General features: G+C 44.6%; 1 pseudogene; it reads right to left on the minus strand.

Moving 5' to 3' along the window:
- Positions 1-38,850: 38,850 nt before the first annotated feature.
- On the minus strand, positions 38,851-39,027 carry LOC126472219 (U2 spliceosomal RNA; annotated as a pseudogene).
- Between the last annotated feature and the right edge of the window lie 33,062 nt (positions 39,028-72,089).

Genomic DNA, 72,089 nt, shown 5'->3' on the forward strand with positions numbered 1-72,089 from the left:
GCCTGGGAGCCACAGCTGTACAGTACAAAGACATCGCACGCTGGTTCTAGAGGGTGGAGGGAAGCCCCAGCCTCCTCCTCACCGCCTCTGCTGCCAGTCGAACAGAAGGAGACGCAACGGCCCGGAACTTACAGTGAGCGTGTAGCCTTTACGATCCTCCCGATGTTTTTATTAAATGTGTTTAGCTGATTTACGCGAAGTATTTCGAGTTGTGGATTGTGGGAGTGCATTTAGCGATCATTTTATTAAGCGTCTATGGTGATTCATGCGATCTTTTTTTGACAATATTTGCCATAGTGAAGGAAAGAGGGTTCTAGAGTCTTTTTAAGCGATGGATTTAGAGGTGTTTCCTTAGATGTACTTAGAGTTGTAGATGAAGTGAACGTCCTACAGAGTAATTTATTTATTTATTTCGACTTGTAGGTGAAGGGGGCGTCCTACAGAGACGTTTATTTCGGCTTGTAGGCGAAGGGAACCTCCTATCTCGAGTTGTAGATGATGAGTGTGTCCTATTTCGACATATAGGTGAAGCGAGCGTTCTATTTCGAGTCTGACAGGTACTAGTTGCGATTTTTGCAGTTGGATAACACCATTTTTTGAGCGTCTTTGTATGTTTCTCGACTTGTAACTCAAGGAGGAGGCCTATTTCGACTTTCAGGTGAGGGGAGCGTCCTATTTCGAGTCTACCAGCTACTATTTGTGATTTTTACAGCAGGATAACACCTTCGTCAATTTGTGATTTTAGGCACTGGTTGTGTAATTAGGAGCAATCATTATGATAAAGCGAGCTTTGCCTCACTTTTCATCTATTTTCCATCAGGATAACCTTATCCAAAATACATAAGTGAAATACCCTGCCTTACATCCTTACAGAATTGCCGTTTCCTGCTGTTTCCACGAGTTAATTTTACATAATTGACCATTTCTTGCCATTTACAGCGGTGACGTCGTAGAAGGGGTAGGGGACAGTATTCGCATGTACAAGGTCAACTGGATGCCAGAGTCAGCGCCTGTGGAGGCTACACCACGTATTAATACGGGTGTTTCAGCATGGTACCTCAGAACAGCTTGTGCTGTTGATCTGTAAATGTAATCATTTCATGTACTCCATATACACTGTTGGAACAATAAATCTTGAGTGAATTGGAAGCCGCTGAAAGAGTGCACTAATTTTTTTTTCCGGCAGTGTATTACATTATTATTTAAAAGTAAGGAAATTAATGATTATCCATTGCAGCTGAGATCCCATTTATTCTACTCATCTTATTCTTTGACTGTCACTGCAATATGCCAAATTATACTCATTAAATAAAAGACATCAGCTTTGGCGAAACTACACTTCAATGTTACAATAGATAATAATTAGAATTCAGCTCCTAATAAAGCTTTTCTTTCGCTGTGAGAGTATATCTGGGCACTACAGCATAACACACTATTTATCTAATGTAAAACCACTTAAAAAGTATTCGTGATAACAAATTACATTCAGCAATTATGTATTACCAACAAAATAATCGAATGCTAATTACTTGCGCACAGGGATTGATGCAAATGTCCTTAACTGAAAGAAAGGGAAATATTAAATTTCAAAGCCTTGAAAGGCCTAGTCAGCTCTAAAACGAAAGAAACTCGTAAGACTGTGTTAGCAGACGTGGGCTGAGAACAGATTAAGAATTTCTGTCGGCATTGCACTGTGGTACACAAAATGACAGGCATTAAACAATGATCATCATCAGCAGAACCTGAGTCCATCTGAATCGAAAACCCCGTTAGCCCAAGTCATAACCCAATTTTATACTATGTGTGTAGAATGTCCATTGGAATAACTGGTGACTGTAAGAGAAGTCATATGCAAGAATCATCCAGGTCATAGATGAGAAAAGAAGCTAGAGTAGTGAAAGTTAAACAAGTGATACACTGAGGTAACAAAAGTCTTGGGGTACCTCCTAATACTGTGTCGGACATCCTGGTATAGTGCAGCATCATGACGTGGCATGGACTCAAAATGTCGTTGGAAGTCCCCTGCACAAATATTGAGCCATGCTGCCTCTGTGACCATCCATAATTTGTGAAAGTGTTGGTGGTGCAAGATTTTGTGCATTAACTCACCTTTCGATAATGTCCCACGAATCTCCTATGGTATTTATGTTGGCGATCTGGGTGGCCAAATCATTCACTGTAATTGTCCAGAATGTTCTTCAAACCACTAGAGAACAACTGTGGTCCGATGACGTAACATCGTTCTTTGGGAACATGAAGTCCATGAATGGCAGCAAATGTTCCCCAAGTAGCAGAAAATAACAAATTTCTGTTCAGGTGGACTCAGTCCACTCCATATAAATGCAGCCCGCACCATTACGGAGGCACCACCAGCTTGCACAGTTCCTTGTTGGCAACTGGTGTTCGTGCCTTCGTGGGGTTAACGTAGCACAAGAATCCTGCCATCAGCTCTTACCAGCTGAAATCTGGACTCATCTGACCAGGCCACGGTTTTCCAGTCGTCTAGCGTCCAGCCGATATGGTCACTAACTCAGGAGAGGCGCTGCAGGCGACATCGCGCTGTTAGCAAAGGCACTCGCGTCTGTTGTCTGCTGACATAGCCCATTAGCGTTAAATTTCGCTGCACTGTCCTAATGGAAACGTTCGTCGTACGTCCCACATTGATTCCTACCGTTACTTCACACAGTGTTGTTTCTGTGTTAGCATGAACACTTTACGCAAAAGGCGCTGCTCTTGGCCATTACGTGATGGCCGTCGTCTACTACGCTGTCCCTAGTGAGAGGTAATGCCTGAAATCTGATATTCTCGGCAGACTCTTGACACTGTGGATCTCGGAATATTGCATTCCCTAATGATTTCCGAAGTGGAGTATCCCATGCCTCTAGCTCCAACTACCACTCCACTTTCAAAGTCTGTTAATTCCCGTCGTACGACCACAATCCTGTCGGAAACCTTTTCATATGAATCAACTGAGTACAAATGATAGCTCCGCCAATGTACTGCTCTTTTATACCTTGTATACGCTATTCTTCCGCCACCTTTTTTTTTTTCCTCGGTGTATTTCAGTAGAGCCATATGTAGCTTATTCATGATGCTGCTCCATTGGACAAATGCATGTGACTTAGTGGTAATATGAGACTGACAGTCAGGACACACACATTGCTGCAGAGCCCCCTGCTGTGAGGCCATTTCTATCCGCTCTGGTGCCTCCCAGTGCACCTATCTCTGCCAAACAAAAATTTCTTCTCCCCGACTTGCGCACAACGAAGCTGTCTCCCTTGTTATAGGTGAGGAGTGGCTGAGTATCTGACAGAGTGGTAGTCACGGCATCATCCGTGGTGGTGGCTGAGTCCTTATTGCTGGCTGCATAATCCAGGAGAGGCATATCGCCGCGAGGGGTAGCCGTTCGGTCTGAGGCTTCTTGTCACTGTTCGCGCGGTCAACAGGAAGCAACTCGTGCACATGGGTAATGCTGAATGGATAGCAAAGAAGGATGTTTCGTAGAACTTTACGCACCATGCACACAGGTATGTGCAGTGTTCGGGCAATTCTCCGTGAACTACACGTTTGCACACCACCACTCGTCTCCTCCTGCATTGCTATGGCCATTGCTTCCATTTACGCAGTCCGGAACCGCGGGACTGCTACGGACGCAGGTTCGAATCCTGCCTCGGGCATGGATGTGTGTGATGTCCTCAGGTTAGTTAGGTTTAAGTAGTCCTAAGTTCTAGGGGACTGATGACCTAAGATGTTACGTCCCATAGTGCTCACAGCCATTTGAACCATTTGAACCACAATAACTGTAACCTTACCCAAACAAGAATACAATCACCATTTTTCAAATCCTTTAAAAAATGAAATTGTTGGCTGTTAGTTAAAACGATACAAATGTTGTAGACATTTTAGACAAAAATTATAAGAAAAATATAGGTATTAATTAGTATCGGTAAAAATCGAAAAACTGGGTATTAATTAGACCAAAAAATAGAGCATGGTATTAACTATACACAAAAGAATAGACATCCGGTTGGTGTTCATTAAACCCAGGAAAAAAATAGAAAACCAGGATAGCAATGAAATCCATAAAAATAGAAAAAAACTGGTCATTGTTTAGTACAATAAGAATAGATAAAATGTGGGAATTAATCAAATTTAAAACACCTGTACAAGCTTATAAAGCACCACAACTTATTCCCTTTCAGCTGGAGTTGTCTTCCGTAAGATGTGATCACTGTATAACAACAATTAATTTTCTCTCTGTCACAGCAGTATCTGCACAAGACTTATTGTGCCCCATCACAGTGGGATTCGCAAAATAATCTGTATGATCTAGCGCTTTTTGTTTAAAAGTCTCATACTCAGGGAATGAGCTTGAGGGAGCAGATGTAGAACTCCTGCATCGCCGTTCTAGGCGAGGTCCTAGTGGAGCTGGTTTTCCTTTGTGTATCTGTATCGACTGGATGACTGATGAGTGCTTGCATAGTGTAGTTTTGCTGTGTGCTGTTATTGTCGAAACCCAGTGCCAGCACAGAACAAAGGGGGTCGCCGAGCTTCACGTCTCCACCCGACGGACGGATCGCCATAAACAGTTTCACATGGCCACACTCAATGAGATACTGCAGAAAGGTTTGGAATTTGATCCCGGCCATAGGCATAAATACTGCTGATCGGGAACTTCACACCACGACTCTTTCTACCACTGCCATTCGAATCTGGTAGCGAAAATTTTCTACAACCATGATTCGAACCAGCGTACCGTCGACTCGAGTGCCACATCACCAGCTGGCGTTAGCGACCTCGGCTACGGAGATTGGTACTCTTGTTTATTTACACTCGTCAAATTCTACAACGATTAAAATCGCTTTGAGAAGATATTTTTGAACGGATATACGAGGGGCGTTCAGAAAGTAAGCTCCGATCGGTCGCGAAATGGAAACGACTATGAAAATCCGATAAAGCTTTGCACAGATGTGTTGGGTAGTGTCTCTAGTATAACCCCAGTTAGCATCACGTCGCTCTTCTCATTTCTGAGCTCGCAGTGAGTGCGTAAAGATGTCTAGAAAATAGTGTCTGCCGCCAAGTACGAGGGCCTGGTGAGAAATTTCGCCTGAAGCTATGCAGCTAACATTACATAACTGTCGTGCTGTTTCGTCTTCACGACAATTCTCAGCCCCATTCTGCAGGGGCAATGAAGATGCTCCTGCATCGTTTTCAAATGGAAATGTTAGATTACCCACAATACAGTCCGCAATTGTCTCCCCCTGAGTTTCATCTCTGGTCACATGAACCGCTGTCTTTGAAGACAACATTTTGACACAGACAACGTGGTGTAGGCCAGCGTGGAGAATTGGCGGAAAGCACTGGCGGCTGCCTTCTATGATGAGGCTATTGAAAAGTTGGTACAACGCTATGACAAAAGTCTAAGTCAGAACGGCGACTACGTAGAGAAGTGGCTGAAAGGTGTAGCTAATTGTTACAAGTAAAACATTTCTGATGTTCACTGTGGTTTCAATTTGGCAATCAATTGGAGCTTACTTTCTAAACAGGCCTCGTACTTTAGGTATACTTTATGCGGTATACAAACAGGAGAGACCATACCCTGGAATAAGACAGGCTACACATCTGACAGATTGACTGTTCGTAGTAAACGACACAGACACGGAATCGGATGTTCTATCACACGCAGGAAGTGAAGACGAGATAAACATACAAACATAGCAAAAGTAAGCGAAGGTTCTACAATACTAAATCGAATAAATCTGAAAATGTAACTCTTTATGTAGTTGTTTGTTATACCATTCCGTAGCATGCAATATTATCTGAGGCTGTGACATTTCTTCTTTTTTCGCTGGATCAGCTGTGACTGGCTCGAAGTTTTACCGAGCCCTCGCACCTGATGCAGCCAACTCCCGATCTCCACTGGTACCTTAAGTTCGGAACACATTATAACCTAAATAATAAATAAATAAAATTAAATATTACCAATGTCAAGACAACATATGTAACAGACAACCATACACGAACAAGGTATAAAGGAAAGAACTGTTGCATCATATCTATGTCAACTTGCCATCTCTTGTTTCTTCCATTAAATACACATTTAATAAATTTAAAATATAACCACAGCCTATTATGTAACTTACTTATTATCATTATCTAAGTTAGCAACAAGTTTAAACTAAATTCTGTATATGCATTTGTACTTAAGTATATATATGTTTTTCTGTTATTTTTTTAAATTTATACTTTTGTAATATTTTCAGTAATAAAAATACTACTAATAAAACTGAACTTGTATGATATAACATGTAAAATCACACAATGTACGACCTGCTATATAATAACAGGCAGCAGATCTTTACTTGAGAAATAAATAAATAAATATGCTGTAGGTTTGATACAGCATAACGCTGAAGAACGTAAAGAAAGAATACAAATTCAGGTTTTGTTTGGAAATTTAACGGGTATGAACGGTCATAGACAGCCAGTAGTACAAGCCGCAGAACGGCTGATGAATCGTTCACCAATATTCAGTACTGTGAAATCCAAATCGTTAACTATTGATTACATACAGAAAACTTCGGAATCTTTAATACCACTTCCATTACGAATATTTTGTTCAACCTATCTAGCCTACATGACATAACCCCGTCACTTTAACTGTATAACTTCGACACTGCCAAGTTGTTGACATGGTATCACTTTCGTCTCTCATAGTCATCGTATGAAACACTAGTTATAGCTAATACTCATGGTAAAAGTAACTTTAGTTGTTATTCCAACATGACGTTAATATTCCGGTCTTTTTTCAGTCAACACGGCGTATGCTTGCTGCAAATTAAACACCCCATGCCCTCATACGGCACTTTGGTTTAGCCATTGTTAACTAGTCTTCCCTGCAGAGTGTTTACTTTAAGTGAGGGGCTTTTGTTTTGCTTTTTGGACTCCTACTCCAGATATTCGTTTGTTCTGTCATTTTTCGATTCGTACATTTAATATGACTAATTTCTCGGATTAGTACGTCCTGCCATTAGTAAGACTCTTCTGTTATGTTTATTGTTGTATAATGCAATCGAAGTTTGTTAATCGCTATCTCCTCAGTGAGTGTTATCCATAGTTCTTGCTGCAGTGGTTCCCATGTCTGTTACTTTTATTGTACCTACATTCTGAAATGTATTTTTTGTGACTTCTTCCTTTCCCTTGTGGAACTTCCATTATTCCTTTACCCCTTATTTCACCTCTGCAGATCAGTTCCTTCTTCAGATTATCTTCTGGTATGCTCTTCGATTCTATCATCGTTATTTCGTAGTTCCCTATTCCTCTTTTACACTTTATTATACCACTTTTTACTTCTTCTTAGTTCTTCAAACTTCCTCTCCTCACTTTCGTCCTTTTTTCTTCTCTGTAACCTGCATTTTCACCTTAATTACGACATCCTTATTACTGAAGTTGCCTAGACTTTATCCAGAGACTACTTTTCATCTTAAGACTAACGTTAATCTGTATTTCTCACCGTTATTTCCCAATAACACTTCTTTCTAATAAGGTTCCCATCCATACTTTCATAACAGACTGCAATGCTATTTCGTTTTCCTATCGATGAATACTTCCTCTTTTTTACTTGAAACCATGTTACCAGTATGTAAACTTTCTCTTATCCTTTCTGCCACTCAGTATTCAATAATATTAATGCGTGGCATCTGCTCTTTCGGATGTCTGAAAGGACAGACACCACGCATTCATATAACAGATTCGCCTCGGTGGACAATCAATTCACAACCTTCAGTACGGATGAACATATACGTTCAGTCTCCAGCGGGAATCTAAAAGTGTCGAGCATGGAGGACATGCGGATAGGTGGGAATTTGAGTCGGCCAGGAAGCGTGCCGGGATAGACTGCGCACTGTTTCCAACTGCCTCGGGTTCGAGTCCTGGTCCAGCACAAGTTTTCACTTGTCGCCACTGATTCCACATAAAGTCCCGATACAGCTGATACCATTAGTTTCTTCCCTTTTCTTTCGTTTCTCCCCGTTTCACCTTCAATTAACTCATTATTCAGCCTATGCTCCAGATGCTGCAGACAATTTTTTCTACCCAAACAATCTCTCTTGTACTTTCCTCCCTTTTTTATGTCCAGTCGATTTCCGTTATTACTATCACATCCTACTGAGTATTCTCAGGACAGTTATTGAGATATGTTCTAAAGTAAAAGATTAATAACAGATTTACAGAATAGTAGTAGAGTTAAAAGACTGCAGTTCGAGAAACATGACTGAAAGAAAACTGCAAACAACTTGGGAAGTTATGTTCACAAAATCACATGCATATTCACTGAAGTCGTGAACTCCCTGAGCCCTGTTTCCCATGTTCATTAGGGAAGTAATTATCACCCAGTGCCACTGTCAATCCTTTGCCTTTTAGCTTTTCCCATCTTTCTTTCGTAACATTTAACTCAGTATCTTTCTAATCTTAATACACACATAAAAAGAAATATTTGCAACACCTCGCTTCCGAGAGTTCCGGACGTGTAGAGAAAATTGGAATAGAGATCAACATAAACATCATTTCCGGCATTTTTGTTGTTCATGAAAACCACACACTGCATGTTCTACCAGCAGTGAGTAGGAATGCAGAAGAGAGGGATAAAAATTCTCAATATGCATTATGCAGTCGCATAAGCGGCGGATACTGCAAGTTTGCTATGAAATGATATTACTATAGCACGCTGAAAGAACTTAAAGATTTAATTGACAATGAAAGAGCAAAAACTTACAACTTTCGACAGGTGGGATTCATTGTTCTGTACATCAAGAAGCATTTTGTGCTAAATTTGCAGGAGTGCTGCAAGTAAAGAAATTGGTGGTACCAATAGTGAAAGAAGTGGCACGTATTGTTCTGCTGTCAGTTGCAACAGCTTTCAATGGAACTGAACAAGAAGTATGGAGACTATACTTATTACTGAGAAGTACGTTGATTAAGTAAAGTGGCATGTCTGGAATGATTTTTCCTTTAAAACTCGGTATTTTAGAATTTATGAACGAAAACCGAGTGGAGGAACGAAAATTAGAACCTATGGAATGGATTGTAGACATAACATTTTATGTGGATCTGACTGTACACTGCCCACAAGACAAGGAAAAAAGGTGAGACACAATTTCTTTCTAATTTGATAGGGGTGCATTAGAGAGAAATAGCTTTACAGAAGAGACACAGTCTGACAAACACAGTCCAGTTCTGTAAGCTCACTATCGTTAAAGAAAACTTATGGTTTGAAGAAATCATTGTAGTCTTGAAAGAATTACAAGCATAGTTTCCTAAGCGTTTTGAAGTCACTGCCAATCTTACGTTTGTTTTCGGGCTGATTTCGAGATCGTTTGCCGTTTCAGTTGAAAGCACACCTGTGCATGTGCAGATGTAACTGATTCACCTGCAAGGCAATTCCCATTTCAGTGGCAAGTCCTTTTATGCGAAAACTGTCCAGGACGTCTACGTTACTTTCCTCAGGTAGTTTCCATGTCTCCACAATGAGGTTGCATAAGTGCTACAACATTCCGATCGGCATATTTATATGAAAGACCTTTTTTTCGATTTTGACACTAAATAAATAACGGTTACATGCCAAACTGAGTCCGAAAATCTGTGAAATTCTCTGCATATGTCCGTATGGCGACAATCCCTACAAGATAAAAATGGTATTATGTCTTCAGCGCCCCAAGAATAATTAAATACTAATGAAAATTTGTGCGACTGTACTGCCATTTACATACGGTGCGTTCACAGTTTTCCTCTCTTCCGCCTACTTGCGCTCAGACAGCGCGCCTTGGCCATGGGGGAAATGTATTGCGAGGCTGAGAGCTATGGCACTCGTACCAGGACATGGCGCATGAGACAAATATTCTTGGTCGTCCCTGGCGTAGATGAGTGACTGCCTTCTATCCATGACGTTTGATGTGTAGCTGAAATGTTCACGTTGCTGGCAGCCACGGCTAACTAAATAATTGTTTAGTTGTCAAAAACTAAGTACCGATCGTAATTTGTAAAACGTCACTGGCACAATGCATTCCAAAATACTTGATTTCGCTGGATAAGTTGTAATGCCAACAGTAGCAACACCTACAGATATTCTCCAGACCTGAAAAACTCTGGAGCCACATGCAAGTTCATAAACAGAGAAAAATCTAAGTACTAAACTGAAAGAAAGGGAAAAAGCAACCCAGTGGTTAGGGTATTTGGAACAGTGGCAGTTAAAGCAAGTCTTTTAGTTTCTCAGACCTTCACGGCTATTAAATTAGTTTTTTTTCAGATTGAACTGTTTTACAGAAACTGGTATTCGTCAGCTTTTAAGTCGAACATGAAGTATTAACTAAATAAGTGCGGCACTAAACGTTGATTCTCTTGGTACCAGTCTGTTTCCGATGGATGTCGCTCACTGCTAGGCGATCTCGATGACACAGCACAGTTGGTATCGGCGACTACTACATACTACCCTCCATTCTCCACTCACCCCCCCCCCCCCCATGTACTCCTTAGTCCTTACTTTTCAACGTCTATTTAACATGCGCACTGGAAATGTCCTTTAAAAAGAGCCTGGAGGTGTATAACCAAGTTGTGAGTAGATGATAATACTCTCAGTAATCAATACAAAAATGCAGTCAACATCAAATCACCAGTTGTGTTAACTCGTTTCGGCAGTTCCCCGTGGATAAATAAAACACTACCTATTTAACTAGGTGTTGAAGTTAACCCCTCACGACTTTTACTGAGTTCCTTAGCGTTTCATAGACTTTACATTACTGCCACAAGATAGTTCACGGTGTTGCTTATATAATGCGTATGAAAAATCATTCTTTCTGTCGAACGTTTTGTAAGATGTGTGAACGCGAAATCTGTTTTTGAAAATGTGCACAACCACGTCTCTGAGAGCGCTCGAACCACTACACCTACGCCATCTTTAACTGCTAATAAACGTTTGTACTACGACGCCAAAGCACTCGCGCCCGCATCCTATCATGTCTGTCCTCCACCACAGCTACCCCATGTCCGCCATTCTGCCTGCCTCACTATGACGAGGAGGAGGAAATTAGTGTTTAACGTCCCGTCGACAACGAGGTCATTAGAGACGTTCACTACGACGAAAGCTGTCTGTTGACTGTTCCACTTACCTTCCCGAACTGGCTTGCCCACCTTTTTTTTTCAGTCGGTATTATTCTCGTAACTTGTATCCTTTCTCAGCTACAGGATCACAATTATTGAACTATACGAAAAAAAGAGTAAATCAGTTACTAACTACGCCGTGCACACATTTTATTCAATATGTAAACGTCACTACAGAGATTTGTATTAAGGTTATGAGGTGTTCGATTTGCTTGCCATAGCTGGCGATGATGTGGCGCAGACGAATACCGAAATTTTGCATGACCCGCTGAAGTGTTGGAACATCGATGCTGTCGATGACCTCCTGAATGGCTGTTTTCAGCTCAGCAGTGGTTTGGAGTTATTGCTGTACACCTTATCTTTAATATAGCCCCACAAAAAGGAGTCGCATGTGTTCAGATCCGAAGAATATGGCGGCCAATCGAGGCCCATGTTAGCAGCCTCTGGGTACCCCCGAGCCAGTATGCAGTCTTCAATGTGCTCCTCCAGGACATCAAACACTCTCTTGCTTCGATGGTGTCGAGCTCCGTCTTGTCTCAACCACATCTTGTCGAAATCAGCGTCATTTTGGATAGTGATTATGGACAGGGATTCTGCATAGATATCAACCACTTTCAGTATGCACTGCCCGATGAAAAAAGTGATACACCCATAAGGGAAGGAGGAAACGAAATGATATGTCATGGGTTGAGATGGTTTGTGGTGTTATTTCAGTGATTATAAAATAGACTCAAACTTACAGAGAACTTGGCTGTGTGAGTCCACTAATCAGTATGATCTTGCATCCCCTCCGGCCTCATTCGGTTGGGAAGGGTGTCATAAAGACTTCGTATTCTCTCCTGAGGCAAGATGGCCCACAACTGTTTTGACTGACCCTTGATATTCTGGATACTGGCAATGGGATGGTATTGACGACCAAGCTGGTCCCACACCTTTCCTATCTGCGACAGATTAAGAGATCCCGCTAGCCACAGGAGTGCTGCAACGTCACATAGACAGTTCATAGAGACGTTCCATGTTTGGACAAGCATTATTCTGCTGAAAAATGATACGTTATTGTATCTTGAGGGGTAACACATGAGGACACAGAAGATACGTGACTCGCAGTTGTGCCGTCAGAGTTCTCTGACTCACTATCAACTGTGTTCTGAGGTCACACCCAATGGCTCACAACATCACGACAGCAGCAGCAGACTTAAACCAGCTGTTCCTCTCCAAAACATTGTAAGAGTGGAACCTTTGCCCAAGGCAGTCATTACACTCACCGACAGTGGTCATTCGGGGATGTGCAGAAATGCGATTCATCACTGAATACAATACGACGACATTCATCAGCAATTCTTTCCGTCAAATCACTGCACCTCTCCAAATGCAGTCGTTTGTGTGGTGGTGTTAACGCTGGCCTACGCGTGAGGCAAGTCTCTGATGAATGGTGTAGGATGACCCAGAATGTTGCACGTAGTCCATTGCCTGTTCTCGGACGGCAGGGGCAGATGCGAAGCGGTTAGGATGTGCGTGGTGCACAGTACTGCGATCTTATCTTGTGGTTGTTAGACGTGATCGACCAGAACCTTTACGACGAGTTTGCTTGCCCTCAAGTTCCCATGTCGTCAAACATCGGGCCACAGTCACGTCCGAATTCCCAACAAATCTAAATATTGCACGATTCGACCATCCGGCCAAATGAAGATCCACAGTGAGACCCCATTCTAACTTTATCAGGAGCTGATAACGCAGTGTCACACAAGTATCTGGAATCTTCGCGATCACTCACCATCTGGCGCTATGCACTCCCCTTAAACACTCTACCAAGTCTAGTAAGAATACTAATCACGAACAACTACAATGCATACGATATTGCAGTGCCTGTGTTATTCTGATTACGATGCAAAGTTCCTTTGGACATTCATGCATGTCCAAAGGAACAGGCACTGCAGCGACCACAGCCGTTACGAAACACATCAAATGAATTCTTAATTGCGAATAAGGACTACCATCAGCTGCAGAATAGAATGTCGACAGTGAAAATTTGTGCTGGATGGGTCCACGAACCCGGATTTCCCGTCTACCGCCGGCCGAAGTGGCCGTGCGGTTAAAGGCGCTGCAGTCTGGAACCGCAAGACCGCTACGGTCGCAGGTTCGAATCCTGCCTCGGGCATGGATGTTTGTGATGTCCTTAGGCTAGTTAGGTTTAACTAGTTCTAAGTTCTAGGGGACTAATGACCTCAGCAGTTGAGTCCCATAGTGCTCAGAGCCAGCCCGTCTACCGCGAGCGGTCATCTTACCATTTGGCTATCCGTGCGTGGTCGACGCATGGTTGACGACATATGAAAGTTTGGGTGTGGCCGCAAGTCCTGTACGTATAGCCAGATGGTAAGGCGACCGCTCGCGGTAGGCGGGAAATCCGTATTCGTGTCCCGGTACGACACAAATTTTCATTGTCGTCATTTTATTCTGCAGCTGATGGTATTCCTTATTCGCAATTGCGAATTCATTTGATCTGAACTATAATGCACTTCGTTGACCATTCTACCTGCCACAGAGAATTTGAATTATCATTTACATTACATTACGGGAAATCCGTATTCGTGTCCCGGTCCGACACAAATTTTCATTGTCGTCATTTTATTCTGCAGCTGATGGTACTCCTTATTCGCAATTGCGAATTCATTTGATCTGAACTATAATGCACATCGTTGACCATTCTACCTGCCACAGAGAATTTGAATTATCATTTACATACCCTCCTGTGGTATGCACTTCTATGAAGTTGCATTGACATCCAACCAAGTCTTCAAGGTACTTCCCTTTTTTGTCATACATGTAATCTCCAGCTTACGTGGGGAATGATAACCGAACCACGCAATAGTGTAGAAGACCCACGAAATAAATACTTGGGTAAATAAAGGATCTAAAGATAATGTGATGGAAAGTAATTCACAGTGGTCATGCTGGGAATCATAAGATTTTAGGGATAAAAATACAGAGGACGATCTAAGGTCTTTAAGAGCTTGATCAGTACGAAGAGCCATGACTTTAAGCTGATTCGAAGACAATATTGATGGAGAATGGAATGAAAAGTCCCGATTGCAAATTTAGGGTGTTGACCGCTCCTAGGATCTTGATAACCTCATAATTTGCAAAAGAAGAAGCTAATATGCTTTGATACTATCTTCATTTGAATCTGTAAAGATTTCGAATTTATTGCTTTCTATTTTAAGTAAACTAGTTAACGCCTTGGAATCAGAATACAGAAACCCGTATCTTTTGTTTTGTTTTTTTTGTTTGTTTTGGTTTTAGGGCGCAAAACTGCTATGGTCATTAGCGCCCGGTCCGTGACTTAGGAAACAGTAAAAAACCGAAAATGGAAACCAGCAACAATGGGAACGAAACTCAAAAAATTGGAGAAACTAAAAGCAGAAGGAAGGCTTAAAAATCCACTACAGAAAGGGGTTGGTTGTCCCCAAAAAAAGCTTCAAATGACTGACGTCATTTCACTGGCACTAATAAACTCGAGAACGCGATCGGCCGAGCGCGTGTCATCTGCTAAAATTGACGATATATCAGGCGACAGCTGTAGACGGGCGCGTAACGGAGTAAAATAGGGGCACTCAATTAAAAGGTGTCTTACCGTCCACAGATGAGAGCAGTGGGGACAGAGTGGGGGAGGATCGCCGCTTAAAAGATGTCGATGGCTAAAACGACGGTGCGCTATCCGGAGTCGAGTTAAATTACCTCCTCCCGACGACGCGTTCGGGAGGAAGAGGTCCAAGGACAAGGAAGAGCTTTCACGTCCCGCAATTTATTATGGGGAAGTGTCGACCAATGTGCGTGCCATAAAAGAACAACACGACGACATGAAACGCTCCGTAGATCGGCGAAGGGAATCGTGCGAATAGCTGGCCGAAGAAAAGAGACTGCAGCCTTGGCCGCCATATCGGCCGCCTGATTTCCACATATACCAACGTGTCCCGGGAACCAGAGGAACGCCACCGAGACGCCCCCCAGGTGGAGCAAGCGCAGACAGTCCTGAATCCGGTGGACCAGAGGGTGGACAGGGTAAAGAGCTTGGAGACTGAGGAGAGAGCTGAGAGAATCTGTGTAGTTAACATACTGTATCCGCTGATGGCGGCGGATGTAGTGGACAGCCTGGAGAACAGCGTAAAGCTCCGCAGTATAAACCGAACACTGGTCGGGAAGCCGAAATTGATTTGGGGTGTCGCCAACAATATAGGCACTCCCTACACCAAACGATGTTTTTGAGCCATCTGTGTAAATAAATGTGGCTTCCGTAATTTGTGCACATAGAGCAGAAAATGCCCGACGATAAACAAGTGAAGGGGTACCATCCTTGGGAAACTGACAAAGGTCACGGAGCAGGCAGATCCGGGGACGGAGCCAAGGCGGTGCTGTACCCCAAGTTGTCAAGAAGGTTTTAGGAAAGCGGAAGGAAAGAGAGTGGAGCAGTTGACGGAAGCGGACTCCCGGTGGTAGTACGGCGGAGGGGCAGCCTGCATACCCTACATCAAAGGAGGCGTCGAAAAAAATGCCATGGGCTGGATTAGCAGGCATGGAAGACAGATGGCTAGCATAACGACTCAGAAGGACTGCTCGCCGATTGGACAGCGGAGGTTCAGCAGTCTCAGCATAAAGGCTTTCCACAGGGCTGGTGTAAAAAGCTCCAGACAGTAAACGTAATCCACGGTGGTGGATAGAGTCGAGACGCCGAAGAATAGACGGCCGAACAGAGGAGTAAACTATGCTTCCATAGTTCAATTTCGAGCGCACTAAGGCGCGATAGAGGCGGAGAAAGACCACTCGGTCCGTTCCCCAGGAGGTACCATTCAGGACACAGAGGGTGTTGAGGGATCGCAGACAGCGAGCCGAAAGATAGGAAACGTGGGAGGACCAGCACAGTTTTCTGTCAAACATAAGACCCAAGAATTTAGCGACGTCCGAAAACGGAAGGATCACAGGTCCTAGATGTAAGGAGGGTGGAAGAAACTCCTTACGTCGCCAAAAATTAACACAAACGGTCTTACTGGGAGAAAAACGGAAGCCGGTTTCGATGCTCCAAGAGTGGAGGCGATCGAGATATCCTTGAAGACGTCGTTCAAGAAGGCTGGTCCGTTGAGAGCTGTAGTAGATCGCAAAATCCTCCACAAAGAGGGAGCCCGAGACATCAGGAAGGAGACAATCCATAATTGGATTGATGGCAATGGCAAACAGTACAACACTCAGCACGGAGCCCTGGGGTACCCCGTTTTCTTGGGAGAAAGTACGGGAGAGAGTAGTGTTCATCTGCACTCTAAATGTGCGCTCTGCCATAAATTCGGGAAGAAAAAGGGGCAGCCGACCTCGAAAGCCCCAAGAGAACAGTGTGCGGATGATGCCTGTCCTCCAACAGGTATCGTATGCTCTCTCCAGATCAAAAAATATTGCTACTGTTTGGCGTTTCCGGAGAAAATTGTTCATGATATAAGTGGAGAGAGCAACAAGATGGTCAACTGCAGAACTATGCTTTCGGAATCCGCATTGGGCAGGTGTTAAAAGACTGCGGAACTCCAGCCACCAAGCTAAACGGCAATTCACCATACGCTCCAAAACCTTACATACACTACTCGTGAGAGAAATGGGGCGATAGCTAGATGGGAGATGTTTGTCCTTTCCAGGTTTCGGAACAGGAACGACGATAGCTTCCCGCCATCGTCTGGGAAAAGTACTGTCAGTCCAAATTCGATTATAAAGGCGAAGGAGGTAACGCAAACTATGGCTTGGTAAATGCAGCAACATTTGGACGTGGATACCATCCGGTCCTGGGGCGGAGGAGCGAGAAGAAGAGAGTGCATTTTGGAGTTCCCGCATGGAGAAAACAGTATTGCAGCTTTCGCAATTTTGAGAGGAGAAAGCAAGAGGTCGCACTTCCGCTGGACGTTTCTTCGGGAGAAACGCTGGCGGGTAATTTGAAGAGCTCGAAATCTCAGCAAAGTGCTGACCCAATGAGTTAGAAATTGCGACAAGGTCCACTAATGTATCATGCGCGACAGTGAGCCCAGAGACCGGCGAGAAACTAGGCGCGCCTGATAACCGTCGAAGCCGACTCCAAACTTCTGAGGAGGGAGTGAAGGTGTTAAATGAGCTAGTAAAGAAGTCCCAGCTTGCCTTCTTGCTATCGCGGATGACGCGACGGCATCGCGCACGGAACTGCTTATAGCGGATACAGTTGGCCAAAGTAGGATGGTGGCGGAAAACGCGAAGGGCACGTCGCCGCTCACGTATTGCGTCACGGCACGCCTCGTTCCACCAAGGAACTGGGGGGCGCCGGGGCAATTCGGAGGTGCGTGGTATTGAACGTTCCGCAGCTGTAAGAATAACGTCGGTAATATGTGTGACCTCATCGTCGACACTGGGAAAGTGACGGTTATCGAATGTCGCTAGAGACGAAAAAAGTGTCCAATCGGCTTGGGCAAACTTCCAGCGTCGCGGGCGCATATATGGCAGTTGAGGCTGCAGTCTAAGGACACATGGAAAGTGGTCACTCGAGTGTGTATCGTCAAGGGCAAACCATTCGAAGCGCCGAGCTAGCGGAACAGTACCGACCGAAAGGTCCAAGTGAGAGAAATTTGTCGTGGAGGCAGACAAAAATGTAGGGACCCCAGTGTTGAGGCAAACTAGATCCGCTTGGTGGAAGACGTCTAGCAATAGTGAGCCACGTGGACAAGGATGTGGAGATCCCCAAAGCAGGTGGTGGGCATTGAAGTCCCCAACCAGCAAATAGGGGGGTGGAAGCTGACCAAGAAGATGAAGGAGATCAGCTCGTGCCATTGGTGTGGACGATGGAATGTATACAGTACTAAGAGGAAAGGTATATCCAGAAAGGGAAAGATGGACAGCGACAGCTTGGAAGGAAGTGTTTAAGTGGATTGGGTGGTAATGAGAGTATCATGGAGAAGAATCAAGAGTCCTCCATGGGCTGGAGTGCCTTCAACAGAAGGGAGATCAAATCGGGCGGACTGAAAATGAGAGAGAACAAAGCAGTCATGGGGACGCAGCTTAGTTTCCTGAAGACAGAAGATGACCGGCGAGTAGGAACGTAAGAGGATCGACAATTCATCCCGATTGGCTCGAATGCCGCGGATATTCCAGTGGATAATGGACATAGGGTGAACAGAAAATGGAGGAATGTGGTCAAGGTTGCTGTCAACTCATCGACTGCTCAGAGCTTGCGACCGACAGCATGGAATGGCATTCAGCCGAAGGCAGAAGATCCTGATCCATAGATTGTTCTGGAGCAGTTCCTGCCACTAGCGATCGGCCAGTTGATCGGCCGCCAGCAGTGTGCCTCGGCGACACAGAAGACGGCCGAGGGCGATTTCCACCAGGTGGTGCTGTAGATGGGACATGACTTGGCGGAGAAGGAGATGAACTGGGTTTCTTAGTAGCCTTCTTGGAAATATGATGTTTAGATGAAGGAGGAACCGATGGTTGTGAAGTTGGGGTACGTAAAAAATCTTCACGAGTAAGCTCTTTTTTCGAAACCTTGGTGTCTGACTTTTGGGCTCGAGATTTAGCAGAACCCGATGAAGGGTGAGCCATAGAGTGGGCAGGCGATAGTGGTGAGGTTGAACGGGCGATCTTTGCGCTGGCCGATCTGACGACCGTGGCACTAAAGGTGAGGTCGCAAGTCTGCATGGCCGCCTCCTTTGTTGGCCAAGGAGAAGCAAGGACAGTGCTGTATTTTCCTGTCTGAGGCACGGTGGGCTGTCGACTGGCGAATAATTTTCGAGCAGCAAAGGTCGACACCTTTTCCTTCACTCTGATTTCCTGGATGAGCCTTTCGTCTTTAAAAACGGGGCAATCTCGAGAGGAAGCAGCGTGGTCACCCATACAGTTGATGCAGCACGGGGATGGAGGTGGACAAGCACCCTCATGGGCATCCTTTTGGCCGGATTGGAACAGGACTGGCTGGTGTGATCGAACCGCTGACACCGATAGCAACGCATAGGGTTTGGGACATAAGGGCGAACGGAAATTATCTCATAGCCTGCTTTGATTTTCGATGGGAGTTGAACTTTGTCAAATGTCAAGAAGACAGTGCGGGTTGGAATGATGTTTGTGTCAGCCCTTTTCATAACTCTATGAACAGCCGTTACGCCCTGGTCAGACAGGTAGTGCCGAATTTCTTCGTCACACAATCCATCGAGGGAGCGTGTATAAACGACTCCACGCGAGGAATTTAAAGTGCGGTGCGCTTCAACCCAGACAGGGAAGGTGTGGAGCAGTGAAGTAGGCAGCAATTTCATTGCCTGGAGGGCACTGACTGTTTCTAACAACAAGGTGCCATTCCGTAATCTGGAACAAGACTTTACAGGACCTGCAATTGCGTCGACATCTTTCTGAATAATGAAAGGGTTGACCGTGGAGAAGTCGTGACCTTCGTCAGACCGAGAAACAACAAGGAACTGTGGCAACGATGGAAGAACTATCTGTGGCTGAGACTCAGTGAACTTACGCTTGTGAGCAGACATAGTGGAAGGTGAGGAAACCATTGCGGAAGAATCCCCCATGATTACCAGCGTCTCCGATGGCGCGCTCCTCCCTTGTGGGGGCCCTCTCTGAGGGCACTCCCGCCTTAGGTGATTGTTCACACCTCAGGTCACACCTCCCAAGAAATGGACGGAGGGACCAATCGGCACTTTTGGAAGGTATCAGCTCGGGTAATCACCCCTCCCTGGGCCTGGCCATTACCAGGGAGTACGCACGTGTCCTACCTGTCTACGCGGGGCGGGGAATTACGCGTTACCCCGTCACCGGCTACGCACAAAAATGCGTGGGTCGGCCTTCAGACACACACAGGGAGGAAGAAAGAGAAAGGGAAAGGGATAAACAAAGAAAGGGAAAGGAAAGAAGAGAGGTCTCAAACGCCGCAGCGGAGAAAGGGTAAAGAGAAGAGGTAAGGAAAAGAGATGGACAAAGGATGGATGAAGACATAGAAGCAGAGAAGGCGAAGAATGCATTACATTTACGAGCGTCCGTCTCTGGACGTAGGCACAAACCATACTCCCAGAGGGGGAGAAAGGGAAGGAAAGAGCAAGAGGTGAGGGGAGGGGGGGCGAAGATGGGGGATAGGGAAGGATGCAGAAAAGTAAGGTATGCAGCCCGGAAAGGAAGGAGGGCCGCATTAGCTCGGGGTCCCGTGCTCGCTACGCACGTATTCACAAAAGAGTTGTGGACCCCCTGGGGGGGAAACCCGTATCTGATTCCTAGTTTGAGATTAACTATTATTTACACCTCATCAAGACAAGTAGTACAAATACTTTCTCTATAAACTTTGCCTCCTTCTGTAAGTTTTAGAGTTGGATGTTTGCATTCTTCTGCGAATATTTTTACCATCTGCTAGTACACACAAAGCAAGGACTTAGGCATCAGTCAAATATTAAAATAAATTAGAATTCTTGCGTTATAAGCCACACTTACAAAGGATATGATTATCTAAATTCAAGAATCATATAGTTCTCTTATGAATATGTGTCATAACAATGTTATTTATCCGCAGAGTATTCATACATTAAGTAGATAAATGCTATTATTCATTATTTTGCAGTATAGTTATGTAAATAGCAGTCTTTTAGTAGCAGATAAACAGCAACGATTTTGTATAAGTGAGGAAGAGACTTTGTATAAAGTAGCAGCTTTTCTCCTGATTTGTAACGTTCATTTAACTTTTGTAAGTGGAAATAATACAGGGTGTTTCAAAAATGACCGGTATATTTGAAACGGCAATAAAAACTAAACGAGCAGCGATAGAAATACACCGTTTGTTGCAATATGCTTGGGACAACAGTACATTTTCAGGCAGACAAACTTTCGATATTACAGTAGTTACAATTTTCAACAACAGATGGCGCTGCGGTCTGGGAAACTCTATAGTACGATATTTTCCACATATCCACCATGCGTAGCAATAATATGGCGTGGTCTCTGAATGAAATTACCCGAAACCTTTGACAACGTGTCTGGCGGAATGGCTTCACATGCAGATGAGATGTACTGCTTCAGCTGTATTCTGGATTCTGGCGGTACACCCGGTCTTTCAAGTGTCCCCACAGAAAGAAGTCACAGGGGTTCATGTCTGGCGAATAGGGAGGCCAATCCACGCCGCCTCCTGTATGTTTCGGATAGCCCAAAGCAATCACACGATCATCGAAATATTCATTCAGGAAATTAAAGACGTCGGCCGTGCGATGTGGCCGGGCACCATTTTGCATAAACCACGAGGTGTTCGCAGTGTCGTCTAAGGCAGTTTGTACCGCCACAAATTCACGAAGAATGTCCAGATAGCGTGATGCAGTAATCGTTTCGGATCTGAAAAATGGGCCAGTGATTCCTTTGGAAGAAATGGCGGCCCAGACCAGTACTTTTTGAGGATGCAGGGACGATGGGACTGCAACATGGGGCTTTCCGGTTCCCCATACGCGCCAGTTCTGTTTATTGACGAAGCCGTCCAGGTAAAAATAAGCTTCGTCAGTAAATCAAATGCTGCCCACATGCATATCGCCGTCATCAATCCTGTGCACTATATCGTTAGCGAATGTCTCTCGTGCAGCAATGGTAGCGGCGCTGAGGGGTTGCCGCGTTTGAATTTTGTATGGATAGAGGTGTAAACTCTGGCGCATGAGACGATACGTGGACGTTGGCGTCATTTGGACCACAGCTGCAACACGGCGAACGGAAACCCGACGCCGCTGTTGGATCACCTGCTGCACTAGCTGCGCGTTGCCCTCTGTGGTTGCCGTACGCGGTCGCCCTACCTTTCCAGCACGTTCATCCGTCACGTTCCCAGTCCGTTGAAATTTTTCAAACAGATCCTTTATTGTATCGCTTTTCGGTCCTTTGGTTACATTAAACCTCCGTTGAAAACTTCGTCTTGTTGCAACAACACTGTATTCTAGGTGGTGGAATTCCAACAATAGAAAAATCCTCTGTTCTAAGGAATAAACCATGTTGTCTACAGCACACGTGCACATTGTGAACAGCACACGCTTACAGCAGAAAGACGACGTACAGAATGGCGCACCTACAGACTGCGTTGTCTTCTATATCTTTCACATCACTTGTAGCGCCATCTGTTGTTGAAAATTGTAACTACTGTAATTTCGAAAGTTTGTCCGCCTGAAAATGTACTGTTGTCCCAAGCATATTGCAACAAACGGTGTATTTCTATCGCTGCTCGTTTAGTTTTTATTGCTGTTTCAAATATACCGGTCATTTTTGAAACACACTGTATTTAGTACTTTAGCAAAATTTGATGGCTAATCCACTGAAGAAAATTAGATTCTAAGCACTGCTTCTCTCACGTTATGGGTACCTTGACTGATTCCACATCTTAATGGCTCTTCTTAGTCGAGGGATCTACGGCGCATGATGCATGACTGACTAGAAGTATTTTAGTATTCTCGAGAAATCGATTAGGTAAAGTACGGAAATGTTGTATCAGTTTGGACCCTATACTTGATCTCCAAACATGGGTCCAGTCGTTCTTCCAATGCACATCCGCTTTCAGTGGAGCCTAGTCGACAAGAATCGTTGAAAAACTTGGGCACTAATAACGTAGCGCAAGAATAATCCACCGATATCAAATTCGGTAAGGACTGTGTTTAAATCCCACCTGGGCCATCCTGATTAAGGTTGTCCCCGATTTCCGTGCACGTCAAGTCGAATGCATCGCGTTCCTCTTCCTTCAACAGTTGATTAATTTCCTTACTGTTGCCCAACTTAATTGCTGTTCCCCTTTTAAAGAGCCATTGTAAATTGCAGAAAAGAAACAGCTGCAGCTTTTTCTAGGAAAAAGCAGTAGCGTTGTATAACACTGAAAATCGCACCGATTTTTGCCGGAATGTAGCTGCGGAGCATTACCGTTTGACGTCGTTTTTTTATGACCTGGTAATTTTTAGCCACCGTAACAGTTAATGAAGCGTCTTGGAGTACAATTTACTCCTCTCTCCATCTACGAGCTATTACAATATCGTAGACCATTACCGATGAAGAGCCGACGAGTCTACCGCCCGTGACAAATGGAGGGAAGCAGAAAAACGTCCGGCAAACACAACCCCGTTCCGCCGCGTTCTCCGAATAGTTCAGTGGCAGTAAACGTCCAAATGTCAAGCGTACACAGTTGCGCATAGGAACGTGGAAACAAGGTAAGTGAGCGAATCATTAATAGGTCCCAAAGGTGAAACCGTAAACTCATTGACCGTGACAGCCTTGGAAGATCGAGAACGTTACACGCAGAATATGGCTGCAACAGGTAGCTGGACGCCAGGTCACCAGAACGGTGACACGGATACCGTGGCATCGTTCTACATTATTGCCTAAGGAAAGTAGTGTCCGGAGAAGGTAAAGATCTTCTCAGTGAAATCCAAGATCAACTTTCTTGTCCTTATAAGTGACGCCCCCTTGGGACTGGAACCAATGTGTGGCAGCTGCCTGTAGGTTTTTCGTCATTGTAGGCAGCAAAAGATCAAAGACTTTTATTGACGAAAGAAGAAGATATAAAAATGCAGTAAATGAATCAGGCAAAAGGGAATACAAGTGACTAAAAATGATATTGATAGAAAGTGCAATATGACTTATCAGGACAATTGCAAGGGTGTAGAAACATAAGTGACTAGAAGGAACAAACGCTGCCTATAGGTAAATTAACAACACTTTGGAGAATAATAAAGCAGTTGTGTGAATACCAAGAGCTCAGTGGGCAAGTCAGTACCAAGGAAAGAAGGTTAGTCTGGAAGGGCTATACAAGAGGAATGAAAGAAATATTGTAGAAAGGAAGAGGAAATAAATGAAGATGAGATGCGAGATATGATACTGCGAGAAGAATTGGACAGAGCACTGAAAGTGCAAAGTCGAAATATTAATTCGAATACGAAAGAAATCAGGTGCTGATAAGCGCGAATATTACTGAACTGTCTGTATAATAAGACGTGATTGCAAAAAAACTGACAAATTGTTTACAGATGAGTGGAAAAACTAATAAGTGAGACAATACTGACCCTACGACTTATCTTAGAAGATAGGTGACGGGAAGGCAAACATACGTTTATAGAATTTGTAGATTTAAAGAAAGCTTTTAACACTGTTGTCTGGAGTATCCTACACTATCCTCAGTGTTATTCAATGAGTACCTTGAGCAAACTGCGAAAGAAACCAAGGAGAAATGTGGAAAGGGAATTAAAGTTAACGGAGAAGAAAAACTGTTGACGTTGGCCGATGACGTAACTTCGTCAGAGACAGAAAGGACTTGAGACTGAAGTTGAATGGAATGGATAGAGTCATGAATACAAGTTATAAGCTGAATATCAACAAAAGTAAAGGAAAATGGTAACAGAATGTCGACGTACTAAATGAAGTGATGCTGTGAGAATTAGATTAGGAAATGATACACTGAAAGTACTCGACGAGTTTTGCTACCTCAGCAGAAAAATACCAGATGATCGTTTAAATAGATAGGATATAAAATACAGATTGGGACTAGCAAGGCCAGCCTTACTAAATAAGAGAAATTTGTTAACATCCAATGTAATTTCAAATTTCGGGAGTATGTCCTGAAAATATTTATCTGGAGCATAGCATTGTAAGATAGTGAAACATGGACGATGAAGAGAATGTGTTGCATATCGAGCCATATGTGTATCTGCACAACACCTGCGTTGAGTATCATGCACATTTAGTTCTTAATACTCGACTGCAATTTTCAGGATCGTTATACGAGTGAGAGATGTCTGATAGTCATAAATGACGGTTCTCTACAATACGCTGCAACACCAGGGACAGCCGCTCATCGTCACGTCCGTCAATGATATTTCGGCGAATTCGGAAAGTCGTCTGTACTACCATGGCAGCGTTTGATGTGTTTCCAGTATGATAGCGAAAGATGCGCAACGAATATTTGCGTCGGAAAATTTGATCATAGGTCTTAACTCGCAATTAGCGAGAAGAAGAATCACAACCGCCAAATTCAGCCGCTACAAGTTCGGTAGTGCAGGCGATCGGCACATGCACAGTCACATACAAAATCCTATAGAAGGTATAGGATTGTGTACGTGATTCTGCACTTGCCGATCGCCTGCACTACCGAACTTTGCACATCCTTCCATCTTTTGATATGATAGGAAACTTACTTTCTCCAAACTACATATAGTATGAGGACGCAGCTATCGCTTTGTGCACAGTAACAAGCGCGGTAACAGAGAATGTCATGCATATTAATTCACTCGAATGGCTTGTGACTCAGCGCTATACCAGACGGATGAACATTATAACAGCAGAGATGGAGTCTGCAGGATGTGTAACAAACCACATAGACAATAAGAGCATATAATACATGCCATCAGCTTTAGTTTTATGCAGGCCTCTGGAATAATTCTGACGCGAAAAGTAGTTTCGGCATTTAACGGCAAAGAAATCTAAACAGTATAATAGAATGAAACAAATAAATAAGGAGACAGCCAGTTTAATGTCAGGTGTTATTGGAACTTCTGAAACTGGGAGATGCCTATAGAAAGAGGCGCACCAGACTTAGCGAGGGCTTAGAGAGACACAATAGCTCTTTGTAAAAAGGTGGAAGGTATCCGACATGACGAAATTCCGCTGACAGGATGGCACCAGTGCTCTCGCATTGCCACTGGTAAAGGTTCATCTGCCCCTGGCAACTAAAATATTAGACTCCATCGGAAGAAAACGGAGGCTATGAATCACAAACCTGTATTTAAACTGTGTATGACCTGTTCACTACAAAGAGTAAATATTATATTAAAGACTTACAGCAAACAGAGTCTGTTAACCACCAAGTCATCTGTGAACATTAATTATTTTTCCATAGCTGTATTTACTATAAAATGAAACTAAATCTGATGAGCGACAGGGCACAGAGGTTAAACTTTAGTTGTGCCGGAGCATTAGAAAGCAGATCTTGGTCCTCTGGATCCCACAAGTTAAGGAACATTACGCACTAGCACAATACAGCAATAGCCTTTCAAACCCCTAAAACCACGAACAAACTATACAACCGTAACGGCAAAGAGATAATTAAAACTATCATAAATGAATTCAAACATCAGAAAACACGTATTAGGTGAAAGGATAGTCCCCAAAATGACCCCACAATAACTCAGTACTTGATAGTCGTGAGTGTGTTAACATTTCGTCGTATCAGAAATGTAGAAAAGACAAGGCCTGTCCCTTTATCCATAAAAAAACTTCTGTTGGGAGTAAATTAAAGCTTCGAAGACAACCAGCGTGGGTCGATGATTTCTGACCATTTTTTCAGATGAGACGTGGGACCTGATTTATTCTATACGGGTATGTGAACTCACAGAAGATACGCTTTAATGCAACAAAAAACGGATAAGTATGCTGAATAGCCGATACATGAAGTTAAGATTGGTTTTTGATGGAAGGTTTCATGCTGGTCGTCTTGTTCCGGAGTTAAAGGGTGTTCATAAAGATGAACGGAGCTGAAAAGATGTTTTCAGACAACAATTTGGTTTTTGAATGTGGAAAAAATGACAGTTGCAGTAATTTGCTGTCATATTTGTAAAGTTTATTGTGATACCGTAGAGTGTGACTCAGTAGTTTGTAATTAAATTGAAAGATTCAGTTCAGTAAGTCAGAATATACACAATGAAACGCTAAGTGGAAGGAGAATCCAGTTACTGTCCCGTTGTGACGGAGTTCGTTAGAGACGAAACTGCAGAACACGTGAAGAAGGATGTGGAAGAGGAATGGCCTGAGCTTTGCCGATGGAGCCGTTCGGCGCTAACCTGAATCGATTTACGGAAGCATACAACTAGAGGCCTTGTAGTATGATCTGAAGTATGAAGCTGTCGAATGCAATGTCTACATCTTGTTCATTCCCTCTCTTCGTCCAGTAAGAGAAAAGCGACTGACACAAGAGTAATTCGAGTGTAGATGCAAAGAATTGAAGTAATTAGAGGGAACAAAATGCTTCGTTTCTTTCTCCATCTTAGACGTTTCCTTGCTGGACACCGTCCTAGTTTTGTAATTGCTTACCAGAGACGGCATTTCTGTGAGAAAGTACAAGTAGATTCACACTTTCATATATAGTAAACACTACAAGATATTTTTAAAATATTTGCCTGACTTCAAAAGGCATACCTTCTACGTGCATGAAAACAGAAACTTAGGTGGAGTTTAACTTATACATAGGATTAAAAAGTTATTAGGCTACTTCCAAAAGAATCATGCAAGTGTACAAGGGTGTATATTCTACATGAATTCACTGCTAGAGCTATGTGGTGTGGCTGTTTACCCCAACGCATGGGATGGGGAGGCAAAAAGACGAAGCACTGTCTTATGAAATTTTCATTAGTCAAATTGACATCACCGTCAGTGAAAAAGAACATTTCGTCAGGAAAGGGCTACAGCAAAATGTCAAACCGAGCTTAAACAACGTTAACCTACTGTAAAATGCTCATCATACACTTTAAAAAAGCAGATGACTTACCTGACCTAAATAGTACTAGTGCACAAAATAAATAAAATCATTGAGGAAGACAAAGCCATAGAGAAGCCCCTAAAGCAGTTTATCAAGAGAGGAAACTTGTAAACAGTATAACCATGAATTTGAACAGTAATAAAGCCATGATTTTGAAAGCTGCAGTACATCACTAAGACACTGACCTTTTTTTTCTGAAAACAACATAACTGAGCTTAAACGAGATTCAACAGTATAATTCCAAAGAAAAATCAGAAAAATGGTTAATACATTCAATTTCTTGTTCACAGAACAATAAGCAAGGACATACATTACTATGAATGTCACTGCTCCGAGACTGAGAGATCAACTTAAAACCCATAAACTTCATTTTCCAGTGAGTCCTACTGGTCAACTGGGCTATCTCTACTAACCTAAGAAAATGACAGGAAAGAAAGGGCAGTTGGGCTACCTCCACTAACCTAAGTCATCCGACCGCCATCTCGTCCTAGGAAATGGCGGGAAGAGGACTTGTCCTGTGCTGGACATAAGTCTTTATTTTGCATGCACTATTTATTTAAACAATTAGAGGCACTACAACCATCAAGTGCAGTCGCCATCGGGTCTGGAGTCCAACTGACCTAGTACACAATACGACCACCAGAGGGAACTGTTGTCCATTCTGTGATGTAGCCCAAGATGGCGGCCATGACATCAGCTGATGACAAAAGAACCATTATCCAGGATGGAGGATTTTGGCAGGAAACAGCGTGTTCACCACGAGGTCTGGACCTAGTACATTGTAAGTAGGCTGTTTAGGTTTTTTTATTGGTAACGCCACCTCTGTATGAAAAATCACTGGCTGTGCTGTGTGCAGTCTGTGGCTGCTTCGCATTGTTGTAATACTCGCCATTGTAGTGTTGGGCAGCGGCAGCTGGATGTGAACAGCGCGTAGCGTTGCGCAGTTGGAGGTGAGCCGCCAGCAGTGGTGGATGTGGGGAGAGAGATGGCGGAGTTTTGAAATTTGTCATGAACTGCTATATTAATATATGATGATATCAAGGTAAATACATTGTTTGTTCTCTATTAATATCTTTCATTTGCTAACTATCCCTATCAGTAGTTAGTGCCTTCCATAGTTTGAATCTTTTATTTAGCTGGCAGTAGTGGCGCTCGCTGTATTGCAGTAGCTTGAGCAGCGAAGATTTTTAATACTAAGTTACATTCACTATGATGAGGAATACTGTTATCCTCAAATACAATTGGCATTAATAATGTGTTATTTACTTTGTAAAGATGTTTAGACATTATTTATTCTGTTTTGTTTTAATGCTCATGTGTGAAGTTGATGTTTCGAAAGTGATTCTGATCTTTTATTTTTGTACTCATGTCACAATTCCTGTAACTCTGATGGATATGTTATTTCGATTCTTTTGTGAAGCCTGTACTACAAATGTTATCTGTATTGTTATGTTCTTTAATGATGTATTTTGTACCTTTGTAATTGTATTCTCATGTTATAAAATTGTAATTGACACCAGTTCATCTTATTATTAACTTGTAAGTTACATTTCACTGCACACGTTTCTGTTGGTCATAGTATATGGACAATATGTGAGAAGTAGGGACTGTTAGTGTTTGCACGTGTGTTACTAATTCAGCAAGGGACTGGATAACAGCATTGCTGGTTCTAAGGACAATTCCAAAAACTTTGTGAGTGCACAAGTGGTGGTTTATGGACTTGCTATATTCTCCGCAAGACTCTTCGATGGTGAATGTGCACCTGCACAATCGCAACAGATGGCTGCTGGCCATTTCTACAAGGACTGCAGTGGGTCTGCACCTCTGGTGGCCCACCAATACCACAATCTCCACAAGGACTACAGTGGGTCTGCATCTATGATGACCCACCAACGCCATTATTTCTACAAGGACTGCAGTGGGTCTGCACCTCTGGTGGCCCACCAATACCACAATCTCTACCAGGACTACAGTGGGTCTGCTCTGTGATGACCTACCTACCAATACTCTTCAAAATTTCGACTGACTCTGCTGTGGGTTTGCTCTGTTGTGGCCCATTACCTGTATGCATGTCAAGAGTCAGCACTGTCTTTCCGTTGGAAGGACAACACTACTTCTTCAAGACTGCATGGAAATCCACTACTTCTGTGTGCATTTTCTTTTACTGCTCAGACTTTGAGAAAAACTCTGCATTTTTACTGTGATGAACAATCTGGACTGTCTTTATGGACTGTGAGAAATTTTTAGCTTTTGACCAACATTGTATCAATAAGTGTGTGCATTTGATTTCTTTGTTATTGTAATTATGAAAAATTTTTTTCAAATCTGTATTGGCCACTGCCCAATCCAATTTGTAAAATTTTTTGTGGGGAGCAGGGGGCTATGTAAGTAGGCTGTTTAAGTTTTTTTATTGGTAACGCCACCTCTGTATGAAAAATCACTGGCTGTGCTGTGTGCAGTCTGTGGCTGCTTCGCATTGTTGTAATACTCGCCACTGTAGTGTTGGGCAGCGGCAGCTGGATGTGAACAGCGCGTAGCGTTGCGCAGTTGGAGGTGAGCCGCCAGCAGTGGTGGATGTGGGGAGAGAGATGGCGGAGTTTTGAAATTTGTCATGAACTGCTATATTTATATATGATGATATCAAGGTAAATACATTGTTTGTTCTCTATTAATATCTTTCATTTGCTAACTATCCCTATCAGTAGTTAGTGCCTTCCATAGTTTGAATCTTTTATTTAGCTGGCAGTAGTGGCGCTCGCTGTATTGCAGTAGCTTGAGCAGCGAAGATGTTTGTGAGGTAAGTGATTTGTGAAAGTTAGTCAGGGCCATTCTTTTGTAGGGAATTTTGAAAGTCAGATTGCGTTGCGCTAACAAAATATTGTGTGTCAGTTTAAGCACAGTCATGTATAATTGTTCAAAGGGGACGTTTCAACATATTACTGTCACCAGAGTGCACGGTCATTACTCCCATTACGTAATCCAAGATGACGGTCTGGGGTCAGTGGGGGGGGGGGGGGGGCGCAATGGTGGGAAACAGTGTGGTCACCATGGGGTCTGGAGTCTAACTGACCTAGTACACAGTTCCACCAGCAGAGGGTGCTGTCGACTGTTCCGTGACATACCACAAGATGGGAAAAAATGACTCAGCCTGCACTGGGCTGTTGGAGAGAGGAAGGAGTGTACTTTATTTATTTTGAAACAATTTATTTAGGTATGGATTTGAGATAGTATATTTATCACACTGATAAAAAACACACGCTCTGACATGCTTGGGGTCACACCACACAGCCTACATACCTGTAAACTATTCCTAAATTCAGTATTTTAAACATAGCTGCGCAACAGCAACGGTTCCACGTAATAGGATTAAAAACAGCCGACCAGTTGCAAAGGATAAAGTAATCTTTACCTAGGTTTCGATAGATTTAAATCTATCTTCTTCAGAAGGCGGCAGTATTACATTAACATGGAGTGATATGTCATTATCGTTTTTACAAACGTCTGCATAGCTCCATTAGTCCAAATAAAATATAGCCCTGAGAATAGGGTTTGTCAGACAAATAAAAATAAGTACATGGAAGTTGGAGAGAGCTCTACAACTTCCATGTACTTATTTTTATTTGTCTGACAAACCCTATTCTCAGGGCTATATTTTATTTGGACTAATGGAGCTATGCAGATGTTTGTAAAAACGATAATGACATATCACTCCATGTTAATGTAATACTGCCGCCTTCTGAAGAAGATAGATTTAAATCTATCGAAACCTAGGTAAAGATTACTTTATCCTTTGCAACTGGTCGGCTGTTTTTAATCCTATTCCTAAATTACCGAAATGACTCTCTGCAGACACGCAAACAACTCCTCAATTACCGAAATAACAATCGTTCAAATGGTTCAAATGGCTCTGAGCACTATGGGAATTAACATCTTAGGTCATCAGTCCCCTAGAACTTAGAAATACTTACATCTAACTAACCTAAGGACATCACAAACATCCATGCCCGAGGCCGGTCGCGCGGTTCCATACTGAAGGGCCTAGAACCGCTCGGCCACCATCGGCCGGCGAAATAACACTGTGCAGACACGCAAACAACTCCTAAATTACCGAAATAATTTCAGTACACATCACACAGACATGCAAACTATTCCTAAATAATGCAGTACACTGATGTGAACACACGAAATCAACTCTTATACTGTAACTCTTCAGGCTTTCCCGGCGATCTTGGGTTGTCGGGTTGTCGGGTGTTCTGCCGGATATCAGCGTCGTACTTGCACGATATTTCGGTCACGTAGCTCGTGGTCTTCATCAGGTGCGATCTGAGACTACTCCTCGAGTGGACCTGGTCCAGTATTTACGCCTATGGCCTTCCCCCTCCACCAACGGCTGCAGGCGCTTCCTCTGTGGTCCGCGCCCATTCCCTGCGACCTGCTGGAGCGTTGCTGCTCCGTTTTCCGTCCGCTGCGGTTCTAGGTGTTCCCTCTGCGGTCCGCGCCCACCAAACCCGCTCCTGGGGGTTTCATCTACGATCTGGGGTACCAAGCGTTCCCCCTGCGGTCCGCGCCCGATCACCACGACCTGTTGGAACGTTGCCGCTCCGTTTTTCGTCCACTGCGGCTCTGGATGTTCCCTCTGCGGTCCGCTCCCACCAGTCCCACTTCTGGGTGTTCCATCTTCGGTCTGGTGCGCCTGGCAGTCCGTCAGGGGCTCGTTTTCCATCTCCATGTCTCTGGTTCTTCTGTTTGTCTAGTGTTGCAGCTGGCCTCGTTGCTCCTTTAACAATTCCAGAGCCGGATCCCAGGCTCTCCTTAGCTGGTATCCTGTGTCACAGTTCATAAGATCGTCAGCCATTTTAATTTCTATCGATTCTCTTATAACACTGTCCCAAAATCTGGGTGTTTGTGCTAGAATCTTGGTATCCCCATACTTCATGGCATGGTCTAGTTCTAGAGAGTGTTCAGCAATGGCTGACTTAGTCACCTGTCTTAATCTAGTGTGCCTCTGATGTTCTTTGCACCTGATCTCAACAGTTCTTGTCGTCTGGTCAATGTAGTTCATGTTATATTGACAAGGTGTATTGTAAATCCCTGGTTTTCGTAACCCCAGGTCGTCTTTGACACTCCCCAGCAGTCCCCTGATCTTGTTGGATGGACAGAAAACACACTTGATATTGTGTTTACGGAGGATCCTACTGATTCTGGCAGAAATAGAGCCAGCATAGGGCAGCTATGCCACCTTCTTTGCTTCATCTTGGTCTTCTTCAGGAACCTGTGGTATAGTGGCTGGTTGGAGTGCCCTCTCAATTTGTCTGTCCGTGTATCCATTTTTGGAGAAAACTGTTTTGAGACGTTCTATCTCTGTAGGTAGATTCTCTTGGTCTGACAGGGCACGTGCTCTGTGGACCAAAGTCTTCAGAACCCCATTCTTCTGTGCAGGGTGGTGACAGCTGCTGGCCTGCAGATATAAATCAGTGTGTGTTGGTTTTCGGTACACACTGTGGCCAATTGATCCATCTGCTTTCCTCTGGACTAGTACATCCAGAAATGGCAGCTGGCCGTTCTTATCCAGTTCCATGGTGAACTTGATGTTAGGGTGGCATGAGTTAAGATGTTCAAGAAACTCGTTGAGCCTGTCCATCCCATGTGGCCAGATCACGAAGGTGTCATCCACATACCTAAAGAAGCATGTGGGTTTAAATGTGGCTGTCTCCAATGTCCTCTCCTCAAAACTCTCCATAAACATGTTGGCAACCACAGGGGACAGTGGGCTGCCCATAGCTACACCTTCAGTTTGCTCGTAATATTGGTTTCTGTACAGGAAATACGTGGATGTCAGTGTATGATTGAACAGGTCCAACAGAGAACCGTCAAATTTCTCTGCAATCAGTTCTAGTGAGTCCTTCAGTGGGACCCTGGTGAACAGCGATACCACATCAAAACTAACCATGGTGTCCGAATCTGTGATGTGCAGTTGCTTGAGGCGTTGCAGGAAATCTTCTGAGTTTCGGATGTGGTGAATACATTTCCCCACATATGGAGACAGGAGACCTTTCAAGTACTTGGGCTGTTGTGTACGTAGGTGCCCCAATATTACTGACAATAGGCCGTAGGGGCACGCCCTCCTTGTGTATTTTAGGTAGACCATACAGTCTAGGTGGCACTGGCGCTTTTTCCCGTAGTTGTCTGATGATCTTATCGGGCATCCCTGTTTCCTTCAAGAGAGCACTAGTCTTCTTGGCCACCTTGTCCGTGGGGTCACACTCCAGAATTCTGTATGCAGGGTCCTCCAGAAGTTGGCATACTTTCTCATCATAATCCACCCGCTGCAAGATGACAGTGGAGTTCTCTTTGTCTGCTGGCAGTACCACAATGCTGTTGTCTTCCCATAGTTTCTTCAGTGCAAGCCTCTCCTCGGTTGTGATGTTCGATTTCGGTGGCCTGGCCTTGGTGAGGGCCCCGCATGTCTCTCGGCAGACTTCCTCTGCCACATTAGGTGGAAGTGTGGCTGCAACTTGCTCTACTGCACTGACGAAACCTGAAATGGGTACATTTCTAGGGGTCCTAGCAAGGTTGAGACCATTGCTGAGTACCTTTAAGGTTGTATCATCAAACTGTAAGCCACTCAGATTCGTCACAGTGCGTGTCTCTTCTATCTACTGTGCTTTCTTACTCATGTGGTCAAACTTTGCACATTGGCAAGATGAGGCATTCCTTCTAGCACACTCAGCTAAAGACCAGGGGGCACGGTCTACCCAATCCCAATCTTCTCTTGTTAAGGAGGCTGCCATATACAGATGAATGTGTAACAGCTCCCTGGCCACAACATCTAACCTGTGGCGCATATCTCGAATCCTCTCTCTCACCAGTGCCATGTTGGCTCTGCGTTTTATCTTGTTCGCCGCTCTGGAGTTGATGTGATGTTTAATTCTGGCAAATACTGGTACCACTTCTCCATCTCGACACCTCAGCAAAAAACTGAGAGAACTCAGCATCTTCCCTTTCTTCTGCCGTAGCTTGTCCAGCTTCTTGATATTTTGATACATCTCCTCCCCGTAGAGACTTTTGATGTAACTCTTCAGGCTTTCCCGGCGATCTAATGACATCTTGGGTTGTCGGGTGTTCTGCCGGATATCAGCGTCGTACTTGCACGATATTTTGGTCACCTAGCTCGTGGCCTTCATCAGGTGTGACCTGAGACTACTCCTCGAGTGGACCTGGTCCTGTATTTATGCCTATGGTCTTCCCCCTCCACCAACGGCTGCGGGCGTCACACCAAGAGAATCTACCTATAGAGATAGAACAGTGTTATAAGAGGATCGATAGAAATTAAAATGGCTGACGATCTTATGAACCGTGACACAGGATACCAGCTAAGGAGAGCCTGGGATCCGGCTCTGGAATTGTTAAAGGAGCAACGAGGCCAGCTGCAACACTAGACAAACAGAAGAACCAGAGACATGGAGATGGAAAACGAGCCCCTGACGGACTGCCAGGCGCACCAGACCGAAGATGGAACACCCAGAAGTGGGACTGGTGGGCGCGGAACGCAGAGAGAACATCCAGAGCCGCAGCGGACGTAAAACGGAGCAGCAACGCTCCAACAGGTCGCAGGGAATGGGCGCGGACTACAGAGGAAGCGCCTGCAGCCGTTGGTGGAGGAGGAATGCCATAGGCATAAATACTGGACCAGGTCCACTCGAGGAGTAGTCTCAGGTCGCACCTGATGAAGGCCACGAGCTACGTGACCAAAATATCGTGCAAGTACGACGCTGATATCCGGCGGAACACCCGACAACCCAAGAACTCTTATACTGTCCAAATAACGCATAAGACAGCCTAGAGACCTGCTCGCAAAATAATGCACAGACGTGAAAACAATGTGCATATCACCACCCGCCGCCCCCTGTCTACTGGACTGCACAGGGGGCTGCCACACAAGCTCCCAGAAGTCGGGATGCATCGACAGCCTCCGTGACTGTCAGCTGCCAAGCCACACACAGGTGCCCATTCGGATCTCTCAAGGATGAGGCGGTGGCATCCCTAACACGTTTGCTAACCGTCATGTGTAGAAATCAAGCACTGCACACCTGTTCGCAAAATAAAGCAACAAACACCGAAACAGCTCTAATACGTCAAAAGATAATGCATGTGTTACGCTCACAATGCTTAAACAGCCGAAAATTATCCAGTGCACAAACACTCAGTGCACATAAAGTACACTTCTGAACTACCATCAACTGCAACTATCACAGGGTCCAACGAGCTCTGCTGGGCCAGCTGGACGCAAGCTAGCGCAGGAGCGCTGCCGACGGCATGTCAAAGTCACCTTTACAGTTGACGTTCTTCGAGTGTTATACCGACATCACAGGTCTATCTAAATAAGCGCCAAGTCATCTTCTGGGCAGCGCGTGTGTGTGTTCACTGCTGCTGGTGTGATCCCTCTCTCTACCTGCGGTCCGGCAAAGAGCTAATTGCCAAGCGACTCACCCTTGCAGACGCTGCAGAAATACGTTCCACAATAGCACAGGTTGCATTGTTCCGCGCGGTCCTAACAGAACATGCGAGATGAGTCTAGACGTGCTAAACTGCCCAGCATAACTGGTACAATGCCACGAAATGCGCTCGCGTATCTACAAACCATCGCAAGCGCATCTAACAAGGTTCTCAATCTTAAACTGATATCACATGGGTATGTAAAATAAGAACCAAGTCAACCTCTCAGAAAATGTATAGTGTCCCAGAAATAGTTAATGCTCGCTTTTGTAGGAGCTTACTAGACGTCTCGGCTTGTATGCATGGAAATTCTTGCCCTAACGGAACCTTTTTACGCAAATAGCGCAGAATAACGTCAAATGCATTCTTCCTTCCGGTCCTAACGTGGTACCCCATCCATCACATGTTACCCTTCCTGCTTTCGCCATACACAAACGTTCTCACCGCTATGTAGACTCCTATATTCCAGCACAAAGGATGCCTTGTGAAATGAATGGAGCATTATGATTAGCTCTTATCGAATTTAATTTACCCTCTGAATTTCTGATGCCGCTGGTGTGGAAGCACCATTCACCTTCTTTTTTTCTATCTGCAGACCAGACTTTCAGCAGTAAAAAGCTATTTTACACAGATCGCCATATTGCATCGGCAATTAAACCTTACAAACTACCCTACATATCGTCAAATAGGGAAAGACTCTTTCTCAATTACACTGCTCTCCCACCGAGGACAGGGGCTTGAATATTAGAACATGAAACCGATATGCGACCAAACAATATATCACTGCATACCTTACGTATCGTTAAATACGGAAAGACTCCTACTCAATTACACTGCTCCGGTGAAAGGACCATATGTAAGATGGTGCGTATGTGCGCTGCTAAGAGGTGTGCATAGATTTTATAGTCTGCATTCATTAATGTAAGGGGGCGATATGCAGAGACATGAGACCCTCTCTTTGGCTTAGGCACAGGTAGAAGAATGCCAGTGACGAATTCAGGTGGAATTGGGAAGGACAGATTAAAGAGTTCCTGAATCATTTCCGTCCAGCGAGGAAGCATTAACGTGATGAACGCCCGGTAAAACTCCACGAGGAGAGCATCCGGTCCTGATGATTTGTTCTTGGCCCCCTCGTTGATCGCATCTATCACCTCTTCTGCGGTGATTGCAGGCATCATGGACGTTGACTCCGCTACGGTGAGGGTCCGATCAGGGGAAGGACAGAGATCATCAGGAATTGGCGTTGCCATCTGTTCGTCGTCATAAAATTGGTGATAATGTTCAGCAAAGGCAGACACCACTGCCGCCTGTGTTGTGGGGTGAACACCGTCGGTGATCGTGATGTTAGGGACGAATAGTCGACGTCGACGACGATGGTCGGATGCGGCATGGATTGTGGATGGCGTTTCGTCGTGGAGGAGGTCCTGTCTTGGGAACGCACCACGACTCCATACAGTAGTGCATGTTGGAGAGAGACGAGACAAGCTTTAGTACGCTGTCGTTGACTATGGGTTTTAGGTGATGGAGGGAGCGCATCGAGCTCACGGACGGCGTAGTGAAAATTTGTGGTGTCTCGATGCCATGCTGCTGCTTCCTTGTCACATTGCATGAAGACCTTTCTGATCGCAGGTTTGGCACATTTGAGCCACCAATGGAACGTGAATGTGTACTGGGGGAGGTGTCTATCGCAAGACGCCCATGTAGTGGCAATACATTGTCGGCAGTGTGGATCACTAAGGAGGGATGTATTAAGCTTCCAGTAACCTGTGCTGCGCCGTACTGACTGAGGTGGCAAAGCCAGGTAGCAAATGACGGCGCAATGGTCCGAAAATGCAAGGGGCCATCGTTCTGCTTGGGAGACTTCGTTGCCAATTTGGGCAGAGACATAAAACCGGTCCAGTCTGCTCGCAGAATGTGCTGTATAATGGGTAAAACCGCGGGTATTGCCATGAATTTTCTCCCAAACGTCCACTAGATGAAAATCTTCGACTATAAGTGAGCAGCGCCGGGCATGGCGAATAACCAGGCATTTGACCCTGCGGATGGAGGACGCTGTTGAAATCGCCTCCCATGATAAGGCGATCATAGCGCCCAGAAAAGAAGGGCGCCACGTCATGTTCGAAAAAAGTGGACCGCTGCCGACGGTTCGTAAGGCAGACGGAGCTTAGATATCGATGACGCGCGTCTCGAAGATGGTAACAGCCATGCGCTTTCCAGAGGGAAGGATTGTCGTGTCCGTGAGTGGGATTTCTTCGCGTATGTAGAAAGCCACTACACGCCATGATTGATCACATGTGGACGTGTATGAGTTTTAGCCGTAGACCGGTGGTAGTGTGGCAACGCGTACTTCTTGAAGAAGGACGACGTCGACGTCAGAGGCCCGAAGCATGTCATATAGGAGCTTCAGCTTGGGTGCAATGCCGATCATGTTGATGTTCAGTGTGGCGAACCGATACGTTTGTTTCAGTGGTGGTGGACGCGCATCTACCATCACCAAGGGAAGTATGAGGAGCGCACCGACAGGAAGTCCCGTCCCATCAGCTGCAGTGCCTCGCTTTTGATGTTGAAACGTAATGTCTTCTTCCGATAGTTGTGCACCATGGTGGTCTAGAAGGAAAATGGCACTTACAGCGCCTCGCCTGCAGCGCTCGGTGCGTGACCGCCTCGCAGCACTGCCGGTGGCAGACTGGTAGGCCGATCCTGGCGGTACTACAATGCCGGGCCAACCCGCGACAGAGGTGGAGCAAGCCCCTAGCACTCCGTCATGAGCCAAAAATGAGTTTAATATTCTGGTCCTGCGATGCAGGACGTATCAGATATTAAGCAGATAAGAACAGATTTTTTTAGACTCGAGAGGATATTCTTTAAATGGGAAGGAACTCAGGATGGGTTACACTTCAGGTAGGAACCGAGCCGGAGTAACAGTTTCGTGGCCGACGTCATCTGTCCAGAGAGTCGTAACTCACTAGCTGGCACTGGGCTTGTGCTTGTAACTAAGAATTATCTAAGCGAGAGAATGGGAGATCTCGGGTTGATCCGGAGTGCAGTGGCACACTCCGGCCGAGATAAAAGGACATATGTTTAGGTTAGCCCCGGTAGAAGTCCAGCACAAGGGCTGGCCGGGGAGAGAAATACGAGTGTGCACCATTGCGGGCGCACGCCCCGTGAGGGTGGCCAGCCACTCGCAATGAGAGGCGCCACCGGCGTCTGGACGCCTCGGCTAGGAGGAAAGAGGAGGTGGGCCGCATGCGACTTTCTTGCTAGCCAGCCGGTGTCCCACAATCTGCCATAGCCATTTCGACAGCAGGATTCTTCGGACTGGTTTCGCGTAGGCCGGGCTACCGCATCGACTCCCTTTGAAAAAAGAAGGGTCTAAAAAAAAATACATCGCATATTAGTGTTAGACAGCACTGCATCGTACGAGCGATTAAGCTGATAAGAACAGCACTACACTTTGATCTTAGCCAAAAGCCCGATATGATAATCGCAAACAGTGGTTGACGAAATAATTAATAGACTTTCTAGTTAGATATACTGTACCCACAGGAGGCAGAGTCAGGCTGGCTGGCAAACACCTGCCGGTGCGAGTCTCCTCTTCACACGCCTCTGCTGCGGCCTCGATAACTGCGCCTTGCAAGCTGCCTCTCTGCTGTCAGGTGGCAGCGCTTCATCTATGAGCGGCGCGAACCGGTCACAGCCATCGGAACTCCCCCTCCAGACCGGTAGCCGGTGGTGTTGCCCATGGTCAAACCCCAGACATTTGATTGGAGAGCGGTGGCTGGCGCTTGCGTACCTCAGTGGCTCGGTGCTGGGGGGACCTTAGTTCGACCATCGCCCCCATCGAGGCTGCGGCTGAACAACCGTGTGAGGGTGGAAGTACATTGGGGGTCTCGCAGCGGAAGCCAACATACAGTCGTAGACGACTCGATGATGTGAAGATGCTTTGATGACCTCCTTGGACAAATGACCAGCACTTACACTCGCAAATGCCGATTATATTGGAGTTGCTGAAGTCACGCCTGGGCGCATTCCGAATGGCTCACGGTCACGATAACTGCTGAGGCAAGTCACTGATGGTGCGATGAAAATGGTTCAAATGGCTCTGAGCACTATGGGACTTAACATCAGTGGTCTTCAGTCCCCTAGAACTTAGAACTACCTAAGCCTAACTAACCTAAGGACATCACACTCATCCGTGCCCGAGGCAGGATTCGAACCTGCGACCGTAGTGGTCACACAGTTGCAGACTGAAGCGCCTAGAACTGCACGGCCACACCAGCCGGCCGGTGCGATGACGTTACGCGGAGTCAGTGAATTTTCTCAAGTGGCCTGCTTACGGAACTAGGTCTGTCCTACTTGACCTACACTGCTTCAGATAGGAACACATTTTCCTTATTACGCAGCTGTCTGAATTAACAAACACTGCCAAGTTAATGTTACTGAAAATACTGATGAGTGGATTTAGGGCAACCAACCACTGTTTATAAACTGAGATATGGCATATTTATCTTCACTAGTTTTGAATTCTGTTACATCCATGTTGACAAAAGATTATCTAAAGTAGTACTACAATGTATAATATGCACACATCGTAAGTTTGGTACACATGTAAGAGAAAGAAATTGAAACAACGTACACTGGAATGATAACGGAGAGCACACACACGATCCTCACAAGTTTATCAGTACTTTGTGGCTGGACTAACACTTCTGGTACCATGTTTCACTCTTCCTTTCCTCCACACTCACGCAGTACCACTGAGAATAGTATATTTATTTAGACGTCAAATTCCATAGGACCAAATTGAGGAGCAAATCTCCAAGGTCAAGGAACGTGTCAATACGTGAAGTATTGACATAAAAGTAATAACAGAGAAGCCGGCCGTGGTGGCCGAGCGGTTCTTGGCGCTACGTCTGGAACCGCGCGACTGCTACGGTCGCAGGTTCGAATCCTGCCTCGGGCATGGGTGTGTGTGATGTCCTTAGGTTAGTTAGGTTTTAAGTAGTTCTAAGTTCTGGGGGACTGATGACCTCAGAAGTTAAGTCCCATAGTGCTCAGAGCCAATAACAGATAAAAATAAAATGTTTATGAATCAGAATAAAGTGACGACATAAGTTTAAGTAAACGCAGTCAAGAACACAACAAGTATCAGCTTAAGTTTTCAAGGAATTTCTTGACAGAATAGAAGGAGTCACCCATGAGGAAACTCTTAAGTTTCGATTTGAAAGCGCGTGGATTACTGCTAAGATTTTTAAATTCTTGTGGTAGGTTACTGAAAATAGATGCAGCAGTATTCTGCACACCTATCTGCACAAGAGTTAAGGAAGTCCGATATAAATGCATGTTTGATTTCTGCCGAGTATTAACTGAGTGAAAGCTGCTTATTCTTGGGAATAAGCTAATATTGTTAACAAGAAATGACAGAAAGGAATATACACTCCTGGAAATTGAAATAAGAACACCGTGAATTCATTGTCCCAGGAAGGGGAAACTTTATTGACACATTCCTGGGGTCAGATACATCACATGATCACACTGACAGAACCACAGGCACATAGACACAGGCAACAGAGCATGCACAATGTCGGCACTAGTACAGTGTATATCCACCTTTCGCAGCAATGCAGGCTGCTATTCTCCCATGGAGACGATTGTAGAGATGCTGGATGTAGTCCTGTGGAATGGCTTGCCATGCCATTTCCACCTGGCGCCTCAGTTGGACCAGCGTTCGTGCTGGACGTGCAGACCGCGTGAGACGACGCTTCATCCAGTCCCAAACATGCTCAATGGGGGACAGATCCGGAGATCTTGCTGGCCAGGATAGTTGACTTACACCTTCTAGAGCACGTTGGGTGGCACGGGATACATGCGGACGTGCATTGTCCTGTTGGAACAGCAAGTTCCCTTGCCGGTCTAGGAATGGTAGAACGATGGGTTCGATGACGGTTTGGATGTACCGTGCACTATTCAGTGTCCCCTCGACGATCACCAGTGGTGTACGGCCAGTGTAGGAGATCGCTCCCCACACCATGATGCCGGGTGTTGGCCCTGTGTGCCTCGGTTGTATGCAGTCCTGATTGTGGCGCTCACCTGCACGGCGCCAAACATGCATACGACCATCATTGGCACCAAGGCAGAAGCGACTCTCATCGCTGAAGACGACACGTCTCCATTCGTCCCTCCATTCACGCCTGTCGCGACACCACTGGAGGCGGGCTGCACGATGTTGGGGCGTGAGCGGAAGACGGCCTAACGGTGTGCGGGACCGTAGCCCAGCTTCATGGAGACGGTTGCGAATGGTCCTCGCCGATACCCCAGGAGCAACAGTGTCCCTAATTTGCTGGGAAGTGGCGGTGCGGTCCTCTACGGCACTGCGTAGGATCCTACGGTCTTGGCGTGCATCCGTGCGTCGCTGCGGTCCGGTCCCAGGTCGACGGGCACGTTCACCTTCCGCCGACCACTGGCGACAACATCGATGTACTGTGGAGTCCCCACGCCCCACGTGTTGAGCAATTCGGCGGTACGTCCACCCGGCCTCCAGCATGCCCACTATACGCCCTCGCTCAAAGTCCGTCAACTGCACATACGGTTCACATCCACGCTGTCGCAGCATGCCACCAGTGTTAAAGACTGCGATGGAGCTCCGTATGCCACGGCAAAGTGGCTGACACTGACGGCGGCGGTGCACAAATGCTGCGGAGCTAGCGCCATTCGACGGCCAACACCGCGGTTCCTGGTGTGTCCGCTGTGCCGTGCGTGTGATCATTGCTTGTACAGCCCTCTCGCAGTGTCCGGAGCAAGTATGGTGGGTCTGACACACCGGTGTCAATGTGTTCTTTTTTCCATTTCCAGGAGTGTATATATATTGAGAGGCCCATGTCAAAATACCGAGACTAGTGAACAGGGACCGAGAAAAGTTTCGTGAACTTACACCACTGATTGCCCGAACCGCCCGTTTCTGAGCCAAATATATCCTTTTAGAATGGGAATAGTTACCCCAAAATATAATAACATAACACAGAAGCGAATGCAAATAAGAAATGTAGACTAATTTTCGCGTCGAACGATCACTTACTTCAGATACCGTTCGAATAGTAAAAATGGCAACATTAAGTCTTTGAACAAGATCCTGATCGTGGGCTTTTCACGACAGTTTACTATATATCTGAACACCTAGAAATTTGACCAGTTCAGTTTCACTAGCCATATGCCCATCCGAGAAATTAAAACGTCAGATTTTGTTGAATTGTGAGTTAGACCCAGATAAAACTGAGTCTTACTGTGATTTAGCGTCAGTTTATTTTCGACAAGCCATGAACTTACGTCATGAACTGCAGTATCTGAAACCGAGCCAGTGTTGCACTCAACAACCTTTACTACCAAGCTAGTGTAATCAGGAAATAGAAATATAATGTGATACTAGATGGCATAACATTTATATACACACATCAAAAAAAGTTCTGCATCACCTCGGTTCTGAGAGTTCCGTAACCTGTACAGAAAATTGGAATAGAGACCAACATAAACATCATATCCGCCCTGTTTATTGCTCATGAAAACCACACATTGCATGTTCTATCACCATACAGCGAGACCTTCAGAAGTGATGGTCCAGATTGCTGTACACACCGGTATCTCTAATACAAAGTAGTATGTCCTCTTGCATTGCCAGCCGGTGTGGCCAAGCGGTTCTAAGAGCGTCAGCCTGGAACCGTGCGACTGCTATGGTCACAGGTACAAATCCTACCTCAGGCATGGATGTGTGTGATGTCCTTATGTTAGTTAGGTTTAAGTAGTTCTAAGTTCTAGGGGACCTCAGATGTTAAGACCCTTAGTGCTCAAAGCCGTTTGAACCATCTAGCATTGATGTATGCCTGTATTCATCGTGGCATACTAGTAGTGGGGCAACCTATGTTCTGCATCACTCTGCATTGTTGCCAAATTTATTCAAGATGGCGGCGATGGAGCTGGTGGCTTATGTAGGAGTGGTTTGCAGGTCTGTATGGTGTGGGACATGTCAGTGCGTGTGTTCTGTGATACATATACTCCATCCCTAAATAAAGTAAATTCGTTCCTCCATCCATGGGCCTAGTGCCGGGTGAGTCCTTTTATCCAAAACTCGTTGGAAGAGGTTGTGTCTTGGAGGCTTAGGTTAGTGTTGATGAGCTTCGTTTGCAACAATTTTCTTAGGTTGTTGGGGAAAGTGCAAGTGACCTTTTTTTACTGGCAGAATTCTAACTTCGTGTTGGTTTCTAGGAGGAAGTGGTGGTCGGGTGGCTAAGGTTAGTACAAGTGTCCTTTCTTTCCAACAATTTTCTTAGGTTGGTAGAGAAACCGCAAGTGACCTTTCTTTACTGTCAGAATTCAAACTCGGCGCTGGTCCCTAGGAAAAGGTGGCGGTCTCAAACTTGAAAGTAGTTGAAATTAGATAATTGAACCGCTTTTCATACTTATATGAAATTGTAAATTGAATTATTTAATATGATTAAAATTGAAATGCAATTAAGAGCTTAGGCAATTGATAGTTTAGATGTGCGATGTGGGTGTTAGCATATTTACAGAAGACTATGTCCATCGTGTGTATGGAGGTAGCGATCAAGGGTGTGTGACGAAAGCGGTCGGTCGCCCATGGGACAGCGGCGTGTGATAGAGCAGACGGTCTTGAGTCAGTTAACTTAGCGAGAGCGTTCTTTGTCGAGCATGCCACGTGATGGACTGGCGGTTGTGTGACATCAGGGCGGATTCCACTCTCCAGGAAAACAACTTTCGCGCCAAAAGTGTGGCAGGGCGTTCTTTGCCCACCGTGGGCTGGACCGAATGGCCGACCACTGTGTGTTGTGCTGGTAGATTCCGCTCCCAGGGAAACAATTTTGGGGCGAAACGTGTGGGAGGGATGAATACATGTGGTGAACAGACAAGCTATGGTTGTGCCTTCAGAATCGGCAGGTTCCAGCGTGTTCAGCGAAAACATGTTTACAGCGTCCAGCGGCTACCACGGTCAGAGTGGCCACCTGACCACTGGCGGGCTACCGCTGACCGGTGGCGCCAGGGGTAGCCTCCTCTGCTGGCGATGATTTGAACTAAGTCAGTTGGAGTCTGGACCTAGTGGCGAGCGCACTGGGTGTTGCTGCGATCTCGAAGATGTGTACTAAATCTGTTGGAAAACACGTGATGACCATACTGCTTGAAATAAAGACTTCATTCCTTTTTCCTTGCAAAATCAGAAGATGTTAATTACGTTAGTATAAGTGCAGTTTATTATTTGACACGATTTTGATAGCTTAGAAGTGAAAAAGGATAACTGACAGTCTAAGTTCGTAGGATGTGGACTATTTCGTACGTGTGATCGATTGTGGTGTTGGAATTTGAACGTGTGACAGATTTTTGTAATGGATGTAACGCAAATGGCTTTCTTCCCACCGAAATTGGACATCTCGAATAAATCATAAATGATAACAAATGATGATGATAATAATAAATAGAAGTAAAGTTTTCGAGACATTATCGTTTTGGAATTTGAACTTAGCGCAATTTTCTAGTGGAGGTAGGACAATAATAATAATAAATAATAAATGATAATGAATGATAATGAGTGATAATAAATGATAATGAATTATAATGAATAATAATAAAGACAAGTACGGTGTTTGCAGCCATTATCGTGTTGAAATTTGAATTTGGGCCAAATTTCAAATTTGCACCAATTTTCTTCGGGGTTAGGGTAGTGGAGTTAGCCCAATTGGCTTTCTACCCGCCAAAATCCGCCATCTTGAATGACGTCACGGCGATGCTCTCTGGTGGCAGGGGCTGATAATTTAATCAACAGAGACAATGGGTTTCCTCTTAGCAAAACGTGGAATCCTGTATTATCTTGCATCAAAACTGAACGTTCTTCGGTGCGGCCTTGATTGTGATATATCGTTGCCAGCAGTGTTTCACTAAGGGCGGCGCCACCTCCCTGTTTTGGAAGCCAGAAACCGTGATGGGCGGCGCATGCGCCGTGTACTGAATGGTGGCCTATATAGGATGTCGAATTGTCCTCTTGCGTCAGTTCTCAGCGGGACTCATCAGCAGAAGCAGCATTTCGTGAAGATGGCGAACAGTTGGATCGCCGAAATATCGAGTCAAGTTGATTTTAGGATTCGGCAGCAAACCCGAAGAGACTTTCAAAAGACAAGTACGGTTTTGCAGGCATTATCCTGTTGGAATTTGTATTTTGCGCCAATTCCTTCTGCACGGTTTGGTTAGTGGACGTAGCCCAATTGGCCTTTTTTCCCACCAAAATTCAAATTTCCCACCATTTTTCTGGAGGCTAAGGTTAGTGGATGTAGCCCAATTGGCGTATTTTCCCCGCCATCTTGGATGACATCATGCACTGTTGCTAAGTCTACACACTGCCATCTTGGATGACATCATCACCACCATCTTTCATAAATTTGGCAACAATGCAGAGTGATGCAGAACATAGGTTGCTCCACTGCTCATACTATCCAGAAGTTCATCAAGGCACCGTTGGTCCAGATTGTCTCAGTCCTCAGTCTCATCCCTCAGAGTGGATGGTGGGTCATGACATTCACAAAAAGCCCTTTCCAATCTATCCCAGGCATGTTCGATAGGGTTCATGTCCGGAGAACATGCTGGCCACTCTAGTTGAGCGATGTCGTTGTTCTGAAGGAAGTCAATCACAAGATGTGAACGATGGGATGCGAATTGTCGTCTATGAAGACGAATGCCTCATTAAAATGCTGCCGATATGGTTGCACTATCGGTCAGAGGATGGCATTTGCGTATCGTACAGCCGTTACGGCACCTTCCATGACCATCAGAGACATACGTTGGGCCCCTATAATGTCACTCCAAAACAGCAGGTAACCTCCGCCTTGCTGCAATCTCTGACAGTGTGTCTAAGGGGTTGATCCTGATCAGGTTTACTCCAAACACGTCTCCGACGATTGCCTGGTGGAAGGCATATGCGACACTCATCAGCGAAGAGAACGTGATGCCAATCCTGAGCTGTCCATTCAGAACGTTGTTGGGCCCATCTGTACCGCACTGCATGGTGTCGTGGTTGCAAATATGAACCTCGCCATGTACATCGGGAGTGAAGCTGCGTATCATGCAGCCTATTGAGCACAGTTTGAGTCGTAACACGACGTCCTGTGGCTGCACTAAAAGCATTATTCAACATGGTGGCGCTGCTGTCAGGGTTCCTCCAAACCATAATCTGTAGGTAGCGGTCATCCACTGCAGTAGTAGCCCTTGGGCGGCCGGAGAGAGGCATGTCATCGACAGGTCCTGTACGATACCCTGATGAAGCCATCATTTACACAAAGACTGCAGTAAGATGTGCAGCGACGAATTCCTGCGTCCTGATGCAGCTCTCCGTGCCTAGCCACAACGTGCCGTACGGTGCTGATAAGTCAAGAGAAAATATGGCAAAGACCAACTTGCTTGCTGACAGGGCTGTTGTAAAAGACGATAGCACGGTTCGTCCTTTTTGCGATTATGAAAACACCACAGACGTACAACGAGGAGGTTCTGTAGCCCTACATTCCGCCAGTTCTCTTTGGTAATCTCCGCGTCATTGTGCGAAACTGTCATGAGTTTACCCGTGCAGAACGATGCCCTTGATGCATGAACAGCACCTCTTACCCTGTGCGCTCTTGAGATTTGTTCTCTACTGAATTCATCTGCCACGAGCTAGTACAATGGGAAATAAGAGAAACGAAGCGTTGATACATAGTGCCAAAGAAATATCTTGGAAACTGAATGGACTTATAAGATAGGGGTTGCGGAGATTCTCCGCAGAATCGGCGAAGAAATTAACCTGTGTAAAACACTGACAAAAAGATGGAACAGGATGATAAGACTTGTGTTAAGATGCCAGAGAAAAATCTTCCATGGTACTAGAGGTAGCTGTAAAGAGTAAAAACTGAAAGGTGAAACAGAAATTGGAATATAACCAAGAAATAATTGAGGGCAATTGAGGATGAAGGATGTCATTGCTACCCCGAGATGAAGAGGTTGGCGTAAAAGAGGAACTTGTGACGAGCTGTATTAGAGTAGGAGGACTGTTGATTCAAAATAAATAAATAAATAAAATAATAAAAAGTAAAATATGATACATCACCTATCTCATAGCCATGTTATGGGCTATCCACAAACATTTTTTATTGGCAGTATAACTAAACGATTCTTAGAACACTATTTGGAACCTGTGTTTTTAAAAATCTCGTCACGCTGCTGCCTGTGTCACTATGAACCTGTGTCCAATCTCCAAATGAAGTAGCATTTTACGCCTTATACACACATCAAAAAATGTTTTGCATCACCTCGGTTCTGAGAGTTCCATAACCTGTACAGAAAATCGGAACAGAGATTAACAGAAACATCATTTTCGCCCTTTTTATTGCTCATGAAAACCACACATTGCATGTTGTATCACCATACAGAGAGACCTTCAGAGGTGGTGGTCTAGATTGCTGTACACAACGATACCTCTAATACCTAGTTCCACGTCGTCTCGCATTGATGCATGCCTGTATTCGTCGTGGCATACTTTCCACAAGTTCATCAAGGCACTGTTGGTCCAGATTGTCCCACTCCTCAACGGCGATTCGTCGTAGATCCCTCAGAGTGGTTGGTGGGTCACTTCGTCCATAAACAGCCCTTTTCAATCTATCCTAGGCATGTGCGATAGGGTTCATGTCTGGAGGACATGCTGGCGACTCTAGTCGAGCGATGTCGTTATCCTGAAGGAAGTCATTCACAACATGTGCACGATGGGGGCGCGAAATGTAGTCCATGAAGACGAATGCCTCGCCAGTATGCTGCCGCTATGGTTGCACTGCCGGTCGGAAGATAGCATTTACGTATCGTACAGCCGTTACGGCATCTTCCATGACCGCCAGTGGCATACGTCGGCCCCACATAATGCCTCCCCAGAACAGCAGGAAATCTCCACCTTGCTGCACTCGCTGGACAGTGTGTCTAGGGCGTTCAGCCTGATGGGGTTGCCTCCAAACACTTCTCCGACTATTGTCTGGTTGAAGGCATATGCGACACTCATCGGTGAAGAGAACGTGATGCCAATCCTGAGCGGTCCATTCGGCATGTTGTTGGGCCCATCTGTACCGCGCTGCATGGTGTCGTGGTTACAAAGATGGACTTCGCCATGGACGTCGTGAGAGAAGCTGCGCATCATGCAGACTATTGCGCACAGTTTGAGTCGTAACACGACGTACTGTGGCTGCACGAAAAACGTTATTCAACATGGTGGCGTTGTTGTCAGGGTTCCTCCGAGCCATAATCCGTAGGTAGCGGTCATCTACTGCAGTAGTAGCCCTTGGGCGGCCGGAGAGAGGCATGTCATCGACAGGTCCTGTCTTTCTGTATCTCTTCCATGTCCAAACAACATCGCTTTGGTTCTCTCCAAGATGCCTGGACACTTCCCTTGTTGAGAGACCTTCGTGGCACAAAGTAACAATGCGGACGTGATCGAACCGTGGTATTGACCGTCTAGGCATGGTTGAACTGCAGTCAACACGAGCCGTGTACGTCCTGCGTGGTGGAATGGCTGGAACCGATCGGCTGTCGGACCTCCTCCGTGTAATAAGCGCTGCTCATGCATTTTTTTTACATCTTTGGGAGGGGTAATGACATCTCTGAACAGTCAAAGAGAACGAATTGTGAGCTACTCCCTGCATTCTGTAATGGTCCAACTTCTGAAGCAATATTTTGTGATCAACACAATCAAACGCCTTAGTTAAATCAAGAAGTATGCCTAGCGTTCGAAATGTTTGGTTTAACCCATACAGTACCTCACAGAGAAAAGAGAATATAGCATTTCCAGTTGTTAAACCACTTCTAAAGCTGAACTGTACATTTGATAGCAAATCGTGTGATATAATATGATCAATTATCCTTACATACACAGCCTTTTCAATAACTTTAGCAAACACTGAAGGCATAGAGATGGGTCTAAAATTGTCTACATTATCCCTTTCTCCCTTTATAAGGCAGCTTTACTACTGAGTACTTTAATCGTTCAGGAAATTACAAATATGGCTAAATACAGGGCTAAAATATGCAGCAAAAAAGTGGCTCTGAGCACTATGGGACTCAAATGCTGAGGTCATTAGTCCCCTAGAACTTAGAACTAGTTAAACCTAACTAACCTAAGGACATCACAAACATCCACGCCCGAGGCAGGATTCGAACCTGCGACCGTAGCGGTCTTGCGGTTCCAGACTGCAGCGCCTTTAACCGCACGGCCACTTCGGCCGACAAATATGCAGCACAGTACTTCAATATTCTGCTAGGCATTCCGTCATATCCATGAGTGTCCTTAGTCTTCAGTGATTTAATTATTGACTCATCTCCCCCTTATCTGTATCACAGAGGAGTGAGTCAGACATCAATCTCAGAAAGGCGTTTGCCAAGAGTGCTATATGATTCCCTGTAGGAACTAAATTTTTATTTAATTCACCAGCAATGCTCAGAAAATGATTGTTAAATACTGTATATATATCTGATTTATCAGCAACAGAAATATTTTTACTACGAACTGACTTTATATCGTCGACCTTGTGCTGCTGACCAGACACTTCCTTCACAACTGACCATATGGTTTTAATTTTATCCTGTGAGTTAGCTATTCTGTTTGCGTACCACATACTCTTTGCCTTCCTAATAACAATTTTAAGCGTCTCGCAGTACTGTTTGTAATGGGCTACTGTAGCTTGATTGTGACCACTTCTAACATTTTGATATAATTCCTGCTTTGTTCTACATGATATCCTTATCTAACTAGTCAGCAACCCATGCTGCCTTTTGCTGCTAGTACCCCGTTTGGAACGTTCTAATGGAAAGTAACTCTCAAAGAGCATGAGAAAAGTGTTAAGGAAAGCATTGTATTCGTCATCTATGTTATCGGCAATATAAACATTCTTCCGCTCTTGTTCTTTGACGAGGTTTAAAAATTTCTCTATTGCTGTTGGATTAACTTTCCTACATAGTTTGTAATTATATGTGACATTTGTTTGTGTGGTGTCACCGCCAGACACCACACTTGCCAGGTGGTAGCCTTTAAATCGGCCGCGGTCTGTTAGTATACGTCGGACCCGCGTGTCGCCACTATCAGTGATTGCAGACCGAGCGCCGCCACACGGCAGGTCTAGAGAGACTTCCTAGCAATCGCCCCAGTTGTACAGTCGACTTTGCTAGCGATGGTTCCGTGACAAAATACGCTCTCATTTGCCGAGACGATAGTTAGCATAGCCTTCAGCTACGTCATTTGCTACGACCTAGCAAGGCGCCAATACCAGTTACTATTGATACAGTAATCATGTACCGTCAAGAGCGACGCTCATCATTAATGGATTGAAGTTAAGTATTCCACCAGCTACGTCCGTTTTTCTATAGTCTAATTTCCTTGTCCTGTTCCAGACCTCACGCCAGCCTGCGTGAGCTAAAACGCGTGCCTTTCGGCTTCCTCTAGTATACCGGTGTTGGCTCTCCTGCCAACCCACAACAGTTTGAATACAAAAGCCTTTTAGTATTAAAATTTGTGCATCATGGTCTGAAAGGCCATTCACGCTATTACTAACAGAATGCCCATTTAATGATGAAGGATGAATAAAGATATTGTCTATGGTTGTGCTACCGTTCCCCTGCATCCTAGTTGGAAAAAACCACAGTCTGCATTAGATCACATGAATTTAGGAGATCTAACAACACCCATTTTCTTGCACCATCATATACGAAATTTATATTGAAGGCACCACATATAACTAATTTCTGGTACTTCCTATAAAGTGAATCAAGAACCCTCTCTAGCTTGAGCAGAAATGCTCTGAAGTCAGACTTAGGGGACCTATAAACAACAGCAATTAGAAGTTTAGTTTCATTAAATTCAACTGCTCCTGTACAGCATTCAAATATCTGTTCAGTGCAGTGCCGTTTTGTGTCTGTGGACTCAAATGGAATACTGTTTCTTACGTACATGGCCACTCCCCCACCCCACAAGGAACTCCTTGAAAAACAGCCAGGTAACCTGTATCCTGGTAAAGGAAGCCTCTGAATTGTCGAACTATTTAAGTGGTGCCCCTATATATCAATAATTTCAGAGTTAACATCTATAATCGGTTCACTAACTTTATCTCTAATACTTCTTATATTTTGATGAAATATGCTGATTCCTTCTTTACTTGGAAACATGATGTCCTCTGAAGGTGATCCGTTAGTTAAAAAGAGTTCTTTCAAGCAGGTATACCTATAAGCTGACTTCAACCTAAAAAAGGTGCAGCTCTAACACCAACTACTACAGGAATTTTTCCATGAGTGATCCCACCACCACCCACTACACTGTCACCTGTAAGTTTTGCCAGCCTCCCCTTCCCATACCTATTGAGGTACAGGCCATGCCTAGTGAAACCCGATGTACTGATAGACTTAATTGGCACCACTGCAATGTGTTCCATGCCATCTGCCATCAGTGCCTTCCCCAGGCCCATGTTAACGCGCCTAACAACCGCATTAATATGAGGCCAATCATGACGCTGAAACAGTTGCACGAAATGCACATTAGTGCCACCAGTTTGAATAGCTATCTTTACCAGATCAGCACGTACATCATATTGCCCTTCCCTATCAAGACTACTCCCTGCTGCAGCCACTATCACTACCTGATTGTCCTCCATAAAATTCCTACGTAACTCCCCTTTGCTGTCAGTCACCTGAGCCAACCCTGCACTAGGTTTCACAATGCTGGTGACCTGGTACTCACTCCCCAACACTTCCTGCAACTGCTGGCCCACACCTCTACCGTGCGAACTACCTAGCAACAGAACCTTCTTGTTTCTGTTAGACTTGTCAACCGACCTAGGCCTGCTAACTGCTGAGGACTGCTGCATGTTCGCTACACCTACAGCTACAAGAGGCTCCTCTCCTCTCAGTTCTGACAGTTGGTCAGATCTATTGCATATACGTAAAGTAAAACTGTCTGAATACCTCCTCTTCCTAGCTGCCTTCTTGCCAAACTGCCAGTTCCCATTCCCCAACACCTTTCACCGACATCCTACTTCCTCCTTCGCGTACTGTAACTGAACCTGAAGGGCACAGATCTTACGCTCCTACTCCTCTATCAACTTATTTCTACTACATATTCTGCATTCCCAGGAGAGGATCTCGCTAGAATGCCCACTGGCTTCTCCACTGCATTCCCCCTCAAATGAAAATACTTTGAACAAATCCCACACCGTAACCCACTACTCACAAATCTGCGACAGAGCCCACACTTCTCACTCACGTTAAAATTTTTCAGTTACTGAAAAAAACTATGCGCCTACGTTACCTAAGTTCAGTTACACTAGTAGAACTGTTTATAGAAATAACAATAGCGGTCTCGAAATTCTCTCTCTACTAAGAAAGCAACTACTTTTATTAATACTACTAAACCACAACCATTACCAATACCAACAGAAATTCAAGCGGCCACTGGAGCACTCAACGAAGTTAAAGCAGTGAATGAAAATTTTACTGAAATATTTAACTAGAAACAATAAGAAACATCAGCTGAAAACCAAAGCACGAAATTTACTAAACAACTTCAACGCACAGAAAACTCTAAAAAAACACAGCGAGCGAAAGTTTCCAAAAGTTTATTAAATCGTTGTTTCGCCACAGACAGCGCGAAACACCGTTGAAAAATATTAAATTTAGTAACTATATAACAGTGCACAAATAAATTTGTCAGTAATTAGCTTTATAACCGCTACAGCTGCAACCGGGCGCCGCGAAATGTAAACACACTACTGAGACGTAAGGGTTGGATGAACAACGTAAGCACACTCACGGACAACAAAATGGCTCTGAGCACTATGGGACTCAACTGCTGAGGTCATTAGTCCCCTAGAACTTAGAACTAGTGAAACCTAACTAACCTAAGGACATCACAAACACCCATGCCCGAGGCAGGATTCGAACCTGCGACCGTAGCGGTCTCGCGGTTCCAGACTGCAGCGCCTTTAACCGCACGGCCCACGGACAACAGACCACTCGAGTGAGTAACACACGAAGAAAGACTGAGATTAATGAAAATCCACTAATAAGTTACTAATAGATTATATCACCTTATCAAAGTCTTGCAGGCTTGATGATACTGAAGGAACTAGTGGGAGGAACTATATGGAAACTCAACTCTTCTAGTAGCTTTGATTTCAACATAATAATGTATGGTATTTGCCCACTGTGGTACGACGGGATTTCACCGAACTAGTAGGGTTTAGTAATCTGGTGGGCTGCATACTACCTACACCAGTACATTGATAAGAATGGTTGTCAACCAGGAAACCAAAGGAATGAGTGCCTTTAAGCGGCTAAACATATCTTGGAAGCTATTCAGGAAGTTTAATTTTGCTGGGCCTACTGCACGTCTCACAGAGCAGATGACCAAATGATACGCAACATACTTTGCATACAAACGCCGCAAAATGCCTACGTGCGGTCGCCTCTGAGGGGCGTGACCAATCTTAAAAGACACCTGGTGTTGCCGGGAAGCGTCAGCGAACATCTTGCCTCTAACCTAAGTTTTCCCCTTGACGTGATCTATCACCCACAAATGTTTTGCGAACACTTGTAAAGACGATGTAAATAAACTTTTCCCCATTGCTTCTTCGTCTGCTTTGCTGAAACGTCATCGCTGTTTTATGAAGGTACTACTAAAAACTATATTTGTAAAGAATTAGATATTTCAGTTTCTCTTGATAGCTACATAACATTTTTCCTCTGTTGGAGCAATATACACTGATGGCGATTGACACTGAATCATAACAAAGGAGGCATACAATAAATGTCGAACTGGCACGAAGCATACTACATGCTCGAATATGAAAATGGTTAGCATTTCAGTGCAACAGCAGAAATGAAATAGAAGTAATATCATCTAGCACATTCCATAATAAGGGAAGATTCTGCAGCAGTTTCTTCATTCAGAAACGGTATCCGTCGTTTGTTTGTGAGAAGATCGTATAATGTCCCGAGTAAGCAGCAGAAACGTCTATCAGTTGAGGTTAAGATCCGTCAGTGGCATCATCGTGGCCTATCGACATTGTGGTTTATCGTTCCGCATTATTGCCGCTCTCATCAATCATTCGAATTGTGTCATGGAATCGACGTGTTCAGGAAGGCAGTATGGTACTGAACGAAAATACGCTCGTTGGTACAACAGTGGGTTATTTGGTTTGCCCCAGAAGGGACCGAGTTGATACTGTAACACATAAAATATTAGTTCACTATATTACAACACAGATAAGAATTACTGAACTTTGCACAATCCATTTCCACGGGAATATCATGATTTTTTACAACTGTCTCAGAACCTTAACGTATCACTTGATACAGACAACATACAAGTCTCTCTCTCACGGTACTAGAAGACGATGTTGTCTTATCTGGAGATCGCGGACTGGGGCAAAGTGATACTAAACTCGGCTGCAACTAGAAGATCGGATGCGGCAGCATGCTCGTTTGTCGATGCGGCTTGCAGCGACTGATTTTCTTGCGGTTGCGTCGGGAGGTACCAACTATGCTTTGACACCTCATTCTTCGGACGACACCCCACTATACTCAGAGACATGAACGACCTCTGTAGTAAGCCGGCCGTGGTGGCCGTGCGGTTGTGGCGCTGCAGTCCGGAACCGCGGGACTGCTACGGTCGCAGGTTCGAATCCTGCCTCGGGCATGGGTGTGTGTGATGTCCTTAGGTTAGTTAGGCTTAAGTAGTTCTAAGTTCTAGGGGACTTATGACCTAAGATGTTGAGTTCCATAGCGCTCAGAGCCATTTGAACCATTTTTGAACCTCTGTAGTAACATGCGGCTAGAGCCGGAGAGGACACACGTATTGCACGCACGACTGTGCAGGGCTGTGGGGCAACGCCAAGTATCTTGAGTCAAGAAATGGGCTTATTTGCAGGAGCAACAAAGAGGACATTACTTTTTTTTTTTTTTGCTATTTCCTGTAGTCTGTCAACCACATACAAGAACAGACAAAATGCTGCACATGAACTGGCATCATCACAGCGCATAATATTTGAACATAATTACATATGTGTTAGCATGTCCATGTGGCCAGTGGGACAACGTCGCATGGCGACGATTGTTTCAGCTTCCCTTGACATAGCGGGAGAGCGCGCCAACAATGGTACGCTCACTTCTACATATAGCATCACGATGAAAGTTGGATATGTGGGGGTATGGAGGAAACGAACGTTGTCAGATTGCATACGTCATCGTCAAATGGGTACAGCATTTAGTGTACACCGAAGTGACAAAAGACGTGATACCTCCTAATATAGTGATGGACTTCCTTGTGTAAGGCGTTGTGCAGCAACTTGACGTGGCACAGACTCAACAAGTCGTTGGATGTCCCCTGCAGAAATAATGAGCCATGCTGCCTCTATAGCCGTCCATAATTGCGAAAGTATTGCCGGTGCAGGATGTTGTGCACGAACTGACCTCTCGATTATGTCCTATAAATGTGCGACTGGATTCATATCCGGCGATATGGGTAGCCAAATCATTCACTCGAATTGTCCAGAATGTTCTTCAAACACTGTCGAACAACTGCAACCCGATGATATAACATCATTCTTTGGGAGCATGAAGTCCATGAGTGGCAGCAAATGTTCCCCAAGTAGCCGAAAATAACAATTTCCAGTCAATGATCTGTTCAGATGAACCATAGCACCCTGTCCGTTCCATATAAATACACTCCGCGCCATTGTGGAGCCACCATCAGCTTGCACAGTGCTTTGTTAACAACTGGTGTCCCTGCCTTCGTGGGGTCAGTGCAGCACACGAACCCTGCCATCAGCTCTTACCAACTGAAATCGGGCCCCATCTGACCAGGCCACGGTTTTCCAGTCGTCTAGCGTCCAACCTATATGGTCACTACCTCAAATGGCTCTGAGCACTATGGGACTTAACATCTATGGTCATCAGTCCCCTAGAACTTAGAACTACTTAAACCTAACTAACCTGAGGACAGCACACAACACCCAGCCATCACGAGGCAGAGAAAATCCCTGACCCCGCCGGGAATCGAACCCGGGAACCCGGGCGTGGGAAGCGAGAACGCTACCGCACGACCACGAGATGCGGGCGGTCACTACCTCAGGAGAGGCGCCTGGACACTTTCCTTTTTGAGAGCCCTTCCTGGCACAAAGTAACAATGCGGACGCGATCGAACCGCGGTATTGACCGTCTAGGCAAGGTTGAACTACAGACAACACGAGCCGTGTACCTTCTGTCTGGTGGAATGACTGCAACCGATCGGCTGTCGAACCCCCTCCGTGTAATAAGCGCTGCTCATGCATGTTATTTTACATCTTTGGCAGGGTTTAATGACATCTCTGAACAGTCAAAGAGACTGTGTCTGTGATACAATATCCACAGTCAACGTCTATCTTCAGGAGTTCTGGGAACCGGGGTGATGCAAAACATTTCTTGATGCGTGTATTTTATGCTATGGCAATATCACTGTGACATCTCGCTGTTAAGTTTCATTTCCTAAGTTGGTGTTACGTGTGTTCTTGATATATCTAACACGGATAGTTCCTTCTGAATGAATCTAATGTCTATCATCTCTAATTTGAGAGCGTTTGGGTAGGAATCCTAAGTGATCATTGAAGGAGCCAGCACCATGACGCTGGAAGGCCACAGCAAACTTAAGCCGGGATGCGTAATACAGGCTTTGACTTTGGCTGGTCGCAGTCAAGAATGGAATGCTTCCTCAATACGCCACACGGGTCGATGAAAACATTTTGCTAACTGAAATAATCGAATCTCTATTTTAGGAAGTAATTAATGAAAAAAAGACAATGAAACATCTGACAGAACGTGCCTAAATCGTGTATCGTCATTAATTTCTTCATTTTACTTCACATATGAAGTAGAACGGTAGGAAATAAGAGCAGTGACATCCTGTCCCTAAACCTCGGGAATAGAAGAGAAGGCGACAGTAATATATACGATCTTATTCGCCATGATGATGCATTTATCTTGGAAATTAATCTGAATCATTTATCCAGCAGCTAACACTGAAAATCATTTACTAAAACAATATCGGATTCCAAATGTCAAAACTCGTTATCAAATGTCTCTTTTATAGGAAAGCTAGCAATACCTCTGAAAATCTTTATATGTTGTAGCTGACCCGGCAAACGTTGTTCTGGCATATAAATTATCTCTAGTCTATAAGAATAATGTGTACGTATAACACAATGTTATAGGCCGAAAACTATATAGGAAGTGAGAAAAGGCTTGGGGAAGTCCGGCAGTATCGGCCACTGTTAGTTCTAGCGTTTCTACGGTAGATCGCGCGGATTTAACAATTGCTGCCGATACACGGCTCGTCCATGAGCATACAAACATAGCGGCAATTTCGTGTCGAAACGTGTTCGCCAGCATTAAGAATACGATTTTTATCATACGTAAAAATATTGTACGATTAAATTCTTTTAGAGGAACAAAGAAGGGCAGGGGAACTTCTTTGTTCCAATAAAAGAATTTGATCGTACGATATATTTCCGTACGATAAAATTCGATGCGTGTGCGCTAGGCCTAAATGTCGGTTTGGTGAATGACGGGTGCAACCTAGTTAAACTTCTCAGTCTAGTTACGTCGATTCAAAGAGGGATATTCGAGTCGTTGCCTTTGGTACGTTTTCTTCAATTACCTATCAATCGAATAGTGAAAGACTATCACCGGTAGACACCTGTCGGGGATAACTGATCAAGTGACAATTGATCAGTTATCGACCGGGGTTGAAAATTATTAAATTACTAAAATCGCTATTAAAAAAATAGAGGTTGGTGGTAGAAGAGAGAAAATTTAGGGTTGCGTGTATTTTGTAATGTCACACCACAAAAAAAACGAAAATAAAAAGTTCTGTCCAAAAGAAAAAAGAAAAAAAATTTTCTGGTGGACCACCCTTATCACTTATGGGTACGAAAAATAGATTACGACCGATTTTCAGACCTACCGAATATACATGTAAAATTTCATCAGAATCGATCGAATTGTTTCGGAGGAGTATGGCAACTAACACTGTGACACGAGAATTTTATATATAAGGACAAGAAGGCTAATAAAATAATAGTTTATACAAGATGTTAAACGTAAATATTCTCAAAATAAAATGCTTACATAGACCACTTGTTAGGCTCCCTGAAACTAGCCGTCTACCATCATTCTAATGTATGAACACCTTGCTTAGTTGAAAAGCAGTATCAGAAAAAAAGTTACGCGGTCAAAGAAGAATCCGGTAGATACTCCTTAGTGTGTGTACCGATGAATCCGTCTCGTGACCTACTGTGATTTCCTTGAAAAACGACTGACGCAACAGCAGTGTTAGAAAAGGCCAGCATCTGCACCAATCCAAGGCTCTAAAATGATGTATCATTAGCGCTGATTAGCAGTAACGCACTAGAACGTGTGATGTTTAAAAACATCATAGCCTTCACCCGAGGTCTCCAACCATTTCTATGCAACTAACGCAAATGTACATAGACCAGCGTTGTGAAACACCGATTACTCTCTGGTTTTGGTATTGTAAGAGTTAGCAGTTTCGTCTATTCCGAATTTCGTTGATAAGTAACAGAAAACAGGCCCTGTGTTTCTTTAGTCTTCTGAAATAATGTCTTACAGATTTGCTACTTTTCAAATCACGTGCACAAAAATAGGTTGTATGTTTCTAATGCTAATTTATAGCGATACTTATATAGTCAGATATGTTGATATATAACGGTGCTATTTATGATATCCCCTTTCTTTTCGTAATACAACCCGCTGACGATCAAATAGTTTAGAGTGCGTTGTGTACTTGCTGAAGAAGTAATTGATTAGCTCAGACAATTAGTGATTTAAATACGTGAAAGATTTATGTATCTTGGATGATTTGCATATTTATAAAAGCATAAATTCTCTATTACATTCAGTTTACTAATGATTCCACTTAAATTGTTCAGCAATCTTAGCATAATCGTCACGTACACAGTATGTAAGAGCTTCAATTTTGATCGCTCACTGATGTCCACAGCATAAAAATCTCTAAATAATTGGCCATTGACAGATACGACGTCTTCAATAACAGATTTAAACGGGTGAATAACACTGGTTTCCATTCGCGAGGTCTATTCGCCGCCTGGCCATACAATTTTATGCTTTGTGGTTTCTTAAAATCATATAACGCTAACGCTGTTAGAGTTCTTTCAGAAAAGTGCATACCTTATTGCGTCCTCTGTTATTGTCCAATTACAACTGCTATTCTATAGCTGTATTGAGGGGACGGGGAGCTCTACTATTTACTTCTTCATTTCCAGTAACGACAATTTGTACTGCCAGCCGCAAAATAAAGGCTGGCTCGCGCTGACGTTGTAATTATGTTTTATTTTGTTTTTCTGTGTCATTACGCAGTTTTTGCCTAGGAGGCTGTGGCTGCGAGAAATTGTTTCCTTTCATTTACTGGTTTCAGACTAAGTCATCACGGCCATTAATGACGAGCTACTATCTAACTATCTGCATAGTAAATGGCAGGACGTAGGCGGTTTTTCATCTATAAGCAGTATGTGCGTATAAACTTTATTGAAAGTGTCTGTGAGTTAAACAGAGATGTAGCAAGGAAACAATCCTCGGGGAATGTATGTGGCTGACTAAACGCCCACTGCTGATCGTAGATCTTACAGTTTTCTGTTAGTCATCCACGTCTCCTCTGCTCGCCTCACTACCGCTACTACTCTTTTACATTTTCGGATTCCACACAGACTCTCTGGTTAGTCGTACAGATCAGTTTCTTTTCAGATGGAGACTGGGAAAGGTTGAATATTTTGTGTAATGATTTATTTAAGATCCAAGAGAGGATAAGCTCTGAGATGTATCCATGTGGCAGGTTATAGCAGAATGCTGTCGATCAGGAATAGAATTGAAAAGGAAGGAATAACAGAATTCAACTACTTAACGACAGAGAAAAGTCATTACAGACAGTGCCATTAGAGGATACCTACCCTAGGTATGTTTAGGTTCAAATGGTACAAATGGCTCTGAGCACTATGGGACTTAACAGCTGAGGTCATCAGTCCCCTAGAACTTAGAACTACTTAAACCTAACTAATCTAAGGACATCACACACATCCATGCCCAAGGCAGTATTCGAACCTGTGACCATAGCAGTCGTGCGGTTCCAGACTGATTTGCCTAGAACCGCTCAGCCATTCCAGCCGGCATATGTTCAGGGAACTATACTGACATTTGCCTGTTGTTATTTGAGGGGGACTGTGAGAAACATGTATTAGAAATCTGAGATTGGGTTTGAAAACTATTCCTCTCGAATGCGAATTTAGTATGTTACGCACTGCGTCATCTCGACCTTGCCACTTTCGTAATTGGGTAGTGAATGGCGCTGACACATGGAGAACCCAAATTATCAGTAGATATTTTGTTGAAACTGGGTCCACTGCTTTCTGAAAATCTATGCATTGTAGACAAAGTAGCGATGCAAACTCATTGCTCAATTCTGTATTTTTTTTAACGAATTGCTCGAAAATAAATAAAGTACAGTCTTCCCTGTCTCCAGCAGTCCGGCACAGGCTGAGTTATTTTCCCGCCATTTTTCCCCTCCAGACCGCCATGGGATGAAAGTGCGCTCTGGTGGCAGTACTGTGTACTAGGTCAGTTGGACTCCGGACCTCATAATGGACACAGTGGATGGAGGTACTGCCTCGAATTGCTTAAATAAACACTGCATGCAAAATAAAGACTTATGTCCATCCTATCCAGCAGAGGCTGAGCCCTTTCCCAGCCAATTTCTGGGAAGAGGTGGCAGTTGGATGACTTAGGTTAGTGGAGGTAGATCAAGGGACCTCTTTTTCCGCCATTTTCTTAGGTTAGTGGAGGTAGACATGGTGAGTTGCATTGTTCTGCTGGAATTTGAACTTCCCGCCATTTTGTGGGGAGGGGGGGGGGATGGGGTTAGGTTAGTGGAGGTAGCCCAGTTGACTTATCTTCCCGCCAAAATTTGAACTTCTCACCATGACATCATTGCGACGTTGCCATATCTATCACCGCCATCTTGAATAAATTTGGCAACAGTGGAGAGTGAGGTGACGTCCTTATTGCTCTACTACTGATGGAGGTGGCTGCAGTAAGATAGACGGAGTTCAGAAAAGCTACTGATTACCCATCAAGCTAGAGAAGGTACAGGTGTGTACCCTAATCCAGTGGACGCACTCTGGTGTCGATCCACTGCGTCTTCGCATCATTGGAGCGTCGTAGCGTCGTGGCGGCGGTCATTCGTGAAGGTGCCACACGCCGCTGGAAGAGAACGTACCGAGTAGCGCCAGCTGAAGGTAGCGCAGCAATCTTGCATGCCGGAGCGACTGCACTAAGCACCCCAACGGCGTCGAACCTCGGACACCAAGGAGCATCGCCAGCGGCTGGCTGAAGGAAGCTGTCTGACCTGACACACACGTCCACTCCTCTCCATCGCCGAACTATTCACTGACCCCTTAACTGCTGGAGGCAGCTACCGGGTGGTTGTAATTAAAGTTGCAACTACTCACGGAGGTCCAGCGTGGGCTATAAACATCGTATGGCAGCGAAACTTGGTATATACAGGGTGTCCCATTTATCTTGACCACCCTAAATAACTGTTTGTCCAGATGCAAATTTCAAAATGTTTCAAGCAAATGTTCTTTAGCTGTCAGGAGGACATCAATTAGCATGATTGCCTGCGTTGTAGCTTTGTTTGTTTACAAAGATATGAACAGCGGTATGACTTTTTTAAATGGCACCCTGTATTTTTTTATTCGGTAAATTCGGTAATTTCCTGTCCTAAAGACCTATTCAAAAATGTATCACAGTGTACCATTCACTGAAAAACAACGTTATTAATTACATAACACAACATTGACGTTGACGCTCCCAGCGCTTAGTGCAGGTACTCGGGGTTATGGAACACATCCACGTGCTGACGATGACAGAAGACATATGTGAACATAAGTAGAATGCGCACCCGTCATTCCGCCAACCATCGTGAGTTGAAGAGCGGTGTGAATAGAATGTACACCAACGAAGAGAAGGTAGAAATGCTACTCATCTGTGAGGAATGTAAGTTAGCAGAACAGTAATTGCAATAATGTTTTCCTATGTACGAGTACATTTTGTACAGTAGTTTAGTCCTTTTAAATACTGTTGTGTAGAGTAGGCATACAGTAAAGGCTGTCCTTCGAACAAACTGCATCGACATAACGTTTCTTTCATTGTTGTTGTTGTTGAAGGTAGGCGAAATGCTACGCAGACAGCAGAACTGTACAGAGAACGATATCCTGACAAGAACCTGTCTTCCCGACGGATGTTTTCTCGTCTTGTTGCGACGCTTCAGGAAACGGGAAGTTTCAACCAACGACAACGCAATCGTCGTAGAACTCGCACAGATGAAGCTGCCGAAGTTACTGTTCTCGCTTCCGTTGCTATGAATACACATGTGAGCACACCACCGCTTGAACACGAGATTGGCATTCCTAAAACCAGTGTACATCGTATTCTTACACGTCACAGGTTCCATCCTTACCATGTACACCTACATCAAGAATTGCATGGGAATGATTTTCAGACTCGTGTACAGTTCTGTCAGTGGGCACAGCAGCAAAGCCTCGCCAACCCAAACTTCTTCTCTAATGTTCCTTCTCAAACAGGGCAGGTAAATACAAGGAACATGCATTATTGGTCCAGCGACAACCCACGATGGCTTAGACAGGTGGAACATCAGCGCCAATGGAGAGTTAACGTCTGGTATGGGATGTTTGGTACTACAATTATTGGCCCTTACTTCATCAATGGTAGTCTAAACGGCACAGTTTATGCCAACTTCCCCAGACGAATTGTTCCTCCTATTCTGGATGAAGTGCCGCTAAGAACCAGAATGCTTATGTGATATCCACTCGATGGATGTCCAGCACATAATGCCTTGCGTGCACGTCGTGTTCTGAACCAAAGGTATCCTGCCAGATGGATTGGTCGAGGAGGAACAGTTACTTGGCCTTCTAGGTCTCCTGATTTAAACCCTCTGGACCGTTTTCTTTGTGGATGCGTTGAAGACTTTGTCTATCGCGATATTCCAGTAACTCCAGAGGGCAAGCAGGAACGTATCGTGATTGCTTGTAATTCTATTCAGGAGGCAACACTGGAAGCAGTAAATCATTCAACGAGTGCACCAGTGTATCGGTGTCCAGGGTCACCCCTCTGAGCACCTTCGAATGTTCTACTCCTGGGCAATGGTACAGAAGAGTCAAAGTCAATTTTGTGTTGTGTTTTTACTTGGTTTTCATTAGCCTTCTGACAACTCAGGCAAGTGGACGAGTTTGTGATCCCGGGCTCAAAGTCAGTGTTGTGTTACGTAATTAATAACGTTGTGTTTCAGTGAGTGGTACACTGTGATACATTTTTGAATAGGTCTTTAGGAGAGTTTTAAAATATAAAATAGATGACCAGATTTCAATATTTTCAAAAGGTGGGCATAAAGTACCTTCACCCCCTCCCCCCTCCCTCCGATTGGTATTTGCTTCGGCATGTCGCCCATCAGTATAACGTCATTTATAAATGCAAGGAAAAATTCATCCGCACCAGAGAATAGTTTCACGCCTTTATTAGTCCATTTTCGTGCAATCAAATAAAGTAAGTAATTGACGCCAAATTTGGTTACAATGGTATATTCAGTTGAGTTCTAGTTTAAAATGTTCAGCACATTCTTCCGATTTCAGTTATTTTGGGGAATTTCGAAAACTGAGGACAAAATATATTAAACTGAGGAAATTTGTCGTCTTCAATCACTTTTAAATGAAATGAGGACAAAACATGAAAATTGAGGACTGCCCCCAGAAAATGAGGACGTCTGGTCACCTTAGTTTAATGATTAAAAGTATAAGACAAGGTTTGCATTGTCGTGTCGTTGGATGTTGGTGATGGTGGAGGGAGCATATCGCGGTGACCGATGGTAGTAAAAAAGAGGGGGTGTCATTTTCCAGTTCTAGCCTCGGACTGCAAAACTCCTAGCAACGGCGCTGTGTAGAATTCTCACACGTGTTGGCAGATATTTCTATTTCTTACACGAGGTATAGCAGAATCTTGCAGAAACAAACCACATTAAAATGCAGTTGCTGAATGAGAAACCCGCTGCGTAATCGTTTAATACAGTATATAGATTACGTTAATTGTCGCTAAGTTACTGCTACCTGCTTTGTGTGACTGCGCTGAAATATTAATCATTTGTCCATCCAGACATCAAGTTGGCATGTAATGTAAACATTTGTTTCCTGCCTCCTTCGCAGTGTGGCAGTGTTAATTGCCAGCAATGTAGATAACAAACCAACTCTGCAATTAGGCCCAGAGGACTGCGAGACGCCCACAGACCGCCATGTCGTCATCCGCCATACAGCGCCAGTTGAATGCGCTATGGAGGGTAAGCACACATTTGTCCCGGATATTTCCGGCTTTGCAGACATTGGGGTTGCTACTTGTCACTAGAGTAGCTTCTCAGGTACCCTTCCAAGTCTGAGTACATCCCGTTCCAGTCTTCCCACCAAAGAAACATCGAGATCTTCCTCTTGACAGTCGGCCATACTGACCTCTCAGCTAGAGAGGTGGATCCTGTTCAGTAGATGACTTATGAAAATGAGTCAACTTGTCCGAATGCAAGTCAAGTGGTTTAGATATTGCACCACCTTCCTAGATGTCCACCTCCAAACTTTTATGATGTGTCAGGTATGTATCTGAACCAAGTGACGAGTGCTTGTGCAAGGCCGTGTTGTGTCGGTTGAATATAAAAGGAAGAGGTAGAATGAAATCAGATGTCCTATCGAACAGAGCCGAGGGCGCTGCCGACCTCATCCACGTTTTATGGTAGTTGATATCATTCCGTGAAAAATTACGGAAATGTTTGGAATTGTACGTAAGATTTTAGGGCAAACTCTTGTAGTCACGAACTTAATGCCACCACTTCTTCTCCTCTTGCCGATGAAATACTACCAATGAAAATTTCGTTCAATCGAGATTTGAAATGTCTACCTCTCAAGGGAATCACCATCACAATAGTGTGCTCCAGTGAGCTCGGCTAACGAGAAATGTTTGGCGTAAATACTTTGATGTAAACGATGATACGAGACTTTATGTCCGTCATACACTGGTATGCCAATATATTAATGCAAGATCTAGTGCCGTCTGTTGGCGTTGCGAGCATGCGCCGTGTTAAGGAAAAAGTAAATACGGAGTCCGCCTCGATAGCTCAGTGGCCAGCGCGCCGGAATGCTTAGATTCCCGGCTGGCGCGGAGATTTTCTCCGCTGAGGGACTGGGTGTCGTGTTGTCTTCATCGTCCTATCATCCCCATCGACGCGCAAGTCGCCGAAGTGGCGTCAACTGAAAAGACTTGCACCAGGCTGCCGATCTACCCGACGGGAGGCGCTCGCCACACGACATTTCATTTTAGTAAATATTGAGACAAGATGAAAGGGTAATAATTCTAGCGACAATAAGGATCGCAAATGGTGAAATCCACTGACATAAGCGACTTTGAGCAAAGGCAAATTTTTATGGCAAAGCGCACGGGAACTAGCACCTCGGAAACGGTGAAGCTGGTATGCTGTTCGTGTACTGTTGTCGTCATCATCTACGGAGTGTGGTTCGAGGCGGTGAAACTAAGAGTAGGCGAGAAGATGTTTGACGTCCACACCTCATCACAGAACATCGAGAACGGAGGTTTGCCCACTCCGTAAAGCAGCATAGGCGGCCAAGTGCGAAAGATGTAGAAGGTCTGACGACAGAGTAAAATACCGATGCAGGCACAAGTGTTGCGGAGCATAACGTCGAGAACACGGGGCTCTCTACCTGTTCCCAAGTTAACCCAACTAAATCGTCAATTACCGTCGCATTGGATACGGTATCGTGGACACTGGATCGCAGATCAATGGAAACGTGTCGGCCGGTCGGATGACTCATGTTTTTTGTTACACCAGGTGACGGTCGTGTCCAGATATGCCGTCACCCAGGCGCACGGCTGCACCGAATCACGACCATAAGCCGATGCTATGGTGGACACCACGGCAGCTGTGGACGATATGAACCTTATTGCGGACCACCTGCATCCCTTCACACTTGATTTCTTCCCAACTGGCGATGCTATCTTCCAGTGGGATAACTGTCCGCGTCTCAAATAAGGTTCAAAATGGTTCAAATGGCTCTGAGCACTATGGGACTTAACATCTGAGGTCATCAGTCCCCTAGAATTTAGAACTACTTAAACCTAACTAACCTAAGGACATCACACACATCCATGCCCGAGGTAGGATTCGAACCTGCGACCGTAGCGGTCACGCGGTCCCAGACCGAAGCGCCTAGAACCGCATGGCCACACTGGCCGGCTTTGACTGTGTGAAGCAAGTGTAGATGGCACAAAGAAGAAGGGCGATTGCGCTGGGAGATTGCGGCGTGAGTGGAATAACCAAATATCCTATGTGAATAAACAGCAAACCAGTTTCTTTAAGAAACAACTTTTAACGCAACTAGTGTACTGTTTCTTCACAGAGACATTCTTCGGAAACAGTTGCTGAAACTGGTGAGCAAACAAAAATCTAAATGACAACATTGGTCTTTGCGGTTGGCGGAGACGTATGAGGGGAAATGCTGACGTAATCGGCGCTACCAACAGAAATGGCAACGTTTTACTTCACAACGCAATTTTGACACTGCAAGTGGTAGGTCGCTAGCGAAAAAAATAAAAAGAACAGGGAAGTTGACATCAAGTGTTCGAGACAAATCCATATGTGTCTAAACCGAACAATGGACCCCTCGGACACCTTTTATTGTACCACCTACCTGCAGTTACCAATGTGGTTATCGCTAAGCGTGAACATGCATCGTTTTCATTTCAATTCTTGCTCTAAGAGGGATAAGCAGGCTGCTAGTTTGTTGATACACGTAATATCTCATAATAAATCAATACCTAAATATACGGCTCTAAAACTAGCAGTATACTTAAAATGTGCAGTTGATTTTTTTTCAGTTACGTCGATATTTTTTCCTTCGACGTATCGATCATGGCAGATAAGGACGTTCTTTTTTAAATATCGATACATCGGATTCCCGATATTTTTTAAAATGTCAGCAGTCCTGGTCACAAAGCCAGAATCGTACTCTAGGCGCTCAGTCCGGAACAGCAGGTTCGAATCCTGCCTCGGGCATGGATGTGTGTGATGTCCTTAGGTTAGTTAGGTTTAAGTAGTTCTAAGTTCTAGGGGACTGATGACCACAGATGTTAAGTCCCATAGTCCTCAGAGCCATTTGAACCATTTGAACCAGAATCGTACTGCAATGGTTTGAACCATCTAATTCACCAGATGCGAACGCGACGGAAAGTACGTAGTACGCTATCGGGCGCCAGCTCCGCTACCAAAACCCACTGTCTCGTACTTTACGGGAATTTCGTGACCTCTGCGTAGACATCTGGTGCCGCATAGCTCCGGAAAACTTACCAAGCGCTTGTTAAATCTATGTTACGGACAGTCGCTACTTCATTGTTATATTAAAGAGGGGTAAGCTATTAAGCGGTTGCTGGTATTGCTTCGGCTCATCAGAGTATGTGTGATTACTGACTACAGAACTAATCAATCTAGTCCGCATTGCTGAAGATCTTTGTAATACCTGTCCGTCCTCTAGAAAAGGGTAAGAGGCGAAACAATGCGCGCGAATTCGTGTCAGTAATCTATTGCGCGATAGCTTTTATTGTAGCTATAAACAAGGGCTTATATTAGTTTCAGACAGCCGTCTTATTAAATCTTGTTCCACAAAAGGTCTTTCGTGCTTGGATGAGTCGAGCTGTTAGGCAAGAGATGGGCCGAGGCATGCCGGCTGTTGCAAGCCAAAGGCCGCGCCGCGCTTCCTTGGACGACTGCTGTGCCCTGCAGAGAACGATGGCCGCACGCTTCCTTGCCTCGCTGCACAGTTTTCTTTTAAATACTTTAGGCCTGAAATGTGTGTGAATATTTTTTCCCTTCTAGGCTGGTGACTGAAATTATATTTTTAACTCTGAAAACGCTGATCAGAATGATAACGAGGCATTTAGACATATCTCTTTGTATTCCAATATACAGGGTGTTACAAAAAGGTACGGCCAAACTTTCAGGAAACATTCCTCACACACAAATAAAGAAAACATGTTATGTGGACATGTGTCCGGAAACGCTTAATTTCCATGTTGGAAGTATGTACTGTAATTCCTCGATTCACCGCCAGTTGGCCCAATTGAAGGAAGGTAATGTTGACTTGGGTGCTTGTGTTGACAAGCGACTCATTTCTCTACAGTACTAGCATCAAGCACATCAGTACGTAGCATCAACAGGTTAGTGTTCATCACGAACGTGGTTTTGCAGTCAGTGCAATGTTTACAAATGCGGAGTTGGCAGATGCCCATTTGATGTATGGATTAGCACGGGGCAGTAGCCGTGGCGCGGTACGTTTCTATCGAGACAGATTTCCAGAACGATTTCCCGACAGGAAGACGTTCGAAGCAATTGATCGGCGTCTTAGGGAGCACGGAACATTCCAGCCTATGACTCGCGACTGGGGAAGACCTAGAACGACGAGGACACCTGCAATGGACGAGGAAATTCTTCGTGCAGTTGACGATAACCCTAATGTCAGCGTCAGAGAAGTTGCTGCTGTACAAGGTAACGTTGACCACGTCACTGTATGGAGAGTGTTATGGGAGAACCAGTTGTTTCTGTACCATGTACAGCGTGTGCAGGCACTATCAGCAGCTGATTGGCCTCCACGGGTACACTTCTGCGAATGGTTCATCCAACAATGTGTGAATCTTCATTTCAGTGCAAATGTTCTCTTTATGGTTGAGGCTTCATTCCAACGTGATCAAATTGTAAATTTTCACAATCAACATGTGTGGGATGACGAGAATCCGCACGCAATTGTGCAATCACGTCATCAACACAGATTTTCTGTGAACGTTTGGGCAGGCATTGATGGTGATGTCTTGATTGGGCCCCATGTTCTTCCACCTACGCTCAATGGAGCACGTTGTCATGATTTCATACGGGATACTCTACCTGTGCTGCTAGAACATGTGCCTGTACAAGTACGACACAACATGTGGTTCATGCACGATGGAGCTCCTGCACATTTCAGTCGAAGTGTTCGTACGCTTCTCAACAACAGATTCGGTGACCGATGGATTGGTAGAGGCGGACCAATTCCATGGCCTCCACCCTCTCCTGACCTCAACCCTCTTGACTTTCATTTATGGGGGCATTTGAAAGCTCTTGTCTACGCAACCCCGGTACCAAATGTAGAGACTCTTCGTGCTCGTATTGTGGACGACTGTGATAAAATACGCCATTCTCCAGGGCTGCATCACCGCATCAGGGATTCCATGCGACGGAGGGTGGATGCATGTATCCTCGCTAACGGAGGACATTTTGAAAATTTCCTGTAACAAAGTGTTTGAAGTCACGCTGGTACGTTCTGTTGCTGTGTGTTTCCATTCCATGATTAATGTGATTTGAAGAGAAGTAATAAAATGAGCTCTAACATGGAAAGTAAGCGTTTCCGGACACATTTCCACATAACATATTTTCTTTCTTTGTGTGTGAGGAATGTTTCCTGAAAGTTTGGCCGTACCTTTTTGTAACACCCTGTATACATGAATACCAAAATTAGAAATTTGGTATTCGCTTATATATCCACCTGAAAGTAAACCCTAAAACTCCTTATCTGCTTTTCTGTTTGCCTGTTTCAACAAGATTTATCGGATTTCACGACACTATTTCTTCTACAAGAATGAAAATATAAACTTTTTACTTATGAATTTTAACTTACAGGGCGGACTTCGAAGTTTATTTCCAAAAGAACCATTTCATTTTTCAAGGGTATATCTTTCACATGCACGCACCTACAACTTGGGTTACTTTTGCTGTTACGTTTACGGCTAAAATTTCATTTACCTTTAACAAAGGTCTTAATTATATATATGCGATGTCTGTTGTTTCGGAGCATCTGCCTAGTAAGCAGGAGTCTCAAGTTCTAATCCCAGTCCCACACAAGTTTTTAATTTCCCCTTTGATTTAAACCAATGCCCTCGTGCAGCCAATGTCTGTAGTTCCTTTGTGTCTTAATTCATAGTGACTGCTGGATCTAAATGTACTGAGAATGTCAGACATCCCCATATACATCAACATGTAACATTAAGGTATATATTTTCTGTTAATGATGCTATGAATATAAGTACTATACTCTTAAATATGTATAAAATGTTGAACATGGCAGCAATCGGCAACTGTAGAATTATGGATACAATGGGAACTATAAAGTAATCCAGCTGAACGTCAAAAGTTTATTTAAACCTTTGCCTGGGTTTTGACAGATATAAACCCGTCTTCCCCAGAAGAAGTAATGACACCTAAAAATAGGATATGTAACAACCAATACATGAAACCCAGATGTGGAGTAGAAGGAAACATCAAAAATTACATAGAATCGAAATACAAAGTAAACTTACGTGTCACATATTGCGTGAAAAGAGAAACGATGTCATATGGATTAGTCAACAAAAAATGAGGTGTAGCCATCAGTAAAAATGATCCATGTAACATGTAAGGCACGCGTGCATTTTGCACACAAATAGTACAGAAGAAACAAGCCATCAGGAAACTTACGCCCAGATGGTGCTCACATAAGAAGCGGTGCCAACCACAAGAGACACCTCACATATTAATAAAGACCTCACATATTAATAAACTTACATTAAAACAATATTACAGAGACAGTAACATAACAAAAATTAAAAAAAACATATAAACCGAAGGAAA

The sequence above is a fragment of the Schistocerca serialis genome, chromosome 3 (genome assembly GCF_023864345.2).
Source record: "Schistocerca serialis cubense isolate TAMUIC-IGC-003099 chromosome 3, iqSchSeri2.2, whole genome shotgun sequence".
In the NCBI taxonomy this organism is placed as follows: Eukaryota; Metazoa; Arthropoda; class Insecta; order Orthoptera; family Acrididae; genus Schistocerca; species Schistocerca serialis.